The sequence below is a fragment of the Sebastes fasciatus genome, chromosome 17 (genome assembly GCF_043250625.1).
Source record: "Sebastes fasciatus isolate fSebFas1 chromosome 17, fSebFas1.pri, whole genome shotgun sequence".
Lineage (NCBI taxonomy): Eukaryota > Metazoa > Chordata > Actinopteri > Perciformes > Sebastidae > Sebastes > Sebastes fasciatus.
Window position 1 is genome coordinate 21,028,600 of NC_133811.1, and position 72,089 is coordinate 21,100,688.

The 72,089-nt window shown below is 39.0% G+C and overlaps 4 protein-coding genes and 1 long non-coding RNA gene across 6 annotated transcripts; 3 read left to right on the forward strand and 2 right to left on the reverse strand.

Annotated features, from left to right (window-relative positions):
- The first annotated feature begins 241 nt into the window (after nt 1-241).
- LOC141754798 (uncharacterized) lies at nt 242-2,599 on the forward strand. The gene is made up of 3 exons (XR_012590724.1): nt 242-459; nt 1,739-1,859; nt 2,050-2,599. It is a non-coding gene; the product is annotated as an uncharacterized LOC141754798 (long non-coding RNA).
- A 36-nt stretch (nt 2,600-2,635) lies between these two features.
- LOC141754797 (G-protein coupled receptor 20) lies at nt 2,636-9,847 on the reverse strand. Its single transcript, XM_074614087.1, has 5 exons — nt 9,024-9,847; nt 5,724-5,944; nt 5,143-5,399; nt 4,900-5,032; nt 2,636-4,663 (listed from the first exon to the last, which is right to left on the reverse strand). Exons 2-5 carry the CDS (start codon nt 5,907-5,909, stop codon nt 4,076-4,078), a joined length of 1,164 nt encoding a protein of 387 aa, XP_074470188.1. The 5' UTR covers nt 5,910-5,944; nt 9,024-9,847; the 3' UTR covers nt 2,636-4,075.
- A 3,097-nt stretch (nt 9,848-12,944) lies between these two features.
- On the forward strand, nt 12,945-16,579 carry cfap20 (cilia and flagella associated protein 20). The gene is made up of 6 exons (XM_074612740.1): nt 12,945-13,167; nt 14,493-14,572; nt 14,668-14,779; nt 14,881-15,069; nt 15,170-15,283; nt 16,412-16,579. Exons 1-6 carry the CDS (start codon nt 13,084-13,086, stop codon nt 16,415-16,417), a joined length of 585 nt encoding a protein of 194 aa, XP_074468841.1. The 5' UTR covers nt 12,945-13,083; the 3' UTR covers nt 16,418-16,579.
- A 220-nt stretch (nt 16,580-16,799) lies between these two features.
- Nucleotides 16,800-34,439, reverse strand: dgat1a (diacylglycerol O-acyltransferase 1a). The gene is made up of 17 exons (XM_074612739.1): nt 33,949-34,439; nt 31,228-31,315; nt 26,078-26,118; nt 25,141-25,226; nt 24,443-24,495; nt 23,817-23,922; nt 23,396-23,524; nt 22,841-22,915; nt 22,627-22,730; nt 22,449-22,487; nt 22,228-22,269; nt 22,034-22,078; nt 21,680-21,792; nt 21,353-21,418; nt 21,068-21,155; nt 19,941-20,003; nt 16,800-19,835 (listed from the first exon to the last, which is right to left on the reverse strand). The coding sequence occupies exons 1-17, from the start codon at nt 34,257-34,259 to the stop codon at nt 19,689-19,691; spliced, it is 1,596 nt and encodes a 531-aa protein (XP_074468840.1). The 5' UTR covers nt 34,260-34,439; the 3' UTR covers nt 16,800-19,688.
- Nucleotides 34,440-37,163: 2,724 nt separating this feature from the next.
- Nucleotides 37,164-52,871, forward strand: LOC141753950 (TBC1 domain family member 20). Of its 2 annotated transcripts, none has more exons than XM_074612650.1 (10): nt 37,164-37,396; nt 38,716-38,770; nt 40,019-40,149; nt 40,257-40,337; nt 41,402-41,588; nt 41,734-41,835; nt 43,587-43,728; nt 44,603-44,787; nt 46,193-46,302; nt 46,828-47,246. In XM_074612650.1, exons 1-10 carry the CDS (start codon nt 37,333-37,335, stop codon nt 46,845-46,847), a joined length of 1,077 nt encoding a protein of 358 aa, XP_074468751.1. In that variant the 5' UTR covers nt 37,164-37,332; the 3' UTR covers nt 46,848-47,246. The 2 variants fall into 2 exon arrangements, with proteins under 2 accessions (XP_074468751.1, XP_074468750.1); XM_074612649.1 differs by lacking the exon at nt 46,828-47,246 and adding an exon at nt 47,274-52,871 and having other exon boundaries at nt 37,165-37,396.
- The last annotated feature ends 19,218 nt before the right edge of the window (nt 52,872-72,089 follow it).

Consider the following 72,089-nt stretch of genomic DNA (forward strand, 5'->3'; position numbering starts at 1 on the left):
GTCTTAACTAATAAATAAATAAATTCAGCAGTCTGCTGTGAGGTGATCAGTACTGCCGGGTTACGTAATAAACATATCTATGGAGAGTTAGAGTGTTACATGTCATCATCCACGTGACTGCTGGTGAAATAACCTGCTGGTCTGCAGTTTCAGGACTACTTCAAAAAATTTTTTTTTTTTCGGAGCAAAAACATCTTAGCTCAGCATCTTTAAAGCTTCAAACAAAGCAGCCGACTGGTTTCCCATGATGCCTGGCGTGTGGTCAGACCGCGGCGCTGAGAGAAGACAGGAAGGTCAGAAAACTTTGTTCCTGCAGAATCAGATTTCTGTCTCACACTCGGGGGTCACAGCCCCTCTCTCTTTCCATACAGAGAAACCAGAGAGGGAACCTGAAACTGTCTGTGTGTGTGTGTGTGTGTGTTACCAAGACTCATCATGTGACCGCAGGACCAGCTGATTGTAAGTGTGTGTGTGTGTGTGTGTGTATGTGATGTACTTACGCAGAGGTATAAGTTACAAGGCCAGAACATCACGTAAGTGAACTGCAGTGACCTATTGCCCCTTTGGAGGCATTAAAGGGAAATACCACTCAATTTAATGACTCATATTCCTGCCATGACTGACACATTATTTAACATCTGTCTATTATGTAAGAAACATTTCTCAAACACATACTGTATTTACCACATCTTAGTTTAGTTGACTACAGTCCTTGTTGGGTAATAATTTGGAAGAAATTTGGTTGAAAATGTCACTTTTTGAGGTTTTAAGGAGTAGAAAACAAATATCTACGTCAAAGTTTTCTATTCTATTTTGGGATAAAATAGGTTTGCTATTTTGATTTCATCCTGAAAGATATAAAAACAGCATACATGGATTGCACTGGTCAACTTGCTTATATTTAAGTGAGCAGCGGCGACACATGCCAGAATAGTGAAATTATGAAATAATGATCATATATTTAATTTGTCACCACCGTCTGTTTTCATTTACTGTTACATAAAACCAGGTTGAGACACTGCTGTGGTGAGACACTGTCCTCTGGTGGAACAATCCAGAGGAGCTCTGTATCTGATTCAAGCTGATTTTTTTTTTTATCTTTCTGTGAAACAAAAGGATTTGCTGTAATTTTTGACTGTTTATCTACATAGTTTAACTCTCTTTAACTGAGAGTGACACTGAACGCAACAGCAGCAAAAGGGTGTGACTTAGCGAATTGCACAATTAAAAGTAACTGCTAATAAATAGAAGTGTGGGAAGTGAGGCGTTAAAGCTGCAGAAACACCTCTACATGAAATGGGTCTCATTTGTTTACACAGGTTTTAAAATGATAATGAACTTTACAATTCACTGAATTTTTCATTTCAGTGAATTCCCAAATTTACATAAAAGTCCAAATGTGGTAACGCTTTGGATTACAGCCCGCCATGTAATCTGTTTTAGGGCTGCAGCCCAAACCTCCACCTACAGCCTCATCCAGCAACCTTCACCACTGCCACCACCTGAAGATTCTGCCAGACATCTCTAGCTCCACCTACAGCCTCTTCCAGCAACCTGCAGTGCTTGCTCCTATCCTATTGCCATGTCAAAAACCACAGCAGGGACCAGAGACACACTCGTAAATATAACCTTTCAGATAACATGTAAAGACATATCTGTGTAATAATAGCATGCGCGTAGGCTGATAAATTAAAGCCAACTTTCTGTTTACATTCTGTTTACCTTCTTCTTCTCACAGGTATTTCCATACGTTGTGTGAAAGAAGAGCACACATCCATCAACGTAAACCTGACTGACTGGGATGCTGAACTTCATCTACCAGAAATATCTCTTCTTCCTCCCACTCGTCTGAACCCAAGGTAGGGTGGATGAGGCTGGTGTATAGCAGTATGAGATATTTGTTGGTGCCTCAGTGTCTAGCCATGCATGTTAGAAACGTTATCAAGCCTGTAGAAGTCATTGAGTGAAACAGGAATGTTATATATCTGTGTAATGGAACATCTTAGGATGATGTCTGAGGCGGAAACTCTTTGTGGTTGGACTTCACAGACTTCCAGATCCACCAGGAGCTGATCTACGGCCGGAAGGACAATTCCTTCTACAAGAGCTGTGTGCCAGAGATGCTCGTTCCTCCTCCCCATACAGAGACACTCCACCTGAGACTTTAACTTTCTAAAACACAAAATGTCTATATGCTGTATGATCCTGCAATCCTCGCCTGACAAACTCTCCCAGATGTTGTATGAGCCACACCAGTGATCACATCCTCTAAAATATCAGAAATGTAAAATGGAACATTTGTTGAAACTCAATTAGTGGTTTGTTTTTCATAATTCCCTTTAAAGTAAGCGTTTTAGAAATGTAAGTCTTCCATTTAGACACTTGTAAGTGATAAACAATGAGAACGTCACTGTGTACTTGAGAGACTAACTGTGTTTATACTTCTGAAGAGAGCTTTGCTTCTTATTTAATGTGTTGACTCGAGACTCTGCCCCATTGTCTTGTTCGCTAACGCTTTCATTCTGTCATTCTGCGTTTCATAATGTAGTTGACGTCATGTTTTTCTGAATGTTTTTAACCTTCACTTTGGCTTTACATGGCAACTCTGGTCAAACATAGTGACAGAAATGGTAAGACAGCACACAATGGAGTGTTTCCATTTTTTTAAAAAAAGGTCATCATTTGGCCACATTACTTGGTTGAAACTAAAAGCCGCTTTTGTATTTTGGTATGTTAGCCTTTATTGGACAGGTTACAGTGAATATACAGACAGGAAACGTATGGAGAGAGACAGGAGTAAAACATGCAACAAAGGTCCCTGTTGGAGTTTTATGGTTTTATGGTTATATGGTGCGGCTTTATTTACAGTGAATATGTCATACATTATTATTTTTTTTTAAACAAAAAGTTTTACTTCAAAACAACAACAAAAAAAGAACATCACATGAGGCAAAACCTGTAAGCTACTGACAGACATCATTTCTCACTACAACGCTGTAGGCCCACCTATACAATCTGATGCCATCAAGTACAACAGCACTGCAACATATTCTACTTCGACTACGACGCAGCTCCACTTCCTCCAACTGTACAAAAGTGAAGCCAAAATATCCTGGATACAGGGGCTGTAATCTTGAGATTTTGACGTCATATGGAGCCAGAGTCTGCGCAGTAATGATCGGGTGATTGAAGTCACCCGCCCGAACCAATCGCAAACCGAACAAGACCGCAGCTTGTATTTAAAAACAAACTTATTAGAAAAATTAACACTTGAACATACATCAGGGTAATAAGAACTACCTAAAATGTTAGAAACCATGTTTTGGTCCCATCTGCTAACATCGAGGAGGCGGGACTTATGAATTAAACTGCACGCGATCAAGATGCTTTGGCTTCACTTTGGGGGAGTTGTCATGTCGTCCATGTTTGTACACAGTCTATGGTCCAGTTCAACATCACTGCTAACTACAACCTCTACAAATGATAAACGTTTAGTGGAATTAATAATTCTCTGAGCTGTTGTATTGGATTGCATTAGATTTTACAGGTGTACCTAAAAAAGTGGCCACCCAGATCCACATCCTTTTCATGATGGCGTACTTCAGCTGTCAGTTCTGTTGACGAGGTCAGAGCCTAGACCCCAAAATATCAACTCTGTACATACTACTCCACTCCACAAGAGATGGCAGACGTAACTACTCAGTGAAATTCAAGGTATTTCAATATTTTTGAATTCTGTCTCAAGGACATTTTTTCTGTTTTCAACATCACAATTTAAGGAAGCATGTACAGCACGAGCTCATCGGTTTCACAGCAAAACCATCACTCTGTGGTCCAGTATTTGCAGTCTCAGGACAACATCCAAGCAAGGACAGGGGGACAAAAAAAAGACATGGAAAGATAAAGGGATGAGGACGTGGTTTGTTTTGTTCATCCTAAAGAGAAATTTGCAGCGTGTATTTTCATTTTGTTTATTGACATCTTTCCAGCCTCTGAATCTTTCTCTTTGTTTATCCAGCACTCTTGTTGAGTCTTTATCTCTCTGGACTATTCCACTCACAGTTGTCACCTGTCTTTAAGTGGAGTGTTCCATGTTGGCAGCAGAGAGAGGAGAGCTTGCGAAGGTGATTATAGCAACGCTATGAGCTATGGCCAGTGCCGTACCTGGACATTTATTCACTGAATTCCTCTCCCCTTCTCCCCCACTCGTGTGCCCCGCCTCGCCGTCGCCCTCCCTCGCTCCCCTCCTCCTCGTCCTCCACACTCTCTTGAAGCTGTCCGTCACAAAGCAGTAAACCACTGGATCCAGGCAGCTGTTCAGGCTGCTCAGGGTAACTGTGATGTGATAGGCGAGCACGTGCCCCGCCCCCTGCCCAAGCCCCTCCCCTCCCACTTTGACCCGGAAGTAAACCAGCACCTGTCGGACGTGGAACGGCGTGAAGCAGATGGTGAAGACCACCAGGACGGTGGCCAGCAGTCTGATAGCGCGTGCCCTCCTCGCCCTGCTCTGCTGGGGCATCGGGCCGTGGCTGGAGGAGAGAAAACAGGCGACGCGCAGAGTGAAGCCCACCACGGCCAGCAGTGGGAGCAGGAACTCCAGGATGGCGAGGTAGAAGAGGGCGGGGAGGAGCACACAGGAGGAGCTGAACCCCAACGCTGTGGTCTGTAGGGAGCCGGAGGAAGATCCCAACACATCAAGCACTCTTTCTCCTTTAAAGTTATAATACTCAACATTTTCACAACTGCCCAGTGGTTCCCAACCTTTTTGGCTTGTGTCCCCATACATTGTAAATCCTTCACCACAGGTTATAGCCTCGTGAGTTAAGACCTTTATTCTGTTTAATCCACAATTTGAATATCTATGTATTTATCTGTTTGTGTTTGTGCATGTTTCTTCACCTGGAAAGAGTAGGTGACCACAACTGCAACGAACCAAACCGCGGCGCTGACACACCTGGCTGTTCCCGGGGTCCTGCATCGATGGAGAGTACTGGACGCATGGACGACAGCGAGGTACCGATCTACACAGATACTGATGGAGGAGGGGTGGAAGAGGAGTCAAAGAGAAAAGAAGAGGTCAAAAGGTTTTTGCTGATAGTGAGTTTTCATTTTAAATGCTGACTGAAGGAGTGGCACACCCACCTGGTCAGAAACAGTATACTACAGTACATGTTGACAAAGTAGCTGAAGGTGTGAACGTAGGAGCAGGCCACGCAGCTCCCGCCACTGTAGTACAGAGCGATGCGAGCGGGCAACGACAGCGCCACGAGCATGTCAGCTACAGCAAGGTTTATGGTGTAAACCACAGAGGCTGAGGAGTGGGTGGAGGCCCCACAGAAGATGTAGAGAGCCAGACTGTTGAGGACTACACCGACCACCAGCATCAGACAGTTACACACCTGCAGCAGGGAGGAAGGGAGTGTCAATCGTCTAAATAGCAACTTTGGATGTCTCACTTTGGTTAAAGGGTCATACAGAGTCAGAGTAGGCAGGGTGGCTGTATTTCAAACCAATATAAAGTTATACAATACAGTTGTTTTTTTTAAATAATTGTCTATTTTTCTCTGACAAACATCTTGTTTACTGCCATAAATTGTTTATATGATAGGTTTGGTATTACATCTTATCCTTAATGGTGAAGATAATCATTAAACCAAGGCTTATTTGGGTGAAAAGGTATACTAATGTGATCCCTTCTCCTTCTAATTGGCATCTTGTCTTACCATGAGAGAGACCCATACAGCGTAGAAGTCTTTGTACAGCTGCACATCCAGGTGGGCCAACCTATGCAGGTATGGTGCCCCCCACCGCTCGTCCCAGGCGCTGCAGTTAGTTGGATCAGGGGTCAAGAGAGGCAGGAGGGGCTCAGTGGTGGAGGTGGAGCTGATGTTGGTGAGATGGCTCTCCATTGGTTGAAAAGGATGAATGAATGACAGGTTGGTGTCTGAGTGGCAGAAGAAGTGAAGAACTAACAAGACAAAAGATATTAGTCTTGTGCATAACAACATAATGCTTAACCTTTTTTTCTGTAATAATGTATAGGGAATACAATCAGGCGTACAGAAACATACAAATAGAGCACAAATGTAAATGATTGTCCCACCATATTTTGGTATTTTTCCCCCAAAGCCCCCCCCCAACCCAACCCTCACCCATGCAGTGCCAATGCAAAAAGGATAAAGAACAAAAAACAAAGTTAAATTAAATACAAAAAAGAAAAAGAAAAAAACAATGAATCATAAAAAAAAGAAAGTACACATTGACAGTAATAATAATTACAGGATAAATCCCAAGCTACAGATAAAATAGGCTGATAAGCTTTATCATGTACAAATGGACAATTTAACTGTTAGTGGTCATTTCTGTTTACATAAATCAAACTTTATGATGTCATACAATTTAGCTGATGGAGAGAAATACATCTCATATGCCATAAGTCCATTAGTCTGCCTACGTCTAAATAAAATTAAAACATAATTGTTTTTCCAGTTTAAGGAACCACATCATATCCTGAGATGAGGACGAAGGGGGTGCAGAGGACTACCAAAGGAGTAATAACCTTCATGTTTAACTTGCAAGCCAGCATGGATGAGAAGTCTTAAAAGTGCTTTGATTGAGCTCAAATGTTAGCAGAACTTGATTGTGCGGTGCAGTTGTAAGATCAGGAGAAAGGGGTTGAGATTGTTTTGTCAAAACATGCATGTACTGTTCATATAAGTGCAGAGAAACATGTGTGCATAACCCGTTCTAATTTAATCTGAGAGGAAGCTGCTATTGTTTCCTCTGAGAAACAGTGAGAGATGTTTATGTAAGAATAGTAATACATCATCTGCATACAGTGCAATTTTGCATTGTGTTTACTGAGTTGAATTCCTTTGATGTCATTATTAGCTTCTCTCGTTTGGCAGTTATACAAGTCATTATAGCAATGAAATGACTTTTGCATCATTTGTGTCTTTGTTATAGTGAAATTATAAACTTGATATTTCTCCCAGACTCATTTGTTTGTAGTTTAAAGGCTAAAAGCTTGTTAGGATTGTTTCCAAAGTTGTGCTGTTGCTGTCTGCTTTTAACAATCTCCCAGCAGGAATTTAAACTAATGAGGAGAACTCCCATAATGTTTGTAGGAGACAGATGCCTCAACCTTATACCCTGGAGTCAGCCGTAGATACTGTATTATAAATAGACTTAAACAGCTCAAGTCTAAAGTGATGCAATGTGCTTCAATTGGCTTAAAACAGCTCAACATGTTCCAGCTCAGTGAGCAGACAGCCACGTATTAAAAACTAAAAGAAAGAGTAATGACCTCTAGGCATGAAAAGTGGTCAACATCAGCAGGAGTTAATCCAGAGAGAGAGACTTTAGAAATCCTCATCTTATAAACAACGTCTTCTCGTGCTGTAGAAATGACTGAATCCGTCTTCATATGCGCTCTAGAAGGATGTGACACTTTCAACAAAGTTAAGTACGTGACCTTGTGTGTTACTTTAAACACAGTGTACGGTATCAATATGAACCATGACAGTGTGTGCTGCTATTTAACACACTGTCGACACATGTTGTGTTGAACATGAGATATACGTTTGTCTCGAACGAGTCACATAAATTTGATGAATGTGACACATCCTGTTTAATGGAGAGGAGGCTTTAAAATCCTCAACGTGCAGATGCTGTTCAATTTCAAGAGGTTTAAGGTGAATGTAACTATACAATAAGCTAAAAATAGACCAAGTATTTTAAAGGAACTCTGGTAGGCTTAGAGGATGTGAGGAGAGACCAAATGGTGGAAAATAAGACATGCAGCTGAAGTGGGAAGCTACTAATAAAGACAGTTATGTAGCAATGTGTTAGTTTCAAGATTAAATGCCCAAATAAGCAACAGCAATTTGACAAAGCCATTACAATTCAAAAACGTTTCTGGGCTTTCAGACTTATTACATGGTCTTCATCAGCAGTGGGAGTTTGCTTAGTTGTCATCTGTTGACATGTGACCTTAGAAATAGTGGTTTGATTGTTTTGTGAAACAAAAGGCCAAGGCCAAACTTTGATGCATATACAGTTTTGACGAAATAAATCTTGGCTTTCTATCCTTGTTATATCTGCAAAAGATTTCCAGCTGAAGTGTGTTCAGCTCTTACGTAAAGTATACGTAAGACAGCAATGGAGAGAGGGATAGAATTCACCAAACATGCAGTACACCGTACTTTTGAAAATTAGTTTCATAGTTTCTACTTCTTGTAAAACACAACTTTTCCTGTCTCAGTCAAGTTGTGTTGGCATGTTCAGGATATTTGATAAAAAGGTATCTCAAATTCTCAATAATGTAATAATGTAATAATAGTAATTTCTTTCTTCATCGAAAACAAGGTAGATTACCAAGTGGATTTCCCTGTTAAAAGTATTATTTGACAGACCCCCAATAAGTCTTTCCTTTCCTTATAAATACCAGAGATGGATGAGTTACTATCTGTTATCACGTCCTGCCGAGGAAGATCTTTCCACTCTTCATCATCATAAAGTAAAGACAGTCGAGTGAAACATGGCTGAGGGCCTGGATTAAAAGAAGGAAAAAATCCTGCACGTTGCTATCTGGTTTCTCATTTTGCCATTTCTTGTACATGTCATGCTCATGTACAATAAAATATTGGTGCAGATTACTGTTACCCAACTATATCAAATCTCCAAATCTTGCTTTAACGTAAACCTTAAATCAGTTTTAAACAGAACAGTTCAATTTATGTAATCTTTAATGAATCAAAAGCTCCTGTTTTCACATAATGTCCCATCAAAAAATGAAAGAGCTGCATGTAACCTATAGGTGAGAGAAGCACTGCTCTGATTAGAGGGTGTTGTTTCCTTCAAATATTATTACAGCGCGACCCTTGGGTTAAAGGCATCCAGACCCTTGTGGAAAATGAGTAAAAATGCAGTATTTTAATGATTTTTTTCTTGTCTGAAAAAAATAAGAGTCAATAAGTCAAACAATCACTAAACAGGTTAGATAATATGTTTCTGAAACATACCTTGTGAAGACAAAGAGAGTGAAAAGGCCCTCGTCCAGTAGATCCACCCACAACTTCTTAAAGTTTTGACGTTTATATTCTTATGATAAAGTTACAGAGTTGTTGAACTTCTTCTGTCTTCCCGTGCCCTCTATTCTTTCTAAACAGAAGAGAGTGAGTAGAGAGTTGGGATGTGAACCCCTCTGGGCGGGACGATTCCTCCAGCAGCGCTGAGTGTACTATCAGGCAGTTGGACCTCCTCCTCATCTCTTTCTCATGTCACCCCCCTCTCCCACTGAGGTGCAATGCAGGAATAAAGACAAATTAGAATAGAATACAGTAGAAAAGAGTCTTCCTCTCCTGTAGCTCCTTCTGTCCTCATCTTCATCCACCTTTCTGGCTCCAGAGAGAGAGAGCTTAGTGTCCAAAAAGGCAGACAAGGAACTGTCTATCTGTCTGGTGTGGAGAGGAGGTCGTCTTGCTCTGGCTCTATATCTGTTTGGCATAGAGAGGAGGTCATGTTGCTCTGGCTCTATATCTGTTTGGCGTGGAGAGGAGGTTGTGTTGCTCTGACTCTACCTGTTTGGCGTGTAGAGGAGGTCGTGTTGCTCTGGCTTTATATCTGTTTGGCGAGGAGAGGAGGTTGTGTTGCTTTGGCTCTACCTGTTTGGTGACGCCGGGAAGCTGCTTGACATCCTGGATCCACCCTCTCACACGTGTCACATTATATGTATTCATTTTTGTCATATGGATTGTCTATGTTGTATTTTCATCATGTTGTTACACAAAACATCTATTGCACGTCTGTCCATCCTTGAAGAGGGATCCCTCCTCTGTTGCTCTTCCTGAGGTTTCTTCCATTTTTTTTTCCCCTGTTAAAAGGGGGGAGGTTTTTTTTTGGGGGGGGGGTTCCTTATCAGATGAGAGTGTTGCACTGTAAAGGACAAAGGGTGTTGCTTCATGTGCAGATTGTAAAGCTCCCTGAGGCAAATTTGTGATTTGTGATTTTGGGCTATACAAATAAAATTTACTTGACTTGACTTGAAAAACAGGCAAAAAAGTCAAGGAGTATTTAAGGTATAGGCAGCACATTACATACACTGAAGTCAACTGGTTGGATTGGGAATAACAGGATCTGAAATGAACGGTTGAGTAAGTGACTAAAAAAGACGGAAAAAAATTTGCAAAACTGAAAACACAGAAACACAATCTTGTCTTTGTGAGACAAAAGGAATGAGAGACCGGAACGGACTAATTCACTCAAGTAGATTTTCAATAAAGTTTATTTAATGCTGCCTCCGGGGTGGTCCCACACCAAAAGGGTCTGAAGGAAAAAAAACATATATCCTTCTCCATCTCTGTTTGTCTCTGTGTAAATACCTGACTCAATTAGAGAAGACGGTTTCTGTAGATGTTTTTACAAAGCTGCCAGCCTTTGAACCAGTTTAATTAAATTTACGCACACACTTCTAGGAATAGAGAGAGAGAGAGAGAGAGAATGAACACATATAGAGAGAGAGAGAGAGATGGAGAGGAGGTCTTTTACATTAATTTCAACAGAGATATACTATTTGGAGTGAAGCAGCACCTCATAAACCACAGTGACATAAACAACTAGAGAGAAGGCCTCCACTCCAGGGTGTGTAGTGTGTTTTTGTGTTCGTCCGCAGGTGCATATGTGTGCAGCTGGTGTACAGTACATGTCAAATTGTCAAACAAACAGCCGTAGCACAGACCCAACGACTTCATCTTCGGTTCATATGAAACTAAAAGTGATGTCATTTTGCAAAGGCCCTGGCTAATGTTTGATCGAGTGTTTCTTGGCTTGTTCAAATATTTGAAACCATTGTCAGATCTATCCCGGCAAGGCTTGTTTAAAGTGCTGGGGACAGAGAGGAAGGATGTCCCACTTGACACTTTAGCAGGATTTAGTGGGTGAAAGGAGTGTTGAAATATAGTTGTGTGTAGGAAGTCTATATCTAGAGACTGTTGCTATGATTGTATTTTTTTAATTAAAGGGGCACTCCAACAATTAAGCATCTAAAAGTAAATTTACTAGTGCACAGCAAATACCTTCTGTGGGTCTGGAGGAGCTTTCTAGAGTCTGAGAAAGTAACATTGCTTGATTATCTTTGCTTGGACTTATAACAGAAAGCCTGTGTTGCAAATGGAGTTTGAAAGTCGGGGGTCTTTACCAGCCAGAGAGGGTCAAATGAAAAGAAGCTATCAAATTGCATTTTGCAAAGTATAGGATCCAGACTAGAGATTAAAAGTCAGGATATTTCTGCCTGTGCTTCATCAGTTTTGACAATTTGTGCCTCCACAACTTTAAGGAGGTGCAGTGCAGAATTATGACCATATTGACAATGAGCAGGGATGCATCTACAGAAATTCTCAAATGAAGCAGAGATTTGAACGGTGTGGTTTTTGTAATACATCTTCATCTAGGAAAAATAAAGCTAATTTATCTTCAACATTTTATTCAAGTCTATATAAAAAAAGAATATAACATTTATTTTCCTCGACTTGTGCTTTAGTGTATTAAATTGTTATGCAGCCCAATGCTGGGCAATGATTCCGTACAAGAGATAAAAAAGTAAAATTAAGTTACTGTGACATGCAATTCTGTTCTCTAAAAAGAAATGGTCACAAAATGACATCTGAAACAATTTCTTGTATATTCTACAAATGAGAAAACACCAACTTGATTATTTTATAACTTGACATTTTGAGTATTTCGCAATTTTGCGTAATAGCTTATAATTATAGCCTAATTTATAAAATAAATGTGAAAAAAGCGTGTTAAATTATAATTATTAGTAAATAGAAATTATTATTATTTATTATGATATTATTATTTAGTCCATACCACCAAGTTCTAGTTGAATATTTACATTATGGCCTCATATTAAATATGTGAGTTAAATATATATAAATAGAGTTATATTGAATATAGCTCAACAGTGACTGCCTACTTTTTGAACGGCTCCGGTTCTGATAGGGAATTTCCCATTCATTTACTCCATTGATGTTTCATATAATCCTTATGTAAAGAGTTTTAAGCAAGATTATATATTATATATATATATATTATTTCAAGACTGAAGGAAATATTCTTCCCATAAACCATAGCATATGGCGAATCAGCGCCTCTGGAAACTCCCAAAAAAAAGTTTAAAACTAACTGTTGTTGATCATAAATAAAGTTGTTTGGGTAGCCTAAAGAAAATCTAAAGTATGCACTTGGGTGTTATGTTATGATTTATTTATTGTTATTATTATTATTATTATTATTATTATTATTATTATTATTATTGTGATTATTATTATTATTGTGATTATTATTATTATTATTATTATTATCACTATCATTATTATTATTATTGTTATTATTTTTGTGATTATTATTATTGTTATTATTGTTACTATTATTACTATTATTATTTTTATTATTATTTTTATTATTATTGTGATTATTATTATTATTATTATAATTATTGTTGTTATTATTATTATCATTATTATTATTATTATTATTATTATTGTTATTATTATATTGTATTATAATTATAATTATAATAATAATAATAATAATAATTATTATTATTATTATTATTATTATTATTATTATTATTATTATTATTATTATTATTATTATTATAACATATGATTGTATATGTGTATTTTTTCTCAGTTCCAGAATACATTGGTCAGGCTTTTCGTTGCCACGGCGACCAAGTTGCGTCACCATTTAAGAGGCCGACGTGAACACCGCCAAGAGCTTCCGCTCTGGTGTTCCCAAGCAACATCAAAATAATGAAGAGGTGAACAGTAACTCTTCTTTATTTTTTACGCGCCCCAAGGAGAGACGTGTGGGAACATCACAATACACGACAAATCTGATTTTTTTATTTCGCCCGTAACGTATTTAATATTTCTGTAAACGGAACGGGTTATCTTTGTGCCACACGGAACCGGGTCGCGTTGGAGACGGACACCCAAATCTGTAAACAAACGTCACGCTCGTTAGCTAGCAACAGTTGTTAGTTGCAAAACAACTGTGGACTGAAGCGAAAAGAAGATGTTTAAAAACACGTTTCAAAGCGGATTCTTGTCTATTTTATACAGCATCGGCAGCAAACCGCTTCAGATTTGGGATAAAAAGGTGAGCAGCGATTCACACTGAATGCTACAGCTAACGAGCTAACGTGCTAAAGCTAATCCCTGTTGCAGTGTGTGTTTAGTCTTCAGTGTTCAGACAGCTGACTGAGCTTGTGTTAGTCAACGTTACATGTGAAGTTTACATTTGAAAAGTGGTTTTAATCTGCTCCAGCAAAGAATACAGATAACTAAATATAATCCCTGTCTAGTTATGAAGACAGCTGTCAAGAGCTTGTTGGTATTTTGAAACCAAACACAGTTTCAAAGCACTAGTATTGATTCAGTAAGTTATCACTAATGTTAAAGGTCTCATATCGTGCTCATTTTCAGGTTCATACTTGTATTTTGTGTTTCTACTAGAACATGTTTACATGCTGTAATGTTAAAAAAAAACTCTTTATTTTCCTCATACTGTCAGCCTGAATATGCCTGTATTTACCCTCTCTGTCTTAAACGCTCCGTTTTAGCACATTATGACGGAATTGCAACGGAATTGCGTTGCTGGGCAACAGCTTGGGTCCATGTGTACTTCTTGTCAGTTGATGACATTCACATACACTGCAACAATTGTGTTAAGGGTCTAAATATTGTATATTTGTGACATCATAAATGGACAGAAATCCTAACGGCTTGTTTCAAATGCAGAGTTTCTGAATACGGGCTGTGTGTATTTCCCTGTGGATTGAGTGTTTCAATACTTTCACAGTATTTATATAGGACTTAAGCCTGCTTTGTATTAAAAAAACATGAAAATCTCACTTTTTTATAATATGGGACCTTTAAATGTAACTACAACGTTAGCAGGATACAAGGTGGGCCTAAAGGCACTGTTGCCAAGCAACGGGTAAGAATAGTAACAGTGGAGGATATCATTTGTTTAAGATAGTTTGAGGTTAGCTAACTTGCAACACTTACAAGACAACAAGATGTAAAAGGTTTTGGCAATATTCACCGACTTCATCACTCTGACCGATACAGGATTTTTGTGGCCGATATTATTGTCATTTGTAACATAAACACATCACATAAATAATATTTTATAATAACATTTGATAAGGATCCCTACAATGTGTGCTTGAGAAACCAAAATACAGTATGTACTGAGCAGTCGAAAAATAAACTTGTCAGTTCTCTCAGGTGGAAAACTATGTAACAGTGACACTGTTTCTCAAACATATCTTTGGCACATCTGTACTGCTATTTCTTATCTATGATCTTATCTGTATCTAATATCTGTGAAGTTGAATGACTGTGATAGCGCTCCTTTACTAGTGAGATACAGCTTGATTTTTCCACCTTAAGAAAAACAATATTTCTGTGTGTTCACAGGTGAGGAATGGCCACATCAAGAGAATCACAGACAATGACATCCACTCACTGGTGTTGGAGGTTGAGGGGACAAACGTCAGGTGAGTTTGTTTAACTGATTCTTCAGCTCAAGTCAACTCATACAAGCACCCTCATTCATCTCCCTTGTCTTTTTTATTTCTTCTACTCCCTGCAGTACCACGTATATAACATGTCCTGCAGACCCCAAGAAAACATTGGGCATCAAGCTTCCTTTTCTCGTTATGATCATCAAAAATCTCAAGAAGTATTTCACCTTTGAAGTCCAGGTAAGCATTCCTGCAGATACAGACCCCGTCCATGTCTTGGTGGCAGAATAAACACATGTGTACTGATGTTATACTTTCTCCCCATCTTTTACAACTTTCAGGTGTTAGATGACAAAAACGTTCGCCGGCGGTTTCGGGCGAGCAACTATCAAAGCACGACACGAGTGAAGCCGTTTATCTGCACCATGCCGATGAGGCTGGATGACGGCTGGAACCAGATTCAGTTCAACCTGTCGGACTTCACCAGGAGGGCCTACGGAACCAATTACATCGAGACGCTGCGTGTACAGGTTAGTGCACGGAGACGGACAAGAAACTAGATACTACTTGCACTAGAGTGACTGTAGATCCTCCTTTCTGATGCTAATGTCTGACCTGTTTTCCTCTCAGATCCACGCCAACTGTCGAATAAGGAGAGTGTATTTCTCAGACAGACTGTACTCTGAGGACGAGCTCCCAGCAGAGTTTAAACTCTATCTGCCTGTCCAGAACCAGAAAGCGAAGGTGAGATGTCACACAAACAAACACACACTACATGTAGCCACATAAGTATTAGGCATGGGAATCTGTCAGTATGTCATGATTCGATTCAGAATCGATTCAAAACGATTCCTGATTCAAAATTGATTCACAATTCAGTACATAGGGGTGCTAATTTCAGGATCAACTCCAGTGCACTGTGCGCTAATAAAGGCGGTGTGCCAAATTATGGCATGAAAGCAGGGTAATGTGTGTATAAGATTATGGAGTTTTTAATATTTGAAAAATCAACTGATTGCATGTAAACACTCAAAGGCCAAAGGTAACATTTATTCATGCTAAACCTGTACAATTAAACACTTTCTACTTAAAAGTTTTTAGTATTTCTCTATTCTCAGTGATTTCAACAATAACAAGTTCAACTTACATAAAAATGCTACCTGTTACATGAATAACATTGGTAGGCTTCGGCTAGCTGCCTTTTTATTTCTCAGAAACTTGCAAATTTAAAAATAAATTGTACACAAAATAACACTGTAAAACTGCTATTTTTTGTGATACCTATGTAAAAGCCTCGAATCCGTTGCCGCTACTGTGGAAGTTTTACACTACTGATTTAAAATATTGAAAATAAATAAATTCGGTGGTCTCCTCCCGGGTCCCTGAATAAATAGTTATATAGATATCAATAACATTATCATTAAACTCCGCAATACTCAGCGAACAGCGATGTCTCCAGTGCAGAACGCTGGCTGAGGCATGAGTGCTGTACTCAACTGTTGGTTAGGTTGATTTCTAACTACAACAGCGAACAGTACTGACAACTATATAAACGTTTGTTGTAATATCAAAGTCCCTGGAGCCGTTTGTTCAGTTCTTCCTTACACAGTTTACAGTTCCCTTTGAACTGAGCATTTTTGCTTCCTATGGTTTGGAATCGTACTTAACATGGCTGAATACCCTCTGCAGTCCACTTCGTAGGGAACTACTAGGCGATCAGAATGCACCTCTAATAATTATGTCTGCTCTGCACGTTACAGTAATGTTACATATGGGAATATTTTATCTTTGTGAAGACAAGTGGACAAGTAAGTGGATAGATTTGTAGAAGTTTGCCTAACACTCGTCCGTTTGTGTGTTTGTGTCTTGCAGCAGTAGAGATTCTCACCCTACACTGTTCCCCCAGACCTGATGTGGAGTTTAGCTGTAAGATTTTCTGTGTGTAGAAATATGATGAACTTTAAAACTTTGTAATTTTGAATCTATGAGTTTTGAGTGCCGTCTTGTGTTGCTCTCTGCGCAATAAACGTTTTTTATGGACTCCTCTGTCCTCACAGTTTTCCATGTAGTGGTTTAAAGATGATAGTATCAGTTTTCTAGAAATTATAGTTTGTGCCACACATTCTACAGCAGCCATATGATGTGTGCTGGAAAAAATAATAACCAGGAAATTCAGGATACTCCACCGTTACCTGCTAATAAAATGAAAGCTCGGTACTCGTTTTTAAAAAGACGAAAGAAAAATAGACAAGTCCATTCATCAAATATAAATAATCTTTATCAAACACGAATAATTTCAAGTGAAAGGCTATGAAAATGATTTGCATTCCCAAAACATATAATCTTTGTTTCACTTTGGATTTCTGTGTACAGTATGAACAGATCAGTAATACATTCATTTTACTACGTGTTGCATCACAAAATCAACTAAAGAAAACAACTAAAGACAGTTCAACTTAAAGCTGCATCTTCAACTCATATTCCAAGAGCAGACATAGTGCAGTAATAATGTGAAACAGGAAGTGCTAAAATAACACAAAAAAATGAACCAGGAGAATAATTTTGATCGTCCCATCTCAAGCTGTGGTGACGACGCTTCTCGTGTTAAACACCCTGTCACTTTATATTTTCCTTTTCAAGAAATCCCACAAAAACATAACAAAGCAAGGCAGAATTAAAAGTAAACAACTCAATTGAGTAAATATATTTTTCACAGGAGATTCATACAAATGAGAAAAAGAATAATTTGTTGTAAATTTCTATTTGCACTTTTTGATTATTTGAGTTGTTTACTATTGAACTTCACCGGTATTTTCTGATACCGACTGAATTTAGTGAGTTTACTTAGTTTTTCCACCCAACTAAACAGAGAATGCAGTGAAACGTGTATTTTGTATTTCGTGAAGAAGCTGCCTAGACAGCAGCTCTTGGCATTGAGATAGTTGTCAATATAGTACTCAAAACATTGTTGCTACATGTGCTACTTGCGGAATAATCCTCAGATGTTCATTCTATTTAAAATATAAAGAACGAACAAATGTCACCGCTGCTCAGTTTTAAACTGGGTCACATTTTGTTGATAAAAGTGTGTCAGACTAACAGATATTAAAGCTGCTGTTTGCACGCTTAAATACCAATAACGTGATAAGGTTTATGCATGACTATTGAATAAGGCTCTCCAAAATAACATCTTGTTTTCATGAAAACATAAAAATTACTGCTTTAAAAATGAAAGGTGTCATACTGCTAAAGGGTTATGTTACGGGCAGTAAGTCTTCAGTTCCCAAATATTTCAAAACACCATGAATATAAATGCATTTTTGAATCGATTGGCAAAGTATAGGAAGTATTTGGCCTCTGTGTCTTTTTTTACACAAAACAACTGGTGATTTTTTTATATTTTGTTTAAACTTATTTTTACAGCAGGCACTTGTACATTTCAATAAGGAATGCCAACAGTGTTTTTGATAACTGTTGTTATAATTTAACAACAACGTTTTCCCTGAATGTGGTCAATAAGGGAAGAAAAGAGGACAAATCTTTAAAAAATAAATAAATAAATGAAAAGGCTCCAAGTCAACTGTCACTGTATATTTGGAAAGCCGATTAAAACAACAACAAAAAAGTAAAATAACAACTAACTTTTATATGGCAATATCCTTATTGGCAACTTTAAATTAGGTCAAACCAAGAAATAGAAATTCTGGAAAAAAAAACTGTGGTTTGAAACTCTCATTATTACCACTGCAGCTGCTGTGTTACTTTGAAACAAACTGAGCCATCCTTACACGACAACGAGCAAATTACAAAACATACAAATCATTTTCAACAAAACATATTTTTCCTTCCACGATTGATACAACTTAAAGAATACATTCGTAGAAATCTATTGCTTTAGTCAACAGCATGCATCTCTTTAAAGTGCAAAAACACATTCATTGGTTCAAATCAGTAAATCAACTACTGCATTAAATCACAGATTTTAAATAAAACAACATAAATTATAATTTGGCACAACATAACTGCAGACAGGCGTACCCACACATAATTTATAATAATACAAAGTATAAAATAAACTGATCTGATAAAGTCAAATGCAACACAAAAAGACACTAGAGTCAAGACACCTGTAGCATGTACTGTACTGTTACAATAAGAGCTTGCATTGTTTGGAGTTGAGAGATAGAAGAGGAGAGGCTGCCTGGAGGTCCACGACTGTACAAATACGGTCACAAAAACGTCCTTTTACAGTTTCTCCTTCACCTTTTAGTTTCTCTTCCTTCAGTTTCTTATCCTACAAATTTCGGTAATACTCAACAACTGCACTGCATCAAAAATGTATGTAAAAAACGGGTCAATTTGAAGACCTGGAGACATCCTACATTGCTTTTTTAAAGCCTTAGCTTGTAGACACAAACAGTTTATCTGACTTCATCATTTCTCTGTTGCCTTTGGATACAAGGATGGCAAGATCCTCGTCTGGCTTGTGCTCGCTCGGCAGTGGTTCACATTTGGTTTTCCAAAACTCGAGGAGTGCTTGGTTACAAGCAGCGTTTCCACTTTTGAATGCACTGAAGTGCTTCTAAAAGTTCAGGAAATTGCACCTAAACTTTTTTTGAGCTCATGAATCATCAACCACCAATATTACCTAGCAATATCTGCTTAAGATAAAAGCACACTTCTAACAAATCGGACAGTGAAGGATCAATTCCAATAACGGAGATCCAAGTGTTATTTCACTTTGGATCATTTGTCTGAAGTTGAAACATCCAATGCTAGATATAGATATTAAGAGCAGGTGGTGACTGCGGATCCTAATACATGAGGCTGATTACAAAGGTCAAAGGTATGTTTGTCCTACTAAAGTGGAATACTGCTTTAAAGCAAGCACTTCTCATGTTGTTAGAATCATTTCCTGACATACTATGGTCCATTTCTCTGTAGTGCAAAAATCAAAAACGATTTTCCTGCTGTTGCTGTTTTCACTGACAGGTTCATATTAGCAGGGCTTTCTATTAAAGTCACCTTAACTCGCTCTACATTCACTCACTGAGTTGTCCTGCAGGCTGGTGTGTGTGTGTGTGTGTTTATACAACATGACTTGTACATGTTTATGTGTGGGAACACGTGCGTGTGTGTTTGTCCGGTACTATGTAGTGGTTCCATAGTGAATGACATAGTAGTCATGGACGTACATCAACACAGCGACAGGCTGGCCGATGATGAGCGAGATCCACACAGCGGCGTTGCCATAGTTCCCATTCAGGAAACGACCCACAAACCAAGCCAGGGGAACCTGAAGGGATTAAAGTTCAGAGGTCAAAGTGTGTTTGTCTACAGCAGAGGAGAGAAAGGGATTAAGTGACAGAATGAAAGAGACGGACAGTTCAGCGTGTCTTACCTGAGCCATCATTCCCATAAAGGCCCACAGTCTGAACATCTTCAGAGGAACACTCACCAGGTACTGAAGAAGAACGAGAGTAAAATACACTAAATCAGACACAGACAGGTTTTTTTTTTTTAAACGTAATCAAAATGTGTAAATGTAAGGAGGAGAAAGCTGCACACTCATTAGTCAGATGCAATCTTTTTATTTTTATCTTCAGGAATCATTAAGCCTCATGCAGGAAGCGATATAAGAACACATTTCCTCTTATTTTTGTTCCTATCCACGATTTGTTCTTATTCTGTTATCTTATTTTTTGCTCTTTTCTTAGCTAAGATAACATTTTACTAGTAGTCGAGATCACTCTTACAAAGATAAGACAAAACCATCTTGTACTCACAGTCCACAAAATGTCCAATGAAAGGAAATTAAATTTGAGGAACATAAAAAACCCCATTAATAATCAAATTTATGAAATATGTTTTAGAGTAATTATAATGATTGGATTATCTTAATTGGGACCAATAGTATTTCTTTTGCCCATGAATTTAATTATAAAAACCCTTAGATGATATTGCATGCTCTTAGATGCTTTTTGATTTTCACACTATTGACGCTCTGGAAAATTTCCTTTATTTAACAGTACCTCAATTACTAATGTTCTAGAATTTCTCAATTTGGGATCAATAAGATCTATCTGTCTATCTATTTATAGATAGATACGGCCTTTTTTTGGTGGCATCTGTCCAATTCTTTGGCATGTGCCAGAGTATTTGCACAACACCTGCATTTATATAGTGTTTAGGGGGCGTTACCTATGCTAATAATAAACAATCAGTCACACTCCTCCAATTTATGATCAAGTGGGATTCATCATTCAGCACACCTGGGAGTTGACTTCTCTTATTTTTTCTCTTAAAAGAAAATTAAGAGAAAATATAAGAGAAATTGTAATTTAATTGTAAGGCTCTGATTTAGAGGTATACGTGGAAGCCAGCTCCTCACAGCTGTCTGATAACAACTGTTCACAACAGGCCATTTCATGTACAGACATCATTAAGCAAAAATGAGTTTTGAAGTTGAATTAGCAGATATGTAGACTTTAGTAGTGTTTCGTGTCACACTGAATGTTGTTGGTTTACCTCGTGGAAGAAGGCAGACACCAGGAAGACGGCGGTTTGAGCCAGAAACTTGTTGACCCCATTCCTCAACATTGGCTTATAGAAGTGTCTGTAACACACAAAGACACACGATTAAGGCACATACACTCGACAAATTACATCGATCTTCATCTCTTTAATCCAATGCCAGTCCACACCTTGATTCCTTTTATCATTGTAGTTTGGATTTTATTTCATACAGATGTGAAGCCAAAACATCAAACAGTGTCAGTGCTGAAAAAAAATCAAAAAAAGTTTGGTGCTCACCTCAGACACCATTTGTGAACTGGGATATTCCAGTTGGCCCAGAAATATACGACAGTCTCAGAGTTCCTGAAATTAACAAAAAATGCACAGATTGAGAATTTGACTTCAAGACTGATGGGTGTACTACATATTTTAATAAATACGCTTCTATTCCTGTGTGATGAGTCACACATAGTCCGCTTAAGTTTAGGGGGATCACAGCTAAAAATATGTGGAAAAAATCTACTAAATTATCCTCGAGATTAAACGGGACACGCTCAACAAGTGTATGATTTTACATGTGTGCACAAATGTAGTTGTGTTTGATTGAATGTTCCTTCTACTCACCACCAGTCTTTGTAGAACTCTCTGTCTCCAAACTGCAGCAGCTCTGCCACAAAGTTCATAGAGGAGTGGAAGAACCAATAGAAGAATATTAACCATATCAGATGGTTAGGGACCTGGAGGAGGAGGAGGAGGAGGAGGAGGAGGAGAGGGAGAGGAAGAGGAGACAGAGAGGAGAGGGTCAGAGGAGAAGTGTCTGGGTTGATAAGATCACACTATACTATCCTGATACACATGAGAGACAGTTATCACAACGAGAGAAAACCTCATAGTTCAATATGCAAGATTAAGTGGTAATAATCAATTTTCTGTCATTATAAGGTCATGATAGGTGTCCAGTGTAACTACATTACTTACAGCTAACTTAAGGAGGCGCTCCACCATCCTAGAAAAGTCCATTTCCTGTGAGAGACACAAACAATGACATTTTTTCATTAATGTTTTGCCCCCAAGACATCTATTATAGTCTATGATCCCTTGCTTCTTGCTCTCCTGAGAGACATTTATCTTCATATACAGTACAGTACAGTAGTGTATGTGTGTGTACGCACCTGGAATGGTTTCATCGAGTTCTGTATGGTGGGAACCATCCACTGGAAGACACAAATGAGAATTGCTTTGCATTGTTTGAGTGGTGAAAAACAGATTTAAAGATGCAGTGTGTAGGACTCTAGCGGTGAGGTTGCAGATTGCAATCAACTGAAACTTCTCCTGTGTGCTAAGCGTATACTCTGAACAATTGTCTGCGTGATGTAAGCCGTGTTCAACATACCTGCTGTATCAATCCCACCAACAGCTGCATGAAGAAGAGCTACAAGAAAGAGCGAGTCTAAATGAAAACTTGTTAACATGCATATATGTTGCCATTTGAATTTCATTTTCCACCATCTCACTTTACATCAGGAGCGTGCACAGTAAGTGTGTGTGTGTGTGTGTGTGTTCCCTCTCACCATTTCAACAAGTCTTCTCATCAGGAACCGTATGCGTATTCGAGGTGACCGCGGGAAGTTGAGCTGGTAGCAGAGAGTCGGGGCAAAGACAAAGTAGTACATGTCTAAAGACAAAAAAAAGAAATGAAATGTTAATTTATATTAGGATTATTTATCATGAAATTATTTCCGTTAAAAACTGTGCTGTTTATCGCCATGCAGTTGTCATGGTTACCTCTGTGGGTGAGGTTGCCTGGGTAGGAGACATGAGGATGAACTGCTGAACCATTGGGTTGTGCCACAGACGGACCTGGAAAACACACAGACACAAGCTCATTTATATAAATCACCATATCCATGTTTTTCAAATTACACTATAAATACAACAGACAATCAGCATGTTGGATTTCAAGGATTTCTCTGTGTGTGTTTTCGGTTTATCCAAGCTCCTACGGCGAGGAGATAAAGTCATCAAGTTGCATTTAGGATTAAAATAGCTTCAAAACGCACAAAGTGATAAAAGCTGAAGACACAACTTTGATCTGTCTGTGCAAAAAGCTGCAGTTTGTCTTCTCACCACTAGATGGTAGTAACACCACAGTACTAGATTAAAAAAAAACAAGCTAATAATCCTGTTAAGTATGCACTGACATTTATGTGTTTAGCCATGTTAGGCTTACTGTTAGTCAGATGTGTTGGCCACTGAGCAGCTCAAAAGCACCTCATACCTAATCATAATCTAGATAACATTTCTTCGACAGTGTGTGTGTGTGTGTGTTGATATACTTACATGAGTATGATCGTGTTAGTCTCTTGGCTTTCAATTGTCTGATTTGTCGACACCACCTGTTGGTGTCTTGGTAGGAGTACAGCTTGAGAAACAGCACTGTGTAGATTCCTAGGGAGAGCACACCACCCACTGACATACGAACACGAACACAAAGGGCCATTGATTAAGAGCAATAAATGACAGATGAAAGGAACACTCTGGTTTGTGTGTAGATAGATATGAACAAAACTAAAAGACAGTTTATTGACTCAATAGTTTTTACAACTCTTGAGTCAGTGACTCAGTCATCATTGATGATTGAAAGGCAATTTCTGATATTTTGTGCTAGAATCAAAATACTCACATGCATCTATTCTTATTCAAATGCTGTATTTATGTGTCATAAACATACCCTGTATGTCTGAATATATTTAGTATGTACCTGGGGTCATGGAGGTCACAGTGAGCACTGTGGCTGAAGGGAAGATCAACAAGGATGTCAGGTTAAAAAAGTGAAGAATCATTCCCGTCCTTTGGGAAATGGTACCCTAATGATGATGAAAGGGAAACAGATCACTGTAAAACATTTGATCTGTGACTGTACATATACTTTCATTATTTTTTTCCTTTAACCAGAGTAACACAGCTTTTACAATCATTTATAATTTATATATTTTTTAATTTAATTTGTCAGAAGTGGTTTGGATTATATGTAATCTAATCTGAACCAGGAGTGGTGTGTTTATCAGAGTTAAGAGCAGGTATAAAGAGGGGGAGGTGTTGGATGTGTAAAGCACCTGTACTGTATCAGACAAACATCCTTGATGGGAGATCCCTGAATGATAAATTCAAAACAAACCTACGCTCCCTTTGTAGTTCATCTTAACAAGTTACTTAGTTAAATAATGTCAATCTTAGGTCTTTGGGATCCAAAAGGTGGAGTTAAAGGTTTCAGCAATTTATTAACAAAGCATACAGAAGCAATCTCTGCAGCGTCCACCACAATAGTAAAAGAACATTTGTTGCAACTAGGAGAACGTATGCAAATCATTCAAATCACATACTCACCACAGCCAGACGCCTCTCTGTGTACAAGGCTGCTAAGATGAACACGTTCAACACTGAAACACAGAACAGACGAACAACAGACTCATCAGCAGCACATAGACGTGAACCATAGTAGGAGGCCGACGTCTTTATTTTATCACTCAGTGTAACACAATTTAACACACACGGAGAAATTGGTGATGAATACTGATTTTGCCGAGTTTCAGGTCCTACAGTACATTAGTCCAGTATTTCCCTAAATAGCAGCATTTCATTCAGATTGTTCAACTACGTTCATTCACCTTCGTATTGACTTGTTTTGCTGCATCGATAAAGCCGGTCGTTGCCGGAAAAGAGACGATGTCAGGTGTCACCCGTCTCTGGCTAAATAATCAATAACAGCTGTGCTAGAATATTCAAGACAGTAACTCACACTAACAATGCTTCTATATGTATATCGCTGAGCATCTGGCTCATTAAACCTGCTATAACGTGCTGTAGCAGATCAGCCAGTCGGGCCGTGGAGAGGCTGTAAAACAGTCAACATGACACTTTGTGTTACAGTAATAGAGACTAATGATAGGACTAAGGACAGGAAATACAGGAACCACCCTTGTTTGCTAAGTTCAACTTTCACATCAGTCCTGAGGTCACACAAGGACAAAAGGTTCTGTGAGTCATTTACACGACACTGAGGCAGTGAAATAAATGCTCCATACCAATGATGAGGCAAGCTGCTGGCCAGCTATACGGGTCCTTTAAGAATAGAGACACTACTTGGATAGGGTCCACCAGGATACCATACCTAGATAAGAGAAGAGAGGAGTGATCATTTAGAAGTGGTTTGAGGCTGAAAATGGTTATGTGTTGTTTAGTTTAAGATTGGTGCCGTTAGGTAAAGGTTTGGTGTGGTTAAAGCTTAAGTTGGTAACTTTGAGCAAATATATCCTGACTGTAGTGCAGGAGACAGATAATCTGTGAGAAAAGTATGTTCCTCTGTGTCCTCCCAGTGCTCTTAATGGCATTTGCAATATTTCACCGGCCGAAGGAAAACAACCAATCAGAGCAGAGAAGTTGCTACAGCAGCTGTCAATCACTGCTCGCGAAATTCGTGAACTCCAATCAAACGATCAAACTAGGCAGCGCCGATCAAATATGAATCAATAAAATGCCTGTTTCTCGCCTCAAATTAGCTCATTAGCTGTGTAGCTGTTTTCATATTTGATCAGCGCTGCCTATTTTGACAGTTTGATTGGAGTTCACGAGTTTTGCAAAGCAGTGATTGACAGCTGCTTTAGAGACTGCTCGGCTCTGATTGGTTGTTTTGGTTTGGCGTGGTGAAAACTTGTAAATGCCATTAGGAGCACTAGGAGGACACAGAGGAACATGATTTTTTTTCAGACTATCTGTCCCCTAGGATTGTCAGTTAACAAATAAACTGATTTCCATCTAATCTAATTTATACATTTCCAGACTACACCTGGCACTTACTTATGTCTCAATTCTGTAGAAACATACAATAAAACTTCTACGTACGTGTGCTGTAGCACTGAACACGCTTGAATTTGTTGGATGCACAGTTGTATAACCAAATGGGAGTGAGTTGTAACAGTACATTACGTAAATGTAAGTTTGTGTGTGTAGGTGCGGACTCACTTTATAATGTTCTCTAAGAAGAGGCGTGCATTACTCAGCACCTGAAGGAGAGGACAAAACACGATAATGAGCATAGTTCACAGTAATAATCATAGTTTTTAATCTGACCATTCACTGACTCTGGCCTTTGTTTACCCACAAATATGTCAAATCTGGCTTATGGTTTTCTTTGCCCCACAGCTGTGCTTATGATTAGTCTGTGAATTTCAATGTGTTTGTGCGTGTTGAGGGAGTTATTACTCCAAACCAAGAACACATATAGGATGCTTCCTTTTAAAAACAACTGCGGTGGTTAAAGAGTCGCTGCCCACAAAACACACAGACATGCAGGTATACACATCTGTCAGAGAAAGTTACAGAAAAGAGCAACAAGAGCAATTTAAAGTTACATATCTGCATGATCTGTTTATGTCTGCATAGATAAGATCGGTTTCAAACCAAAGTTTAGCAACATACTCCTGCTGCCATCACCACACCCTGCATCTTCTCACTCTGTCTGAGTCAAATAAGTTTATCATTACATTATGTATTAAAGTTCAAGGTCTGAGTCCAGCTTTAACTCTCAGCCGTCAGTTATCTGCAGCTTCCTGAGATAAACCTAACCACCCAATCCACACAGAGAGCCAACGCTGCATATGTATAGTAAGCATTTATGCATTTAGATCATTTATTTTATGGTGTGTACAGTGCATGGGTTAGAGAGAGACAGATAAGATAATGAGGACAGTGAGGGTACAACACATGCAGTGGTGATAATGTGTCATGTTACACCTCGACCCACTGGCCTGCCAAGATCTTGCAGCAATGTGGTTTTGATTCAACTTTGTCTTTTGTCCAAACCAGTAACCTTTGTCTTAGTAACCTTCAGCAGGGACCAGAGAGGACCATCATCATGTAGAACATGATTATTGGGACAGTGGCCTGTCTGGAACATTTCTAGAGAACATTGCAAAATCAGATTTTGCAATAATTCAACTGTACAAATGTGTCCTCCCTTGTCCCTGTTCAGAGAGAGGTCAGTGTGCAAAGTCAGATACAGAGCAACACCCCGGCACTTCAGCACGGGTTATGTTAACTGAACCCAGGCTGCCTGGTTAAAGTACCATTTCTATCCTAAACTCAGGAATGTTATCTTGTCAAAAATGAGTATCTTTTGTTTTGATTTGTTGAATCACATGTTTTAGCACCAAAAGATTACAATATCTATACTCTGAGTTGAACACATTTTCTTATCTACTTCTCTTTATATCATTTACAATTTCCTCAGCAATAAAACCCTAATGATAAGACGTTAAAATACTTTTCTTTTTCCAATTTGAACAAGAAAACATCTATATTTGTCCCCTTGGAGGAGAGACGTATCAGATTTGGGAGGTTTAAAAATAGAAAGAGTTATTGGGGTTGGCTGGACATTACCACCCTGAGCTAACCTGAGAGAACTGCTGCCAACAAACGTTAAATCATCAAACATTTTGCACTGGTCAAGGTTCTCTGGTCAGGTTTCTCTCTCCGACACACAGCAAAGACTACATGCACATAATGCTCTGCATCTACATAACCAGGCAGTAGTTTGTATTCATCTTCAAAAAACATTGTAGAATACTATATTATTATATCATATTATTATAATATTGTAGTTACTATCTATCTATCTATCTATCTATCTAGAAAGACCAACAAAATAAACTAGTCATTGACGCTTATCTGTCTGTTTTCACAGCCTTGGTGCTCGGAAACTAATGCGTGAGTGAGTGGGTGTGATAACAAATCAGCTGGCTGTTAAGTTTTGATCTGCTGTGCACTGTCCTTTAAGCTATTCACAAAGTCTGTTTGGCTGCACATCAGAGGGAACAATGATATGAACCAGCTGAAGCATCAAGTGTTTGTACGACATCCAGGGATGATTTCTGCTTGTGGAGGATTCAACATTGTGTCTTGTGCCAAATATTCACTGTCTGACTACATTTTTAAATCATCCAGGCCCACTGAACAACGTACAGCCTCTTAAAACACTGATGTTTTTGTTGGTTCACTAGCACAGATGTTTTAGCACCAATCTAAATCTGCTTAACATTGTGTGTGTGTGTGTGTCTTGTTAGTGAGCGCTTTAAACCTTGAAATGTATTCATCCTCCAAACAACTGGAAAAAGTCATGTTCAACAAGAGTAGTCAGATAGCACTCACAAACATGTACACTCAGCCTATTTCACAAGCACTTCAAGAGAATTAAAAGAAGGAGCGTAGCTGTTCTGAAGGCAACTAGTGGATTTTTTTTTTTTAAAATCATTTTGCCGTACACCTATATTTTAAGGTTGTGCATGAAAAGAATTAGTAATAATTTGAAACATTTGGCTTCAACATTCAGAACATTTCATCTCTCATCTGTAGAAACATGTGCTCCTGCAGTTGACATTTCAGGAATTAACCGACGGTCCTGCTTATTGAGGACAAATTATACAACTAAGCTTCTAAATACACACACACACACACGTCTCTGTGGTTCCACTTCACACTCTTACAGCCTAATCCTGAAGGCTTCCTAAAAACGGTCTGAACCGAGCAGCGTCGGCCGTCCCTGGTGACCAAAAAGTAGAGGACGCGGTCGTCACGGCAATATAAACTTTCAAAGATGGAATTAATCCTGTTACAGAACTGCAAAATTAGGCCTGATTTGGAAAAAAAACACACACACATGTACACAAATGCAGGGACAAATAACAACCCATGTGCATGCAACCATGCAAGCATATATCCACATATGCAAAGCATGCATGTGTGCACATAGGTAGAAATATGCACTTACACACTTGCACACATGTATAGAGCTCTATTTGTAGGCTTATTCAATTTCATTTGGATTATGGCTAACTGGATATTTGTCTCCCCCATGTCTATCAAAATACTAACAGTGACTGGATGTTCAGAGACTCTGCAGGGTGCCTTTAGAGACATTTTTCTGAAGAAGAGCCTGTTGTCCTGAAGTGATCTCAGCCCAGGGGGACATATTTAACTGTGACACATTGAACTGAACTTGAAGAGAGACTGTGAGATGCTGCATCTAACACAATATTTACTGTAAAAGAAGGTTGTCAGTCAGGTTAGGGAGGGCAATATGGTCAAAATCTCACATCATATTTCACCATCATCATTTTTTATGATAACAGCCAAAATGCCTCCGACAATAAATGCCATAGGCATATTTTCCACTGCATCTTTAACATTGTCCAGAACAGTATAGCTGCACATGTGTACAGTATATCCACATACTGTAGCATCGCTTGTTTTAACAGGAGCTCCTGCCAATTCATTTTTTTGTCCTATGAACTGGAGTGCTTCTCTCATGTGTTTTTGCAAACAGCTTCTGTTGCTGCTTTCAAGTTATTCTTCTCAGTTTGTACTTGCAAGCTTAAGATTTGTAAGCACAAAGTGTCATGCACACAGGGGCTTTCTTTCAGACCTATAAATAAAAATGTCCCTGCTAGAAGATTAATCTTTTGGGTTCATGTTTTATATTAGAATTCCAGTGTGAGAAACAACTTCATTGGCTTACTCCACTCTGAGCAGAAGGTACTGTGAGAAAACATCCATCAGGCATGCAGGGGATGTTATAATGTGACTGTTAAAACCAAGGATTTAAAATAAAACCATATAATACTAATGGATATGGGTCGAATCAGAGAAGACACTACAAATCCAACACTTCTTATATTTGTCTGTTTTCACAGATGCTTCATACTTAGCACCCTGTAATCATCTCACTCCCCTATCTTAGGGATGATAGAAAATCCCTCCACTGCTTTCATATTCATCATTTTCCTCGGTGTGTGCTCAACACATGAACTGTTACTTCAATCCGTAGGATGTCAACTGCAGGTGCACCAGAACACCCTCAATACGAGTACAGCTGAGCTGACAAACAGTCCACTTCTGATGAGAGGGAAAGTTCAACTTATAAAAGCAAACACATTGAGATTAAACTGTAAATAATCAACCCTCTTAATCAAAGTTGTAGGAATGAGAAAATACAGGAAATGGCAAAGCGGGCCATGAGGGAGTAACTGTGTGTGCATATGCGGTGAATCTTCTGAAGAGAGATAACACAAAAACTACTTATCAGACGTCTCACAGGCAACAGAAAGTCACTGTAACGGGTCCATCTCAAAATCCCAGGTGGGTGTGTACTGTACATGTGTAGGCTGGCACTTCTGCTTTTGTTGTCAAAGCAATGACCAAAAATCACTTGTGCAAAATGTGCTATATTAGTTAGCGGTTTTATATACTGTATATGTGATTGTGTGTGTGAGAGTGACAGTGAGAGACAATTAGAGTGATATGCAACTGGTTAAGAATAGTGACTCTAATTTCTGATAATGTGTAGAACAACCATAAATTGGACATAAGAAGTGGATGTAGTCCCCGCGTAGTCCCCCATTGATTTGTGGACCACCGATTTGAAGCCTGGAGTTTGGCGTTTTGGCTGTCACTATCTTAGTTTTTTTGCAACCAGAAGTGACACGACAGAGTGGAGCTAAGTACAACCAAACGTTGAATAAGACATTTTTAGGCTACCCAAAATGTTACAATTAACTTGTAAGACGAAAAAACACGGACAACTCCCAGACCGGACAATGCAGTGGTAGTGACCGGTCAATCACAAGGTAGCCACGTCCTAAGGCATTCCTTGCTTTATGGTTTATTTGACTCTAAATGGGACCATAATTTACTAAATGAACATCATGCCGTATTGAAGAAGACTTGAAACTAGTGATTGAGACCATAAACTCATGTTTACAATGTTTACTGAGGTAATAAATCAAGTGAGAAGTAGGCTCATTTTCTCATAGACTTCTATACAATCTGACTTATTTTTGCAACCAGAGGAGTCGCCCCCTGCTGGCTATTAGAAAGAATGCAAGTTTAAGGCACTTCAGCATGGACTTCATTTCTCCGAACCGGTGGTAGCCCACTGAGAACCAAAGATGTACAAAACAGTCACAGACTGTAATGTGAGGCAACGTCAAGACATGAAAGATCAAATTAAAAATTGCATGTTATGTGTTTTCATTCAGTATTTAGGAGTCATTGTTTGTGGAAGTCACAGTGCAGTACGCTTTCAGTTCTGAATGGACACATAGCCTTGTCTTACTCACCAGCATGACGACACACCAGTTGAGGATTCCTCTGTAGTTGCTGAAGCCACTGGCTGAGCTTAAGAGAGACTCCTGGAGGACGTGACAGCTGCATGGAAACACAAAGTCAACAGTTTTAATGACTGACTGATCGAGCTCTTTACATTCCTTCCTGCCCATTTATCTCCACGAGCTGAGGGATGAAATCACTGAGTACATCGCTCCATGTCACTCTCAGACCTCTGTTAAGGAAACATTCAACTGCATCTGCAAAGTAATTGTAAAGAGACCAACAGGATTGATATTGATGAAGGTATTATGTGTGTATTTTGTTTTAAGGAGGCGGCATGATTCAAACTGACAACTCATCGTGACTCATGGTTAGACCACAAATGATTTAGAAATTAAAATCTTTGGTTTGTTTGACGCATTTACTTTCCTAGCTGGTCATTTTGCAGTAACCTCCAAAACAAAGATGGCTCATGGTCATGGTATTTTTCACTGTCGAAGCACAGTGTTTATTTTGAAATTAAAGAAGCCCCTAGTTGGGATATAAATTATTTTCTAGTCCTACTGGCTTTTAAATAACTGAATCACACCCAGTTGTCTAATGTTTAGTCCTACAACTGTACCAGGCAATGAGAGAGTTGTGTGAAAATGTAGGTTAAAGTTATTGACCCGATTGTCCAAAGGGCACTGTGAAAACTGAGGCTGTTCGTCAGGCAAGAATTCTTAACCACACGTGACCGAGAGACAACAGAACGGACATGAAAGACAAGGGAGAGGAGAACAGGGAAAAGGAAGTAAAGAACAAAGTACAGTAAGAAGGAGGGAGACTTTGAAAAGAAGTAAAGTGGAAGGAGGAGAAGCAGAGGAGCAAGTACAGAGAGAAGAAAAACAGGATAGAAAAATAAGGTGTGAGATAATGCAGTATTAATGAGAGAAAGGTGGACAAGGAAGATGAAGTGAAGAGACAGGGGTGGTTTGAGGGGAAGGAAGGACTTGAATGAGCATTTAAAGAGAGGAAAGAGTAGAGAGGGGTCCCTTCAGGACACGGCAAGACCAGACCAGCACAGGGACGACGTGCAGACACACAGGTATAGTCAACAAGCACAGGATTGCAAAAGCACATGCTGCTACTGTTGTTTCCCAGTTGCTGTAATACAGGAAAGTGACACTATAGTACACACATACCCTGGACATGACTCTAGTAAAAGTATTACGGTCACTTTATTTCATGTATTCTGGTGTTGCAGTGTCACCAAAGGTTTGTGTAAAACACTAGCCAGACTCTTGGCAGCTTACAAGGCATTAGCAATATAGGGCGTGATATGTTCAGGGTAAAGGTCAGGCTATTTTGTCTTCTCTCACAATGTCTGTTCTCACTCCAAGTTTACTTACTACCTATTATATTGACATGTATCCAAACTTACTCTCGATCACAAAGCAAGGCTGCTGAAATGATTCCTTCGTTTACATGTAAACAAATGCACATGCTACATTTGAATACTTGATTTGATCATAGCATGTTTTAAATACTTCTACTTGTTCTTATTATATCCAAGAATAGGTTGTACGCCACATTATTTATCTATCATGTATAGGCTTGATTTTCTATATGAGCTTACATTATAGATTCTTACTGAAAACCTCAAATTGATAACAACAGTTGTGGCCTCAAGACAAAGTTATATTCTATAAAAGTGTGCAATCATATAGGTGACAGTATCTTGGTTTTTCTGTCACTATTAGCTAAAGAAAATCCAAAATAAACAATGATGTTTATACAAATGAGTAACATCTGCCTACGTGACACATACAGCAGTTAAATCTCTCTAATGTTATGAAATGCTATTTCCTGTCATCTCAGAATCAGAGTCGTGTTTATTGCCAGGTGTAAGAGGTATACACTATAGGAATTTGCTTTGGTAGCAGTATAATAACAAAGAATGAAATAAGAATTAAAAAAAAATGAAATTCTACCAATATTCAATATACAAAATATGCTATAAAAAAAAATAATGATATAAACAGATATTGCAGGTGTGCAAACAGTGACGTAGGATCTTTTTTTTTTTTTTTTTATTAAACGACGGTTACCTGAGTCTGTCTTTTGAATCCTCCACCACACTCCTCTGTCTCTCACTAAACCAGCTACAGGACACTGAAGTGGCCCCTTTGAGCCCCATAAGCTCAAACAAACAGGCTAACTCGCAGTGAAAGTACAGAGTAGAGAGTAGAAATATGGATCTTGTAACCTTAATCAATTCAATTTGCTTTATTGGCATGACCGTCAGGTGAACAATATTGCCAAAGCGTCAATTCAATAATAAATAAAAATAAAAAAAGAACAAAATAAAAACATATATAAACATATATACAATTCATTAAGCAAATTACAATATATAGATATTTAAAAAGAACATGCATGTAAAGAAGAACAATGTAAGAAAACAATAAAGAAGTAATTCATGTTTGTTGTGTCAATAAAACAAACAAACAAATAAAAAACAATTAATAACAAATTTAGGAATTGCTTTTGAAAAAATTATATTTTAATATAAGGAAACATTTACTCTGTATTTGGCAGGTGCTAATTTCATTCCCTGCAGATGAGTAACATCTGCCTACGTGACACAAACAGCAGAGCTCTTTAATGTTAAGGAATGCTACTTCATGTCATTTCAGTAACTGTTACTTTGTGACGTAGGATTTCATTCTTTTAAATGAAATGACGGTTACCTGAGTCTGTCGTTGAAATCCTCCATCACGCTCTTCTGTCTGTGTTTCTTCGGACTGTTTGCGAGCTGCTGTCCTGATGTCTCCATCTCTCTGTCCACCTTCCAGTTGTTACTCGCATGTCTGCCGGACACCTCGTCTGTTTTGTTGCCTCTATTAGCGGAATACTGTGGAGGTTTGTCTCCGCCGGCTTCATGATGCCACTTGCTGCCGTTGGCTTGTTTACCCGCCGCGGCTCCTCCAGCTCCAGACCCGGAGATGGTCGTCCTCCTCCGGCGGGCTGCGGGCCCTCTCATCTCGGCTCTATCGCTCATTTTCAGCGGATTAAATCAGATTGTATTACCTGCCTGACATCGCTGCTGCTCAACCTGCTGTTAGTAGCCGTTTCCATCCGTATAGTGTTGTTACATCAACAGATAATAAGAGATGAAGTCGTGTTAGTGCTGCTGGCGGGTACAAGACGTTTGATTCATCACCTCTATACTGCTCAAGTTGTCAATAAGGTTGCCAGATCTGGGTTTCATATAAGGTTGCCAGATCTGTGTTTTTTCAACTGACATCCCCCTATCGAGCGGATTTCCCAATCCACTTCCGGACTGGCTACTTATAAAAAAAAAAAAAAAATGTAACTGGGTGATATATGGGCATGTATCATTGTAAAATCTGAAGTATTTGCCTTAAAAAATATGAAAAATTAGAGATATTAGTGTATTAATGTAATGGATAATTACATTGTATTAAAATGTACAATTAAGATAACATAAGATAAAATTAACCTTTATTAATCCCCGGAGGGAAATTAAGGTGTCAAAGCAGCAACATCAGCAAACAGAGTGAAACACAGGAGAGGTAAAGGTATACAAAAATTATAAAAAACAATAATAGAGATATAAAAGATACAGAGTTAATGGGTGAACATAGTGTATGCAGTCCGTCAATAAATAAATGTAATATGTGCATATGTGCAGTCTATAAAGTGGCCACTTACCTATACCGGTATATAGGATGTATAGTGTAAAGTAAGTGTAAAGTGCGCCAGTGGTTAGAGTCCAAGATGGTTGCAGTATATATATACATTATGTGTATATATACCTATTGTTTATTCATCTTTTATAATCTTTGCTTTATTTTATTCATTTAAACTATTTATTCATTAATAAACCTATTAATCACCTGGACGCTTTTGCACCTGGAGAACAATTTTTGTCCTTATATAAATGTTAAAGATCTCATATTATGCTCATTTCTGGGTTCATAGATTTCATTTAATGTTGTACTAGACCATGTTTACATGCTGTAATGTTCAAAAAACCCTTTATTCTTCTCATACTGTCTGCCTCGGTCTGCCTGCATAGAGCCTCTTTCATCCTCTGTCTGAAAAACTCTGATTCAGAGCCTGTCTCCTCCCAGTCTGATGGTCTTTTATGATACTATGGTGACCTGTAGACACACTGGGGACAGATATTGATGTTTAAAAGACATGGAAAAGTGCATTTTACATAATAGATGACCTTTAATTGGTTTGTTAGGGTGAAAGCCATGCAGGGTTTGGATCAGTTTTGGATTTGCCACTGTGAAAAGTATGCAACCTGAGAGGCAAAACTCAGGGCTGAATTGATCCTCCTCACCTCTTCCTTGCATGTGTCCCAAAATGACCCAACATTCAGGAAACTAGTTTGCAGAAGCAAATCAGTGGCATTCAGAGCATTGACTTCACCCATTTCACCTACATCAACATCAATAATTAGATGCAAATCTGTAAATTTACATGTGAATTGGGGAAAGATGTCAACAATTTTATACTTGTTAACATTTACTCAGATTTTGCACTGTACTATAGAAATATTATATTTGGTTGCTATGATTACAGTGACAAAGACAGTAATGCATTCTTTCTTATTAATCTAATTTTAATTTTAATTTAATAAAGTTCCACATTCACAAGTATAAATTTACCCAAAAAAAAGCCTAACTTCTTTGTATTTATGAAAGAAATTAATCTATATCGGTCAACAATTTCTTCCTCACAAAACAAAAAAAGGTAATGAAAACAATGAATGTATGCAATATCTTTAAAGTTTTTAAGTGAAATTATTATTATTTTTTTTAATTTTATGTTGGTTTTGTTTAATTTCTGTTGTCCTTTTATGTTTGTCATAGCTCTTTGTTTATGTTTTCGCTATGCTTCTTCTGTTTTGTAAATTATTTTAATGTTTTCTGCTGTTACTATTTATACTGTCCTTTTTAAATAAAAAAAACAAACAAAAAAAAAACAATTAGATGCAAATGGAGATGTATTACTTTACAATGATTTTTTTTGTCGTAAATATGATTTTGATTGCAACTTAAAAGAATTTAAATCTCTTATCAATGCCATACCCAATATGCTTTATCAAAACAAATATTATTGTACTCTCAGTCCCCATCTCATCTCCCCACATCACCTTTAATACATGGAATTCAATTTCTTGATAAAAGGTGTCCCAGCAAATTCACAAGGTCTATTCTAACAAACGATTTATACCCTGCTCAGTATTGTGGAGATAATATTTTGAGTATTTTTGACCAACCAACAATATCTAAATGAATTTTGAAATGGCTTTAAGAGATCTAATGATTATTATTTATTTTTCTACTAATTTTTATTAGGCAACATTTTTAAAAACCCCACCCATCATCATGTGTTGTTCTAAGGAAACTCAACTCTATCCCTGAAATTAATTAAATCAAAATATGCCAAAGATCTCTTTATATCAATTGAAAATTATCTGACCCTATAACTAACGATCGCTTAATCCCTTTTTTATCCAGCTTTTTTTTATCCCCCTTTAATCCCCTCTTTGTTTTATTTATGTCATGCTTTATTTATTTATTATTTTATTGTCTGTGTAAATGTTTTATGTTTATTGTGATATCTGCGCAGTTTTGATATATATATATATATATATATATTTATATATATACTGTATCCATATATATATTTATATATATATATACTGTATCCATATATATATCTCTATATATATATACATACACACACATACACCAAACTTTAATCAGCCACAAAGTTATCTGAGTCTAAGGAATCAACACAGCCAGTTCTTGCTCAAATATCAGAACTACAAAACTACAGTCAAGTCAGCTTCTGGTGTGAGCCGAAGTGGAGCCAATAGCATTGCTGCGTCGTATCACGTGTCACTTTTGTCCAATCAGAGCGCAGCGTGGTGACCTCAGGTTCGGTTGATTCTTCTACAGCTGTTGAGAGAAACGTCCACGTTTAGCCTTATATCATCAGTCTATTTACCTGTTTAGAGGCATATTTATAATCTGCTAACTCTCCCATGGAACAACATAAACTTCGTTACTCAGTAGTAAACTTTTAAAGGGATGAAAAGGCTCAAGAGGAAGAAACAAAGCGAAGGAGTTGGGGTGAATGGATCTGTCACAAGAGGTGAGTCAACAAACAGTTAGCTAGGTAGTGTTTAATAAACCTACACTAGACATGAATACAGGCTATAGCCACATAAAGACAGTTCTAACATTAAAAACAGCCTGTATGTGTACTTATATGGAGCTACTGTACGTGTAGCCTACAGACAGAAACCTAACCTGTCCAGTCTGTGGTGAAATGCCATTCATCTTGATACTGTTACTGCAGCCAGCTGACACACATTATTATTAAGACACTAATCACCAGCTAGCTGCTAACCTGTTTCTAACTGCTGGTTTTTCTAAAAAGAAATAGCCACTTATCATTCAGACAGTGGTGCCTGCGTGGCGCCTGCGTGGCAGCCTGTCAGCCAACTTGGGACAATTTGGAAAGTTGCAGCTGTTTGCCAGACAGAGGAAGATGGACATACTATGTCATTATTCACTGTAACAAAAACAAAATAAACATTAAATTCAATTTGCTTTATTGGCATGACTGTCAGTCATTTCAGCTGTCAATTAAATAATAAATACAAATAAAAAAACAAAATAAAAACAAAAACATATATATACATATATACAATTCATTAAGCAAATTTCAATATATACATATTTAAAAAGAACATGCATGTAAATGGAAGAAAACAATAAAGAAGTAATTGATGTTTGTTGTGTCAATAAAACAAACAAACAAATAAAAAACAATTAATAACAATATATTGCAATATCAAAGGATAAATGTAAAAAAACAAAAAAAAACACATGAAGTAGAGGAGTAAATAAAAGGCAGAATGTGAGTTACATCTATTATATGTTGTTGTTGTGATTGTCTCTTAGGCTGTGACATGCACTGACATACTGTCATCAGTCATGCATACACATACACATACATACACATACATATATCGGGGAGATGGATGAACTCAGGACATATTTATTTTTTCAAAGAAAACATCTCTCACATCCTTATATTTCTCACAGCACAGTAAGAAGTGAGATCCTGTCTCCACCTCTTTTGTATCTCTCTTGTATCTGTATATGTGTGTTTCATGCATAGGATTGCAAGCCTCTGTTTATAACTCCAATGTGATCTCCCTGCTCCCTCCATGTCTTTCTTCTCCTTTTATATTTCTCTCCCTCATCCTTTCCTCTTTCCCTTTCTTTTCCTCCCTATGTGTCTCCTTCCTTCTTTTCCCCTGTTTGCCCTTTAATTCATCCCTGTGCTTTCTTTCATTCCTCAAATATTTATTTCTCCCTCTGTCACACCTCCTCCCCATCCCTTCTCCTCTCACCCTGTGTTTCCTTTCCCTCTTCCTCCTCATCTCTGTCTCTATTTTACAGAACCAGATTGTGGGAGGAAACAGAAGTTGACTGAGATCCATCAGGCTTTGATCAGGTTAAAATAATAATGATCTCTTTGTTCTGTCCCTGAATGGCATTCAGGAGGACAAATTAATTCATTTTCTCTCCCGGGAGTTTGTCACGTTCAGTCAAAACATCCCCTTGATTCCTGTTATGTTTATTTAAAGCATTCCTCATCTGAAACAAGCTACAAATTAGCTATCTTACTACTAATGAGACCCTTTGATTATTAATGAAGAATGGCTGAGAAAGTACAAATACATAAAACATAACAATTGTGTTCTAGTGATGAAACACACAACCGCACAGTAGTACTCATTTAAGATCTGCCTTGATATGCAGGTATTTCTAGAAATCTAAAATGTTTTGAGAGTTCACATTGTACAAAATGCCTCCATTAGCACCAGAGCAATGGGCCACAGGATGCGTTTCCCCAAGTGGGAATGCTCCTCCCTCTGCTGCTTGCTGTTCCACAATTAGATGGTATGCATTTATCCGTACAGTGACCTTCATCACTCCCTGCTAAGCTAATTTCACACATGAAGATTACTCATATGTGCCCAGAGGAATGGAGTGATGAGGATCATGAAGACATTAGTGTCAGGAGGAGGCATTTGGGACTTGATGGGGAAATGGCACAGGAAAGCTCATGCAGAATTGAGCAGGCTGAATTTGTGAATTCACGTTTAACTGCAAAAGAACGAAACAACAGTTTTCTTTGTCCATTCAACTCAGATATGTGGACACACATCGTGCTGTCACAGTGTCAGGCAGACGTGGAGTGAATAAAACAATTGACAAATGAATAGAATTATCAGTCTTGAGTGAAAGATTGTTCAGAAAATCCTGTCAAATTGTATCGCGAAGTGATGAAAGTTTGTGCAGAAGGGCATTCAAAGAATGATTAAACATCTTGCATGTAGATAATCCACATTCATATTATGTCTTGTTAGAAGAATTTAACACCAACTACATTTTAAGATATCTCTCTGCTGCATAAACATCAATTTCAACAAGAAGTTTAGTGTCATATCCTACTTTTAAGAATTTATTTCTTATACATATATGTTACATTACTGCACTTAAATCAAGAAAACACTTAATTCATGAGGTAAGTTTGTTCATAATGGACAAAGTTAATATTATTTAGAGCCATTAACTGATTTTAACTTGTTTTGAGAAAATAATTAGTTGTTAGCATGGAGATTTGTTGCTGTGTGAGCAGACTTTAGAGTGAATCATCACACTGACCAGTGTCCAATTCTGACTTTTGAATGCGCAGTGATCCGGTGGACATTGAGACCCTGAGGAGAGCAGCAGCCAGTAAGGGAGGACTGCTCACTGATGAACTGAGGAGGAAAGTCTGGCCCAAACTACTGAACATCAATGTGTACGATCTACCACATAAACCTGGTTAGTGGTTGATTGATACTAATATTTACTGGGTAGATGTATGCTACATAATACTGTTACTATTACTAATACTGACAACAATAATAATAACATTTCTTCTGGTGTAGGTCGAGATGTGAGGGAGAACCACAAGGACTACAACCAAGTAGTCCTGGATGTCAGGAGGTCCATGAAGCGGTTCCCTAAAGGTCTGTCTGTGTGTGTGTTTGTTATCTCTAAAGATAGCAGCATAGCTCACAGTGCCATTTATCAAACTGTACCCCCCGTACTTACAGCAACACGCAGTTATCTGGCAAAGCTTAATAATTAATGAACTGAGTAAAAGCTGCAACAGGGTCAGACTCTCATGTCACAAGACGCCCGTGTTGACAGCCAAAATCACAAAGTTGGGAAAGCAACAGAGAAAAGTGTCTTATCAAACTGCGAGGCTGTTAGTTCAATCAACTAACAACAATTAAATCAACTTTTCTGCCAGGAGGAAGCAACACATTTTCAGAAAAACAAACTGAAAAAGCAGCAGGGAATAAGGGAAAATTGGAACACGCACAACATTAGATCCTTAGTTGTGTTGATCTCTGTCTGTATTCTTCAGTAAGCTGCTCAACTAATGCAGAATTTGATTCATTTTGCAGGTAAAAGGTGCAAGAAAAGTAAGAATGATGTACTTTGGGGAAGAGTAAACTCAATGTTTTATGCACAAGGAAATCATGTTTATTAGTTATATGCAGTCTATTAGCAGAAGTGGAGTATAATATTCCTAACTCTGTTTTCTTTAGTGTATAATCACCAGAAACTAAGAATTGTTGTCTTTTTGTTAGCTTAGAATGAGCTCTTCATATCTACATAGGGAGCGGGTCCTCTTCACGGAGTCCACCATGTTGCTCCGTCATGTTTCTACAGTAGCCGAGAACATAAGAGCGTTTCGCGTTTTTATGTTACCTGAAGGCCACCGTAGTTTTCCGACGTAACGTGAGCCGCAGAGTGCAAAACCGTGGTACCGCCAGCCAGCCGTCTGACTTCCGTTGCTCCTAAAGTAGTGTTATTATGGTAAGGATGGCCTCTGAGCGAGGCGAACGGCGTTCCCACGGGTTTGCACTCGGTGGTTCACGTTACCGCAGTCTTGAAAAGAGAGGAGTGAGCGGAGGGGTACTCAGCTGATTGCAATCTGCAACCACACCACTAGAAGCCACCAAATCCTACATACTGTACCTTTTAAGATTTTATTTATTCATGATCATTGGCTCTCTTTAAGGTATGCCCGCCACAGAGAGAGCCGTGCTCCAGGAGCAGCTGACTGACATCATACTGGAGGTTTTGAAATGCACCCCTCAGCTCCATTACTACCAAGGCTACCATGATGTGGCCGTCACTCTGCTGCTGGTAGTTGGGGAGCGGATGGCCCTCGCCATGCTGGATACTCTGTCCAATCACCATCTCAGGTTGTGTATTATTTTCTAATGAATCCATTTATCCAGGCATTTTAATCAGCTTAAACTCACAACTAACCAATGAACCACGTATGTTACAAATTATATAGCACTAATATTTATATAACTTCTGTCTGTTTTCTTTGCCTGTCTGTAGGGATTTCATGGATCCTACCATGGACAGCACTAAACACATTTTAAACTACCTGATGCCGATATTGGAACAGGTTGATACTGAACTACATGACTTCATGATCAGGTACACACACACACACACACACACACACACACACACACACACACACACACTGTTGCTGTCCAATGGATGTTAGTACTTATGTCTCATTTCTTAAAACAAAAAGCATTAAGCACTTGTACTGTTGTATTGAATATACTTCTAGCTGTTTTTTTGTAGAGGGATACACACTTGAATTTGAATGTACTCATTGTAAGTCTCTTTGGGCATAATGCAATGTAATTAAAAACCACTAGAGGGCATCAAAGTGTTGATTTTCACCTGTGACAAATAGGGGAGTGTTTAGTCTTTGACTCAATTGAAAATGCATCAATAGTGGTCTCATTTGGGAGTTCTCCTGTCAGATGGTCCAACAGCTGTTTCAGAGGCTTTTCTGTTCCACCAAGGTGTGCACCACATTCACCTTTATTTGTGAGATGTAATTAGCCAAAAAATGATTCATGATCTTTTTGCAGTTTATTGAAACAACAACAAAAAAAAGCATTTTAGGATACAGCCAGTTACTGTAAGTTAATGTTGGGGTGTGTAGTGAGGACTGGGATTTTGGATGTTTGTGAGTCAATGAATCATCCTCAAAGGTATTTCAATATGTGTGCTCGCTTGTGTGTGTGTGTGTGTGTGTGTGTGTGTGTCTACAGTACCTTCGCTGTCTTGTTGCCTGTTCATAATTGATGCTGCGCTGACAACCTCCATATTTGCAAATTACCCGTCTACTCACATACACGCTCACACAAACAGAAAATGCACAAAAAAACAAGACATTGCACTCGCAGAAAAGCAGCAGGATAAACAACACCCGACTTCAAAGTTTTGGAACGCTCTTTTTTTAGTGAACACTTCCACGTCCCCTTACCTGCCTTCTTATCTCTGCCTCTTTTCTTCTTTCCCTTTTCTCTCTCCCTCCCTTCTTCATTTTATCTCTTTTATGTCCCTCTCTCATCACACATGCTCCCTGCCCTTTGCTCTCTCTCTTTACACCCTCCCCCCTGTCCATCACTCCCACCCACTTCTTTTCGCTTGTCACTCCCTTCCCCTTGTACTCATCCTTCTTCCTCCCTCAATGTTCCTATCTAATATTTATCAACAACCTCTAAGAGTATCCAATTTACTTGAGACTCTGTCAAAAATAACTCCCCATTTATGTCTGCACACAACAAAGAAAGGCAGGGGAAGAGCATAGGAGGGTTAGAAACAGTATGTGAAGGTAAAGAAAATGTGTTTTTATTTAAAATTCAAGATGCCAATTCTTTAGAAATCGCTGTGGTCATGAGAAAATCTTGCAAAAAAACAATGTTTAGTGACCCTCGGATTAAGCCAGACTAATAAAGATCAGTTTACGAATCAAGGAAAGTACTGCTCATGTTGTACCATGTCCTCTGTGGCTCTGGACAGGTGCTCTGTGAAGTCTGAGAAAATAACCCCAGTGATGTCATTAGGGTTGTCTCAGGTTCAGCTTGGAGGCTACACATTTTTAAGGGAAAACCTCATTAAAGACATGTTTGAATGTTAAAATATGTAGGTGTTTCTCAGGTTTAACCAAAACACACTATCGAGATGCATTTTGGGAATTGTTGGATCCAGCATATGTGGAGCTTTAACCATACTAGGGATTAAAAGTCAGGGTATCTCAGCCGCGTTGCTTAGACCATTATTCACGTCTGTCTCATTCCCGTGATATCTTGGGGATGCCTTGATGGACCTCAAACATCCACTTGGACTGAAAGATCTGTTTATGTATTCGCCTTTTCTTTTAGAGCGGAGGTGGGAACCATCTTCGCGCTGTCCTGGCTCATCACATGGTACGGCCACGTGCTGTCAGACTTCAAACACACCATGAGACTCTACGACTTCTTCCTGGCCTCGCACCCTCTGATGCCCATCTACCTCGCCGCTACGGTAAGAAGGCGTGAACAAGAGGCAGCGACTTTGTTTCGTCAGTAATCCAGAACGCTCACTCGTGAATACATGCTGCCACACACACAAACACACACACAGTGAGGCAGAGTACTGTGAAGTCACTGGACTAGTTAATTAGATACCTCCTAATGAACAGATGAAAGAGAGAGAGAGAGAGTGACGCAGGGGGTACAGAGGGAGAGATAAAAGGGGAAAGAAAGGAAAAAGGACGAGGACTGCATCAGGAAACAGAACGACAAGGAGAGCTGACTGATGTTTGACTGCGGAGTAGAAACAGATTACAAAGGAAAACATTTTTATATTTGTGACTTTTTTTTTCCCACTTGTTCCTCTGAAACTTGTTCCTCTGGGTGCTCACACCAGATGTTTTGGCAGAAGTGTTTGCTGCTGGAACATGTATGTGTTTGTGGAAATAATTTATTTTGTGTGGTTTTTAGGTGTTTTATTTGAGCGTGAAAACGCCTTTTTTAACAGAAGGCTTTTATGCACGTTGATTAGTGTGTACAAGTGTGCACATTTTGCTCGTTTGCAAGTGAGGATGTTTTAGTGTGTGTGTGTGTGTGTAGGGGCTGGGCAGAGGGAGAGTTCTGTTTGAAGTGTGTGAAACAACAAAGCAGAATGTAGTTCATGTTTCCTCCAAGGCTGAGAACAGCGCACAGCATGGGGGGTTAACTCTTCATCTGCCTATTATTTCACTGCGTAGCGCTCGTTCTGCCTCACTAGTATCACCGGAGCTACCCTGTATGTACAGCATGTAGGATCTAATTCACTTTTTGCTCCAAGGTTAACCAGAATGCACAGCTTCACGGTTTAAAACATTTAACCCCTCCCCTCCCCATCTCCTCCTCCTCAGATTGTGCTGTACAGAGAGAAGGAGGTGAAGAAGACGGAGTGTGACATGGCCATGGTCCACCACCTCCTCTCCCGCATCCCCCAGGACCTCCCATACGAGCTTCTGATTGGCCAGGCCCAGGACCTGTTCGACCAGTACCCTCCGTCTCTACTGGCCAAACGGGCAGCGCTGCAGTCTCGCAAGAGGTGAGGGGACGGGAATTGAAAACAAAAAATTGTTAATAATAATAGGGATGTCACTACTATGCATCCATATAGCTGAATGATGCATCATGCAGGGTCAAACTTTAATCATAATTATGAGCACTTTAATCTATATGTTGGAGTTTTTCCTTCAGGATATCTTAAGGATAGAAGATGTAAAGCCCACTATGCTATATAGATAAAATGTACTTGTTGCATTCTATCCAAGTAAGTGGGCAAAATATAAAAACACAGGCATTTTTGCCTTGATATTTACTCAAACTATTTTGCATCTAGGGAGTAAATAATGATTATTTTCATTATAACTTTATCAGTAAATTAATATTTTTTGAAGATTATATTTTTGGCATTTTTTTGTTGCCTTTATTGGACAGATTAAAGTGTAGAGGCAGACTGCAAACGGGGAGAGAGACGGGCGTATGGCGTGCAACAAAGGTCCCGTGGCTGTAACCATTTGGCTACCGAGGCGCTCCAGTAAATTATTTTTTTTACTAATGAATCAACCGATTAGTCTACAAAATGTCACAAAATTGTAAAAAAAAATACCCATCACAGCTTCTTGTACAATATACTATCTTCAAACGAATTGATCAGAGAAAATCAACAAATGTTCACATTGAAGACAGTAGAAAAACTGAATATTTGGCAATAAATGATGTAAACGATCAGTCATTTGTCAGAATTGTTGTCTGTAAATGTTCTGTCAATCAACTAATCAATTCCTTGACTAATTGCTGCTGCACCTGCACTTTTTGTGCTCAATAATTTCATCAGAACACGTGACACTAATACACAAGTTTACCACATAAAAATATTCTGAGATGGTGTATTTGAGTGTGATGTAATTCTCTCAGTAACCAAGAGGGGGTGCTCTAAAAACACAACCAGACTCCATCCAGACAGTCCTGCATGCACAGGCCGTTTAATGTATGTGTGTGTGTGTGTGTTTGTGTGTTTGTGTGTTGGTGTGTTGTGTGTAGCCACATGTGACCATTTTTTCTACATTTTTTATTATTGAGGAGGAAATATTAGACACACACTTTCTCTGTGTATCCATAGTCTCTCCATCAGTCTCCCTCTCTTTGTCCTTCAGTGTTACTTACAGTCATCGTTCAGGAGAGGGAGTGACATCGCTGACACAAGGCCTTGACTGAAAGATGTCCCGTAATGCATTACTCCCATAGCTTCCTATATGCAAGAGCTACTGAGTTAGCAGATCCCTCTAATTTCCCTCACCTATCGTTATCCATCAGTTGATTCCTTCAATCCATCTGTTCCTGTCATTCCAGCTGTCCATGCTCCACCTTAGACCTGACTCTGTTCTCCATCACCGACTAACTCTCCTCCCCTCTTTCCATCCTTCTCCTCCTCTGTTTTCTTCCTCCAGTCTGTCCATCAATACCTTCCAGGCGTTTCAGTCCTCCACCCTCCACCAGAGGCCCGACTCCGTTCTCCAACGCCTCACCAAGTCCCAGGGCTCCACCAACTCCAGACACGGTAAATATAGTAACTGTAATCTTATTACTGACTCTGAAGAAGGACTGCACACATACAGACAGCACAGACACATGTGCAGATGAGTGAAGTAAAAGTACATTTTAGTTAGAAAAAGGCCTGGGTTGGAAAAAGAAAATTATATTGGATGTGAGATTGTAAGAACGAACATTTAAATTTGAACATCAAAAATCGTTCCTCACGGTTTTCGGCGCCTTACACGAGAACACAACTCTTCAGAACAAGGCAATAAATATGTCATCCCACACAAACGCTGCCCCCCTTTGGGCCAATCAATAACAAGTAAACAAATGATGTACTGTAGTACCCCCATCAGACCAATCAAGTGCAAATTTAAACATGCCAGAACCGAACACAGAGATGCTTTATTACCGTCGGTTCTGTGAGAATCAGATCAGTGGCATCTGACATATTGTCTGTGATGTACAGGCAATCAAAAATATGATTTAACATTCCCCTCAGGCAAAACAATGTAATATTAAAATTGATGCACATCATTCCCTGCAGTTTCATCAAAATTCAATTAGCAGCATCTAAGATGAAGTGCATAACGGACAGAGAGAGCACCTCCTGATTTCACTGTGGCAGACAATGAATGGTTAGTCAGTAAAGAGGCAACCCGCTGTCTAAATGTTATACAAGAGATGAATGTTGGCTGATGAGCGAAATGAAACTTTAAGTGGAGTTTATAACTATTTGGGCCTCTAGTTGATTAAAGAGAGAGTGCTGCTGAGCAAAGATGATGGAGCAGGATTGGTTGTTTAATACTTTCGCCCCCTCCTTGTCTCTGCTCCTTGTGTTTTGACATCCCTTGACCTCCCCAATTTGATTTCAATCCCACTAACAACATGCAGCTTGATCCTCCTTTTGCTTCGGCTTCCAGCATTATGAGTCCTCTTGACCCCTCCACTCCTCACAGTCTGACCCCTCCTCCTTGTTCTGTGCTCGTATAGCCTCTCACCACTCAGGTCTGGAAGCAGCTTTGCCCCGAGACCGAGGCCAGCTGTGGGGGAAGGGCAACAGGATGGTGAAGATGGCTGTGTGGGGGCTGTCCGCTACGCTCGGGGCGGCCGTGTTCGCTGTTGCTCAGACAGCTATGGACTGGGGACCCGAGGTGTTACTACAACTGTTCTGACGTGGCGGTGGGGATATAGTCTGGTGAACACACACACATTAACACATGGTGACAGCAAAAACACATCTGCTCCTCAGATGGATTAACAATAACCAAACAAAAATACACAAACAAAGACGTTGAAGACTTGAAGCTCGTCTCTCCTGCTGCGAGGAAACGTCAGAGAAAAGCAGGAATAGGTCAGTTACCTTGGTGCCAAACAGGTTGTTGTTGCCGCTCAACCACAATGAACATATGTTAGTCACTAGCCAACCTCGGGATGTGTGTGCATGTGTGTGAGCGGGTGTATGTGTGTTGTATGTGTCTGAGCGGGTATCCTAGACCCCAGACCTCATACCACATAGCATGGATGGATAACTGAACAAGCCTACCAGGCTCTCTGACCTCAAGGGCCCCTGGGCCATAGCCTGCCTGTGAAGTGGCTGTAAACTTTATTTTTAAAAAGTCAATCAAATGACCACAAAGAGATGTAAAACATCCACAAGTGAGACACAAAACAACCGCAAAGAGATGCAAAATGACCACGAAACAACGACAAAAAGACAAAAAACGACTTCAAAGCGACGTAAAACAACCCCAAAGAGAAGTAAAACGACCCCAAAGAGAAGTAAAACAACCACAAAGGGATGTAAAACGACCTCAAGGAGACGTAAAACGACCTTAGAGAGATGTAAAATGACCACAGAGACATAAAACAACCTCAAAGAGACGTAAAAAGTCCCCAGATGTAAAACAACCCCAAAGAGACACAGAACAACCACCAAGAGAGGTAAAACGACCACAAAGAGATGCAAAACCACAGAGATGCAAAATGAACAAGGAGAGACACAAATGACGAAAAAAAGACACAAAACGACCACAAAGATACGTAAAATTACCACAAAGAGATGCAAAATGACCACAGAGAGATGTAAAACAACCACAAATAAATGCAAAACAACAACAAAGAGACACAAAACAACCACAAAGAGACCTAAAACAACTACAAACAGACCTAAAACAACTACAAACAGACCTAAAACAACTACAAACAGACCTAAAACAACTACAAAGAGACACAAAACAACTACATAGAGACCTAAAACATCCACAAAGAGACCTAAAACATCCACAAAGAGACCTAAAACAACTACAAAGAGACCTAAAACAACCACAAGGAGACCTAAAACAACTACAAAGAGAAGCAAAACAACTACAAAGAGACCTAAAACAACTACAAAGAGACCTAAAAAAAACACAAAGAGACCTAAAACAACTACAAAGAGACCTAAAACAACCACAAGGAGACCTAAAACAACTACAAAGAGAAGCAAAACAACTACAAACAGACCTAAAACAACTACAAAGAGACCTAAAACAACTACAAAGAGACCTAAAACAACCACAGGGAGACCTAAAACAACTACAAAGAGAAGCAAAACAACTACAAACAGACCTAAAACAACTACAAACAGACCTAAAACAACTACAAAGAGACCTAAAACAACTACAAAGAGACCTAAAACAACCACAAGGAGACCTAAAACAACTACAAAGAGAAGCAAAACAACTACAAAGACGTGCAAAATGACCACAGAGAGACGTGAGCGCGTTGTTTGCAGTCGTTTTGTGTGTCTCTTAGTCTGGAGGTCTTGCGCCTACTGTATGTAGGAGTCTTAGGATGCTTCTAAAATGTATGTGCCCAGGGGCCCGTTGTCTCATTATCCATCCATGCATGTGAGACACTAACACAGTTTTGCTTTTTCAGGCTGTTGCTCACAAGGCACCATCGGTGTAACATTTTACACGTGTCTCTGTGTGTTTGCTGATTATTTTGCTGATAAGCCGTTTTGAGACTGTCTTGCTTGTTTCGTTGCCGTTCTGTCGACGGCGTTTGAGTGCGCCTGTTGGATCTGCAGCCATATCTGAGAGCTAAAAGCGCCCGTAGCCAGCACGATGACACATGAATACAAATTATTAAAGAGCGGTGTTTCCCTCTGAAAGCTTCCAGTTATGAGCGGAGACGGAGAGCGGTAGAGAGAAATGGGGAAAGACGGAGGGAGAGCTTTTGCCTGTGAGCCACCTGTATTAATGCTTTACTCCAGGTGTCGGCGTTACATTTACAGTAGAGTCTGACACACAAAGCAAGTTGTTGCTGCCCCCCAAAATGTGAACATGACACACAGTTGGCACGCTTCACTCAATGCAAGCAGTGGGCCTTTTGCAGATGCATTTTGCAGGAGGTATTGAAATCCATATATATTTAATATATTATTTTTATATTTTCTGTTGCAGTTTTCAGGCTGTTGTGGCCCACCACTGCCGAATGAATACGATATCAGGAAGACACCAGTACTTTTACATTCTTAAAATATTTAGCAGGTTTGCGCCAACATCCACCCTGAACAGCCGTCAACAGAACTACAGTACACGGACTCAGACCTTCCTCTAAATCATATTTCTATTCAGCATTTTACAGCTACAGTGATTATTTTAACATTTAGAAATTATGTTTTTATTTCACACGCCCTGTTGGACTAAATGTAATCACTGAGTTTCAGCGCCAGAAAAGTGAATATTAATAATACAGGCTGTTTCCAACTGAGGTGCATACATATGTACAGGGCACGGGGGGTTCTCCAAACAGCAACGCATGCTCTGTGTGTCGACTTCTATTCTGAAATATTCATCAGCTTTTTACTAGCATGTTGCCGAGTTGCATCTGTTAACACAACTTTATCCGTCCTCTTCGCTCCGCCATCAGATATAAATGTGTGGCATCTTTGCACAGTCAGATAAGATTGTGAGGTTTACCCTGTTGATTTCAGTTGCTTTTTTAGTTTATGAATTCAACTGGTATGGGCTTTGTTGTGTATGACATTACAGTAGTAAGAGAGAAAGTCACCATTTCTAACCTCAGGGCGATCTGAGAAGGATTGCAGAGTAGTTAACAAACCGGTCAATCGATCTATCACTCCATTAAGGAGTTAGTTTCAGGCATTTCCTCAGAAAATGCCAATTGAGGTGATTTTGATTGCTGTTAATCAGTCAGTCATTTTATTAGAGAGTCAATAAATCAATCAATGGTTTGTACCTCAGGTAGTCGGCTGGCCTGCACGTAGTGTTTGAATAGCCTCTGCATGTTCCACTTTTCAGTCTAACAAGCTGTACATCATGTAAACACTGCATGTGAGCGTGTCTGATGTGATTAAATTAAAATGTGTGTGTGAGAGAGAGAGCGAGAGAGAAAGAAAGAGAGATAGAAAATGGTAGCTTTAGTCACACAGGTCAGTTTCTTTCTTTTTCTCTGGGTTTTATTATTTTTTTTGTTTCGGTGCTCAAGGTACTTCAATATAAACTGTCCGTCTAATTATTTATTTTAAGAGCAACAATCTGATTGGCTATTCATGTAATGGTTCGATTTGATTGGATTTTTTGAACGTTTATTTAAAATGAATATGTAAAAAAAAGATTATGGTTTTTAATCACCAGGCTGAGGGTTTATATTTTTAAAGGTGATCCAGTTATGTAACATATAAAATACTGTATCTGGTCAGTCATTATGAGTCAGAAGAGAAGCTAAAGGAAGAATTTGACATTTTGGGAAACACGCTTAATTGCTGTCTCGCCGAGGGTTGGATAAGAAGATTGATGCCACGTCTACAGCCGGCACATAATCTGGGCGCAAAGTAAGGCGCAAGGGGCAAAGGGGTTGTATTTAGTCTTTAAATTATAGGTGTTTTAGGTGTAACAGGAATTAAACCAATCAATGTCATCTCCCATTCCCTTTAAAAATTATTTTAAATAAGCATATTTCCCAAAATGTCGGACTATTCCTTTAAATGTTTGGCTTCTTAGATTAAAATAATAAACACATATCATTGCAAAGGGAACATTTACTGTCTTATGGTGCATGGTCGGCATCGATGTGCATCCTCTTATCCTCTTATTACACAAACGGCTTGTTCTGCAGTGAAGTTAATTGTGTTACCACTGGCTGTAATTTTAAAGTGATTGTATGTAATTCTGCATCTATGATGCTTGGAAACAGGTGATTGATATAAAACTGTTTTATTGATTTTTAAAAAAGCAGTTTTTGCATGTTATCTTTGCTTACACTTAACTTGCTGCCTAAATATGCAGGGAAAGCTCCTTTTGTCCAGTCCGTGGTCTTCATGAGACAAGATGCTACTGTGCAGCTGTGTTATTAGTACCATGCAGACCTACATACTGATACGGGGAGAGAGTGGTGGTGGTGGTGCCAGATCATAATGAGGATTTAATTCCTGCCCCTGGCTCTTGGCGTGCTTAAGACACTTTCTCATCGTCTTTTTTCTCACATTCACACTCAAACACCTACACCAACACCTGCACCTGCACCGGTCTTAGTCTGGCAGAGGCCTTAGATGAAAAATGAGTGAAGCGTGTTTCTTGTTTTGAATGAAACCAACCAAGATGTAAAAGAAAGAAGATGGATGCTGTCGATCCCACGTCTAATGTTGACTAAGAAGAAGTTTATTTTCAGGTTTAGGGCCATAAAGTCATGAAAAACACTGTGAACTCTTCTAGAAGAAGTAAACATCGTAGAAATAGATCATTTTATTTGACTGTAGTAAAGTGATTTACTTTTATTAGCTATATTGATAATAGTTTTAAATATTTCACGTTGAGTCGATGCTTTTTAAATTGCATTTTATTATCTTTTTGTCTCACTTCAGCCCACATCTGCTAAGATTTTGAGGCTATTTTGCACTCCACCTACTATCCATTCTGTTAAATCTACATGTATTTGCCAAATAAAACAAACAAACAAAATCCCATAGATGATTCATTCCAGAAAGTTTTAAGAATTTGAAGAGATCTGCTCAGTTTCGATGTTGATTATGAAACGAGTGATTCGTCTTTTGTAACACAGACATTTGGAAACAAATACTCCTTTTTTGTTGCTGTTGAATGAAAATCATCAAATGAATTTAAACCAAAAGAACATAAAATAAGAAATGGATGTAATTTGACAGCTACTCGTTGGGTTCGATTTAAACCAAAAACACGCTTTCTGTAAATCAAAATAACTTGCATTTAATGCCAAATTATGAATTCCCTGTGGTGTGATGAAGAGCCCGAAGGTGAACTCCCAGCGAGCGCATGTCGAGCCTCTCGTGACTGCTCTGTCCTCCCCTCAGGTCCGCAAACCTCCCAAAAGACTTGATCGCACCAAATGCTTTTACAGATGATAATGCAAGCCCTTAATTTGTGTGTGTATGTATAGTTTCTGAGGGCATTTTAATGCATGTTTTATCATATCATGGATACCAAATATGTGGTACAAACATATCAGGTTCTTTGCACCTTGTACTGAGACATTTCTTTGAGATGAAGCTGTTTTTGTCTATGAGGTAAAACAGTGAATAAATTATAAAGAAAACACTTCTGGTTACGGTGTGAAAGTTCATTCTAGACCTTGTAAACTGCCAAAAGTCCAATTACTAGCTTTCACAGGAGCTCAAACAGCCCGGTGTTTTCAGTTCAGAGGGTTTCCCAACTCTTGCTTTGCTCATGAGGACGCTCAGGTTTTGGATGATAGTACACCACCACACATTTACACATAGTTATGCATTTTATAGCTAAAACAAAAAAAGAAAATGAATTAACTGGTATTTTGATAATAATAATTTTGATTTAAAGGCGCAGTGTGTAGGATTTGGCGGCGTCTAGTGTTGTGGTTGCAGATTGCAACCAACTGAGTACCCCTCCGATCACTCCTCCCTTTCCAAGACTGCGGTAACGTGAGCCGCCAAGTGCAAAACCGTGGTAACGCTGTTCGCCTCGCTCAGAGGTCATCCTTACCATAATAGCAATACTTTAGGAGCAACTGAAGTCAGACGACGGTTTTGCACTCTGTGGTTCACGTTACCGCAGTTTCACAAACGTGTCGGAGAACTACGGTGGCCTTCAGGTAACGTAAAAACATAAAGGCTCTCTCTAGAGTCAGTGTTTGGTTTGTCTGTTCTGGGCTACTGTAGAAACACGGTGGACTCCATGAAGAGGACCCGCTCCCTATGTAGATATGAAGGGTTCATTCTAAGCTAACGAAAACACAATGATTCTTAGTTTCAGGTGATTTTACACTAATGAAAACATAGTTATGAATATTATATTCCGTTTCTGCTATTACATCTCCCGAAATGTTACACACTGTTCCTTTCAGTATAAATGTCTTTCATTCCCTGGTTGCAGCCTCTCAAATGTGCTGATTTTTCTTCTATGATCGTAAACTAAATACCTTTGGATTTTAGACTGTTGGTCAGACAAAACAAGAAATTTATACAAATCAGCATGAACTGCATTTTGTTTTTCTGTTTTCTGTCATTTTACGGAATAAAAGATTGAATGACAATGAAAATGTTAGTTGCAGCCTTAATGCACGTAGAGTAATTTGAATAAGTCAAATGCTGTTTTTGTCACTAAGCAGTTTTAAAGAAAAAAACAAGGACATCCCCGGCGTCTTCCTTTGTGTCTATTTGTACTGTACAGCTGTTGTCTTTTCATAGGCTCTGTTAAACTGGCCTCCTTGGAGAAATTAGGTCAAAAATGTGTTTTTGTGTGTGTTTAGTGTATGTGTGTGTGTGTGTGTGTGGGGAGGACAAGGCTGCGCATCTGTCCATCTGACCTCTAGGGAGACGACTAGAGATAGAGAGCAAATCAGAGAGATGAGGTGAGGCAGAAAGGCGAGGGTTAAAGAGGAGCAAGGGATGAGATGAAGCAAAGATTTATACTGTAGAAAAAGACATCTGGTGGACGTGTTCGAGGCAACCGAGAGGTAGCCGAGTCCTCGCGTTTAAGCGCAGTCCCTTGAGGGTTTCTAATGAGCTGTAGTGGAGGCAAGTGTGGGTCGGATCAGAGTTGAGAGCAGATGTGGAAGAGGGGTGGTTTGAATTTATGCACGGAGCTGTCTGGAGGTGTTAGGGCCCTAATTTCAACACTAAATGATGACCGTGATCCCTCAACACACACACACACACACACACACACACTTATCTCTGAACCTCCATGTCGGCGCTCGCCCTCAACAGCGCTGAAGAATTTTACATCTGTTGGTTAATGAATCCTTTGATTCTGGCTTTCTGTGAGGTTGCATAAGCCAAGCAACAATCTCTGTGTGAGTGTGTTTGTTTGTACTTAGCTTAGAGCACACAGTTGAAAAACAAAAAAGAACAGAGTGGAGTTTGGTAAAGAAAGTAGTGTATGTATGTGTGTGTGTGAGAGAGAGAAACATTGGGCACACTGGGGACAACAGCTGCTCCAGGGGTCTGTCTGATGTTTTTTTTCCCCCCCTGATGACACACACAAACACACACACACACATGCGTGCACTCACACAACCACCAAGTGCCACCAAAACAGCAGCAGCAGCACCTCGACTTTCACCGCTGACTTTTATTTTAATTCATTCATTGGACTCCGTTGTACAAACAACATAAGCTCCATGTTGCCTGTTTTCTGTGTGTTTTTACAATTGATTGAGTTCATCTTGTCCCTGTGGGTTGTAGACCTGGAACTGTGCCAAACCTTTTAATTAATAGGCAACATGGTAATGTTTCAAAACTGCATGAAAATCAATGGTAATTATCTTGAGAAAAGTGACATTTGGGGATGATCACAGTCTGCATTAAAGCCAGACACTGATTAACTGAAATGTATCACATTAATATCACACAGGAAATGGAGCTTCTTGGGAACTCATATCTGTGAGGAAATATACTATGTTTAGAGTTATCGTATTAGTTTCCAACTTGTAAATAACGTTCACATTAGCACACAAGTTGTAATTGACTTTTCGCTAATGCCCGCCCCTCGAATGCAGCCTGGCCAATCATAGCGTAGCATCGGCCAGCACCGACCAGGGTCTGACAACTTCTAGTATATGGCTGTGCTCCATCAAATCATTTCAGATTTTCTTCTTTTTCATCGCTGGTTTTGTGGATTTTTAGCTGGTTACAGTTAAACATTGTGCCTGGCACGTGTAATAGTGATACTTGTTATCCAGAGAGGTTACAGGGCTACAGAACTTCAGAGAGCCGGGGATGAGAGAGAGTGAGCTGGCGAGCGGGCGGGGTGTGTCAGCTCCGTGCAAAGCACCGCATCAACAACACCGACACATCTCCGACAGTATGATAATAATGCACTTTGCGTGCCTAGTCTGATAGATTATGTCGCCTATAGATAACATATATTTTAATAAAATACAGTTGTACTGATAGAGTACAGTAAAGCAGAGAGGCCGTTTCCATGCTGCGAGGCAGACAAGCGCTCGCATCTGCCTGTCTATTTACCTGAAGAGCGCAGAGACCCCGCAGATCCCAGTGGGACGTCAGTTGAGTAGGCGGTCCTTCAGTATGACCCAGGACACATTCGCGTACACACTGCTAAAAGAATGTGGCCATATGTGGCCGAGACCACCTCTGAATGTGGTCTGAAAGATTGGATCTCAAAGCGTCTACAGTGTGTTCACATCTGTACTTAAAGCTGTCCGCTTGTGATCCGATCACTCAGGACGCATGTTAATACCAGGTCTGAACAGGGCCTTAGTGACAGTGTGGGCTCCATGCTAGCTCCGACAGCTTGACGGCGTTGCTTTCCACCAACTCCTGAGAAAAGTATCAGGTTCTTTAGTTGCTAATGTTCCACTATGTTCACCAGCTAGTTGCTAACTTTGTCTGTCTGCTGCTTGGTACAGTCATTTTTAGAGCTTTTTGCTGTAAACGGCTGCCTGAAACAACACTGATGAGTGCAGTGAAAGTGAAACAAAACAGTAAAATGTCAGGCTGTAATACCGAAATGATGAGACGAAACCCTGCAGTCGCTTGATCCATCGTTAATATACAAATATTGATATAAAAGCTTTAAGTATTTTAACAAATGCTGCTTTTTATTTCTAATAAATTCTCCACTTTGACCCTGAGAGTGTCGTGCCTTCATCCCTCAGATCAACAAATCAAAGTACACTTGAACATTTCGACCACATCACATTTAATTTACAGTGAAGCTGCATCAATCACAATAGCTTATGGGACTGGATTTGCCCATGTGGAGAGACAGTCAGACACACACATGCATACCACACAAACTCTCTTTGTCTGCAGCCCTTTTTTCCTGCTCTATCCCTCCCTCCCTCCCGCTCAGCCCTTCACTCTGTCATGGATCAGAGAACATGTCCCAAAGTGCTTTACAGGCAACACACGTGCAGCATGTCCCTGCATGCTGATGTGACTTTACAGCTTTACTCCAGCCTTGTACAGTAGATTGTGTGCGTGAACATCCAGCGGTGACTACACAGACTGTGTGAAGGTCCACCGTTAGATGTGTGGCCCTACATGCTCTGACACTTGTGTGTGAATATTTCAAGTGGAGCGACCTCCCATGTTACCTTGAACACTGGTGGGAATGGATGTATGACCCGATGCTTCTAGATTTAGACGCTGACTGGTGGGTAAAAAGAAGGATGCTGAGTGAAAGGAGACATAAATCTTTTTCTACGTAAGATGAAGTACTGGCTGAGCAGTCGTAGACGACAGGAAAGAAAGTGTTGGCATCATATTCTCTAAAAGTAATTTATTACAACCTGTGTCTTATTTTTGTAGTTTTGGCCTTCATGATAACATTGTACTCACCAGCGTATTTGCTGAGATCTGCAGGGATGTCACTGATTCAGCTTTTCCTCTCTTGATACTGATTCTGATAACTCAACAAGTATCTGTCGATACCAAGTACCGATTCAGTACCAGTGCTCTCTTTTTCGCGTGGAACTAATTGAAATATTTTTTGATAACATGGAGCCTTCTGTTTCTGTGGCGCTATAAACAGAGTTGGTGGACTGCCATGAATGTAATGTAATATAATGATAGTAATGGCATTGACAAAGAAAACTCTATTTATGTGTCACGTCTTTCTGATACCAGATCTGTACAACAAACTGAAATGGTGCAAGACACACAAACTTTCAGATGATCAGACAGGTTGTAAACAAACACTTTAGTTAGATTCAAGAGATTCAAGAAAGCTTTATTGTTGTTTTCATCGTCCTTGCATTTGCATCTACAAACAAGAGATATAACAAAGACTAAAGGCATTTACAAACCGGGGGCATGCCGAATAAACAACACAAAAATGTGAAATACTTGTCTGCGAATATTATATATCTAGGGCTTTTATTGTGAAAGGTAAGAACGGAAGGAGTGGATGTGGTCTGCGCTGCCTTTGTCAAGGTTGAAAGGAGCAATAAAGTTTCCGTCCTGGTTCGGACTATGGTGCCTCCGTGTTGTTGTTTCATAAATATACGCACAACTCAACCCATTCTGTACAACGTGATTGGTTGATGCCTCAATTCGCAGAGTAAAAGCTCAGAAATTCGTCCTCGTTCTGAAAACAAGTACGTTGCTTTTTCACGTATAATATTAGTTTTATGTGTGAAACTATTTATGAAAGAAAAAAAAACTGTTTGAAAAAATATATATTGATGTGCAAATTAATCGCACGAAAAAAACGCCACCGGTGTGTAACGACCTTGAGACTCTACAATCACGCTAGCGGCTTTGTGAGGCTGTACTTTGACATTCTGAGCCACAAATGTCAACATGGTGGCGCAATGAGTCACAGATCACCAAAGTCAAGAGGATGCTAAAAATAGCATTATTAAAGTACAAAATATATAGAAAATCTAATTTAACAAGAAAGAAAGTATCAGTATATAAATACGAAAAATATAAATGTCAAAATACTGTAGTAGATAAAAATAGTGAGTTGTGAAGCCAAAATTACAAAAGATCAAAGTCGTACTAAACCAGAATTATCCGGCGGGTGTGATCGTGCAAAGTGAAGCTTTTAAAGTTGAATGTGTCATATTTCTTTCTGCCTGTAACAAAGCACAGAAAGTGTCATATTACTGTGAATCTGTGATAACCCCGGGGCCTCATTAGCCTAAACCAGGCCTGGTCCATACAGCTCTATTAATACCTAATACTCATTACTCTTTATGTGCGTTTGTTAGGTGTCTGTGTGGACACTTGGGACTGACCTCCTGTGCCTTTCACACATGACCTCTCGTGCTCTCGGTCCCATGGCTCCCATTGGACCCAACCTCTGCTGACCTCACCTCTGTTCCCATGGACACCAGAGGAATTAGAAAGAGCCCCGTCGAGTCTCGTCTCTCTCTGAACAGGTTGAGTTAGTTTCATTTTCAGTGGTGAAAAGCTCCTTTCAGGAAGTCTGATAATGGGGCTCTATGTCACCCAAATTTTATTTCATGCCCACCAACAAGAGCTGCCCAAGTGCACATATTTTTTTCCACATTCTTCACTTTTGTTTCTGTAGCCTGTTAATAAAGTTTGATTCCAGATTTCCAGATAAAATAAATTAATGATAACATTACAAATAATAAAGGATTTAGTGTTTCTCCACCAAAGTTTTATTTCTGGCAGTGTGGAGGAGGATTTGAAACAACATTCAATCTTCATGTTAGGAAAAAAATATTATTAATCAGTTAAAGAGGAGTTTTCTTGTAACTTCTTGTTAAGTTTACATATTTTAGTTTTGCACACCATAAATTTGCTACGATGAAATTCACTAAACTGGGCTTGGCAGCAGCAGTAGTGCCAAGGTTTGGGGCTTCTATGGTCTTATTCACATTAATGGAAAAAGGCTGGTGTTACTCTTTACTATTTTGGTATCATTAACAAATACCATAAAACAACAACGCGTGAGTCCATCTCTCAATACAACTTTAACGGTACAGTGTGTAGGATTTGGTGGCATCTAGTGTTGTGGTTGCAGATTGCAACCAACTGAGTACGCCTCTGCTCACTCCTCCCTTTCCAAGACTGCAGTAACGTGAAGAGGACCCAGTCCCTATGTAGATATGAAGGGCTCATTCTAAGCTAACCACAACACGATTCCTGGTTTCAGGTGATTATACACTAATGAAAACATAGTTATGAATATAATATTCCATTTCTGCTAATAGATGCCCCGAAATGTTACGCACTGATGCTTTAAAAACAAGCCACAAATATATTGTTTTAGTTTTTTAGCATTTGTTGGGGGACTTTTTTTCAGCTGCGGATTTTGAACTCTAGTGAGTATTTACAGCAGATTTGGGATTGAGTCAAAATAAACCACAGTGTGCGTGTTCATGTTAATAAAGGAACATGTGAGCCAGTGCAACAATGTGGCTCACTGATGTGTTTTAATAGTTTTTGGACAACAATGGAGCTCTACGGCACAGAGGAAGAAGAGATATCAGGTTTGGGATATACAGACGGATCAATTCATTGTTGCTTTTAGTTCTTTTTATGGGATTTGTTGAGAGTATTGTCTGCCTTATTGTTCGCAGCCTCTCTGGGTGTAGTCCATCTGTGCTGCTTTAGACATCCTACAAAGATTTACTACAGATTCCCCTGTGAAATACTCACACCATCCTCGATAATGTGTTGAAGAAACACTATGTCCACGTCACTCTTTAGGGTAGCAACTTGATGGTTTGTTGTATGAAAAAGCTATTTTCTGACTGGTTTACAGCTGATCTTTGCTGACTGATATGGCATTTGGTTAAAAGTTTCTCCTCCTTTCTCCGCTGACTAATTTAAGATGTGTCATAACTAAGTCGTGATGTCTTGTTAATCTTTCAAACTAGCTCTCAGTGGTTCGGGCCCCGCTCAGCCTTCATCCATTCTATCGACCTCACATAATCTAATTTACACACACACACACACTGCAGAGAAGAAGGCTAACAAGAGACGTCGAGTAAATTTTACGCTCGAATTGGATCTGTCTGTGTCAAGTGTGTGCACGCCGCTGTGAAGCACATCTTCGGAGGCTGTGATCCAAGTTTTATGGCGGGAACGGATCAATCTGTCTTAAGTCACAGGGATCTATCTCATGTCCTTCATTTGAAAATGCCTGGCAGAAAAATGTGTGGAGCTGGCAAATGTCAACAAGCGTTCAGTGTGTGTCTGCGTGGGGGTTTGTGGGTGTACTTCTACCACAGTGAGGACCAACAGGGTGACTGAGTGTGCGCCTTCTCTCTGTGTGTGTGTGTGTTTGCCTGTGTGTGCATACAAGTGTGGGTGTGTTGTGAGAAATATGAATTTGTTGGTAAATGTCAAGAAGTTGGCAGTCTAATGGCTGAGCTGACAGATGATCCATAAAGCTATAAAGTGATTGGTTTGGAGATTCTCATTCATTCTAATGCAACTGTCATAGTGGAGGAGTGTGTGTGTGTGTGTGTGTGTGTGTGAGTGTGACACAGAGTGTATAGAGTGAAGCAGTGCAGTAGTTGCATTTTAATTACATCCAGAAAGGACTTGCTTGTTGCATGTTTGTTAACGTCTGTTCAGAACTCCGATCAAACGGTCAAACTAGGCAGCGTTGATGAAATATGAATCAATATTCTGTTACTGTAATGCCTATTTCTTGCCTCAAATGTTTTCAGAAACATCTTGTAGTGTACTGTTTAGCTGTAAAATGAGAAAGTTTGTGACCTGGCAGCCAAATTGAGATAAACACCAAGCACCGCCCACCAGCCGGAGCAAACTTTCTCATTTTACACCTACACTACAAGTTGTTTCTGAAAACATTTGAGGGTCACAGTGATCTAATTTAATCAGTTCATCCTCAAGTGGACATTTGTGCCAAATTTGAAGAAATTCGCCCAAGGCGTTCCTAAGAGATCACGAGAATGGGACTGATGAGGTGAGGTCACAGTGATCTTTGACCTTTGACCACCAAAATTTAATCAAACCATCCTTTAATCCAAGTGGCTGTTTGTGCCAAAGCCTCGTATTTCAGCGACTCTCTCAGTGATTTAGCATCAGCACTGCTTAGTTAACATAGAAATAGCCCTAAAAGAGGTGAACAAATCACACCTTTACCGCCAACGTGGAGACGAGAGCTGTGATCTACTTCCTAAACTTTTAAAACGAGGTCCACGCTCCATTAGACATCTAATGGCTGACCACAGTGGAGCACTTTAGGAACGTAGGACTCATAATCGCTAACTATTCATCTATCAGAAGAGGCGTAGAGAGGACACATGTCGAGGCTGGGAGGTGAACGTTATTAACTGCTCATTCTGAACAAGCAAAGGGTTTTATAGTCTTTTATACGCTGCACAGAAAAGCCTTCGGGTGCTTCAGCGCTTATAGTTTCAAGACTTTAACTCCTTTATAAACCACATTCAGCCACTAAACAAATAACGTGTTTTGTGAGAGAGTAGCTCCAAATCTAATGTCCTGGTTCAGTAGTTATGCTACATTGGCCATGTAGCTGCATTACACCGTGTTGCTTCGAGCCTCGTCCTTTATTCTTCTCCAGGGCAGAACTGAAATACTGCTGCAAGTCCCCAATTTAAAGCTCCAGATGTTGGTGTCAGCTCTGTCCACCAAACCGACAAGAGACGGCAGAGGATAAAAGACATTAAACCACCTCGATACAGGCCTGGATAAGATCTATCAAACATGGTCTGTTTACTAGCAGCAGGCTGGACACCAAGAGGGAAAAAAAAAAAAATGCAAATCATTCCTTCTTCTTCCCAAGCAAAGAAGTCACTGTTATCATTGTACTAACAGGATTGTGTGTGTGTGTCTGTGTGTGTGTTAGATCCAAAGCCATAAGCCCGTATCCATGACCACAGATTATGTTATAAATAAGTGTGTCTGAGCGCGTGCAAGTCGATGTTTGATTACGCTGTCACAACTTTGGACGTGACATTACATTTCAATCTCATTCCACCGCAGATCCGCTCGGAGCTGGAATTGACTATCGGCTTAAGTTGCCTTCCACCATATATTTAAATGTGTCTGTTTACGGTGGTTTTGTAAATGAAAACTGTGTTGGAGGACAGAAAACTCAAGAACACACACACAGAGTAATTCCCTCTCTCCGTCCTCCCACTATAGAGAGGGATGGGTCGACTGTACCTGGCTATTTATATTGATTTCTCTTCTCCTCCTACATGTCTTCTGTTTTTCATCTATACACTGTCAAAATAAGCAGATATACACAAAACACATTAATCTCCATCAAAATATATTACAGGAATAGTTTTCTTCCTCATTTTCTTTGTTTCCGGGTGTTAGATGAGAAGATTGATATCAAGCCGATGTTTGCGTGTTAGCGGTTGTGCAGGCCAGTGGTCGAAGTGGGCCAGTACTCACCGATATGCAGTACCGGCACTTCTTCATTTGACTCCTCGGCATACCGTGACTTTTTCTTGCGCACCAGCACTTCTCACAAGCTGCCAAGTTTGAAGGCTTATTAGACGGCAAAACACTGCAGAGGTTTATGACACAGGATTTTATCACAGTGGCAATTATTGCATCTTTTGTCACGATGATTATTGTGGCAAAAGTTGAGCCAGGTTCAACGTTTTTTTTTTTTGCTGGATTCTTCCAGTCTTTATTCTAAACTAAGATAACCACCCCCTGACTCCAGCTACTTAACACAGAGACATGATGATTGATATTAATCTCCTCATCTAACTGTTTGGCTTATTAGGCGTATTACTAGGCTTATTTGCCGAAATGTTCCTTTAAAACAGTATTCCTTCTATTTGACTGTATACATGGTAGAGAGTGAAGAGTGTCAACAATTGTTTTATCACCAAAAGTGAATATAAAAAAGGCAGGCATTTGTTATAAAAGTAGGTTTTTAAATAATAAACCACCATCTCCGCTCTACAAGAAAAGGCGAATACATAAAGAGATGTAAACATGTTTTCTATTTTCTTTAAAGGAACAGTGTGTTGGATCTGGCGGTATCTAGCGGTGAGGTTGAGATTACAACTTCTACCGTGTGCCAAGCGTGTAGGATTGCTATGGTGACTGACATTAGAACACAAATGGCCCTCTCTAGAGCCAGTTGTTGAAAGAGTAGAGCGCGTAGAGTGTGTGTGTACATGGGAAGTGAGTGGTGAAGCAAGAGAGAGAGAGCGGTGGCGACGGGAGCGAGTTATCGACTCCGTCCCAAGCAAGAAAAGTTAACCATGTTTGGTTTGTCCGTTCTGGGCTACTGTAGAAACATGGCGGTGCAACATGGCTTACTCCGTGAAGAGGACCCGCTCTCTATTTAGATATAGACGGCTCATTATAAGCTAACGAAAACACAACGATTCTTATTTTCCAGGTGATTATACACTAAAGAAAACATTGTTATATTCCATTTTTGCCAATAGATCCCTCTAATTGTTACACACTGTTCCTTTAAGTCAGTACAAACAAAGGAAACCGAGTCACATTCAAGCGAGGTTTCTGTGCTTTAGCAAGAATCTACTTTATATTTTCACTTTTGAAAATATCACGATCATTTTTCAAATGCCATGGTAGGATTCTTTTGATGTCTTTTTCTCAATTATACATATTCACTCTCCCACTCACTCACACCTCCTCTCCACCATTCCCTTTCATCTGTATCTCAGCTTTTCCTTCTCTGACCCACCACTCATCCCTCTATCACCACCACACAACGCTGAGTAAATCAGCAGCCATTTAGTGCCGCCTGTTAGCTGATTCCAACATGCTGGTTTACCAGGTAAACACATAGAGATCATAGTAAACTGGTGCGGCGTCCTGAAAGGAAGCAGATCCTATTACATGTGACCTCCGCTCCTCTCCAACTTCCCATGCCGGCCGCCTCACATTCGACATTCATTCACCTGATACCATCGACCCTTACAGAGGGCCCGGGATTCGTTTGGTGTTAGTTTAGTCCGGGGAATCAGCAAACAGCACTGAGAGATCAATTCACTCTGAGTGTAATGACTATTGATTCTGTAGGAGCGGAGAGACAGAGAGGGAGTTGAATGTATTTAGATAAAATAATGCTTTGCTCTCTCACGCTACGCTGAGCTTCTCTGCTGCTGTCGGGTGAACCGGCAGAGGGCTGGATGTGCATCTCAAGTACACACACACACACACACACACACACACACACACACACAAGTTACTTGTACATGCATGCAAATAAGTATACAAGGGACAAAAAAACTTAATTGAGGTATAAAAAAAGTTATACAAGAGATGCAAAAATATTTGTTTCTGCACCTTTCTGTTAAAGCTGACACATCAGACACAGGTACACATCCATCCAGCTGTTGTTAGTCACATTTACCCTTAAAATATTTGAGTGCAAACTCAAGATATTTGAATAAAAAGGCAAAGTATTGCAAAAAAACTTTTACGTGTACCTGAAGTGGGAAAGTTGACAAATTAAAAAAATAAGAAGACAAAATAAAGGCTGGCAGATTTCTTTAATACAATGCTTCTTCTACTGTAGGCAAAGCATTCATGTCATGCGTCCACTCCACCCGAACCTATAGCTCAAGTAGAAGTAAAATTTGCCAAAATTCTCTGCTGATGCAAATTTTTCTTGGGCGCTACCCACATAATCAGCTGTGCTGCTCATCCCACAAATGCATGATCCTTACAAGTTGGATATCATTGTGGAGGTAAATAAACAGGCTTTCCAACGATGTAAAATACAACGACCATTAGCATTGTAACAACAGAGAAATAATCTACCAAACATAACTTTCCAAACTTTTTTTTCTGAGTTTATATGACCTCATCTGCAGCCCTTAAAGAAAAATAAAACAATAAGTAGATAAACATTGCACAAAAGCCGACTGTGGGGTTGTTGTTAGGAGTTGTCACAACCTTCACCTTTGTCATCTATTTAATGTGAAATGGTCAAAGACTTTCTAGAACATCAGATACGGTAAATATCAGAGTGCTTGGAAGAAAAAGAAATCGCTATATGTGATTCTGCCTGTTGGTTGTTAAAGGTCCTTTGGTACATGCCAGCCTTGACCTTGACTGATTCTGTTGATCGTATTGAATTAACCTGGGATTTCCCAAATTTGCCCAGTTGAAAGCACACCGCTGAGTCGTGATTTGAAAGGCGAGTCAGTCTTTTTCTGCTGCTGTGCTTCCGTCCCTCCTCTTCTTCTCGGTGTATTTCCTCTGATGTGTCATCACAGCCAAGAAATCCCTCACGTATTAAACGGTTGAAAGACCTTTCAGCTTCATGAGCTGTCTTCTTTCCCTCTGTGTCTCTTCTCTTTACCATTTTCTTTTTACCCAGGTCTCCTCTTTTTTTTTCTGTCTCCCTCTTTTTCTTACGAGTCTCTTACATTTTCTTAAAAACCTCTCTCTCCATTTGTCTCTCCCCGAGAGCAAAATCTGCCGACTCACCTGGTCTCAAAATTGAGTGTGTGTGTGTGTGTATGTGTTTGTGTGTATGTGTGTGGCCCTGACTAGCTTTGTTGGGTCATGAATCTTTTACCCTTACCAGTCAGCACAAATCCCCCCCTCTGACAGACACACACACACACACACACCTGGCAAGATAAACAGCTCCTGGCGGTGTGTTTCGCTTTGGTGATCCGCTATATGTTAACTTTGTTAGAGAGGCTCGTAAAAAGACAAATAGGAATGAGGGAGCTGGAAAGGTAAAATATAAGAAAAGAGATGCAAAGACAGGGAGTGAAACATTAAACACAAAAAAACTGAGGAGAGAGAGAGAGAGAGAAATGGTGCGCTGAAGGAAAGAGGAGGAGGAGGAGGAGAAGAGCAGGAGAGCTGGACAGGAGAGAAAGGTGTGAGCTTATCTCACTGGCCAGGCTTCAGCGAGGTCACTCTGCAGACTGACTGAGGAAGGAGGATGTACAGAGGAAGGAGGTGTAGTCACTCTACAGAATGACTCAGAGGAGAGAGTGAGTGAGAGTTTAAAAAAAAAAGCCACAAATTCAAATGCTTGTATCTACAGGCGGGTGGACACAATTTGGTAAACATCTCATGAAAAAGGACTAAAGTACAAACTGTGCTACAAAGGTTGAATGCTAATTTGTGTCCTTTTAAATCTTTTGGTAGCTGAGTTTTCAAATTAACACAAGACAACAAATTCTTGGCCAAAGTTCCTGATGCTTCGTACAGAAAAACTGCAAAATATGTCACACATGGTCTTTTAGAAGTTACATTTATATACTACTAATTAGCAACAGCAAATATATCCCCAATTATGTTTTCTATCAAAATGACAGGGATTTTTTTTTTAATGAACATTTTTGCCAAGTCGCAAAGTCTATCTGATAAATGTTTAGGTTTACTGACAATGTATATTATTTGTTTTCTATGACGCAGTATTAGGGCCACATTTAGGGGAAAAAAATCGGAGATTTCAAGAATAAAGTCATAATATTATGAGAAAAAAGTCATAATATTACGGGAATAAAGTCATAACTTTACGAGAAATAAGTCATAATATTACGGGAATAAAGTCATAACTTAACGAGAAAAAAAGTAATTTCCTCCTCCACAAAAGAGGCAATTTCCCCTGTGGTCCGTGTGGTTCTTTCTTCGGAATAAACGCAGTTTCTTGCAAAATCTTTTCAAGATCCTGATACTTATAATAATGTGGTGCTAATTTGCCAAAGATGAAGTATTTTCGTTATTTGTGAAACCTATACTAAAGTATAACTTCACAAGATGCTCCACGTTTCTCATTTTCACACAGCTGCTCTATTTCCCCTCTAAGATAACACATAAAATTACTACTCTATAATATTATGACTTTATTCTCATAATATTACGACTTTTTTTCTCGTAAACTTATGACTTTATTCTCATAATAAGACTTAAATTTATGACTTTATTCTAATAATGTTAAAAAAAATCTCGTAAACCTATGACTTTATTCTCGAAATCTCAGATTATTTTTTTTCCTCAATGTGGCCCTAATACTCTGTCGTAGTTTTTCTACAGTGACCGTTCCAAATAACTAAAGAATAATTAATGTTTTTAATGTTATGTTTAGGAACACACAGCACTTGGGTTAAGGTGAGGAAATATCATGGTCTTGGTTTAATAGTGAAAAAATCCAGTGATATGAAGCAGGAGACAATTTATAGGAGACGGGGTTTCAAAAGAAGAATCATGACAACATACTGTTGTCACAGTATACAGTATACCCTTTGGTGGTTGAGGAATACTGGCATTCAAACTAAAATAATTCACTTTTGTAGAAGTGTTTGTAATGATGATATAATGTATTAACGTCAAAGTGTTTTCATTAAATGTTTACATTATGTCTACTGAAAGTGCAAAACTCATGAATAATAAGTTTTCCATAAAAACCCTACAGGGAAAATAAAGTTAATTTAATTGAATACCTCCACTTCAAGTTGAGCCAAAAAATCCATGTGAAATAAACCTGCCTCGTCCACTTGTGCAGTCAGTGATTTCCTGTGTTTCCCCAAAGACTTTGAGCAAAAGCCACATAGTTCTGTGTGTTAGTGGAGGGAATAATGAACAAGTAAGAGTGATGAAATAGTGATACCATGTGCCAACCCCCATTGCCCAAATTACCATACAAAACTACTGTCACATAAAGGGCTTTCAATTGATTAACATATTTAATCACAAATAAATCGTAAATTTTTTTATCTGTTCAAAATGTACCTTAAAGGGAGATGTGTCAAGTATTTAATACTCTTATCAAAATGGGAGTGAACAAATTGGCTACACTTGCTTTATGCAAATGTATGTATATATTTATTGTTGAAAATCAATTAACAACACAAAACAATGACAAATATTGTCCAGGAACCCTCACAGGTACTGCAATTAGCATTAAAATACGCTCAAATCATAACATGGCAAACTGAAGCCCAACAGGCAACAACAGCTGTCAGTGTGTCAGTGTGCTGACTTGACTATGACTTGCCCCAAACCATATATAACGATATATTCCCAGTCTATATATACTATTTATTATAAATAAAGAATATATGTATATTATATATATTTATTATTATTTATTATATATACACTGTATTTTCTTTTGCAGACATACTATACTATGACTTTTTTTCAATATGCTAAATTGTGACTTTTTCTACATTTTTCTACATACTGTACTATGGCTTCTTAATTTTTTCGACATATTATACTATGACTTTTTTTGGTGAAATTTGTCGACATAATTTACTATGAGTTTTTGTGTGAAATTTTTTGACATGCTATATACTATGACTTTTTTTGGTGAAATCTTTTGACATGCTTTACTAACACTTATTTTCATTAAATTTTTCGACATATATACTATAAACTTTTTTGATGAAATTTGTCGACATAATTTCTATGACTTTTTTGGTGACATTTTTTTAGATAATTCAGATCTCCTGCTGCATAACAAAGTTCGGTGGCTATCCAGGGGAGAGGTGCTGAAACGTATTGAAAACCTCCGCAAACCCGACAAACTTGTGTTTGAAACATGGAATGCCATTCCCGACACTTATAAGAACATGAAGAGGTATGCATTTGGAGTCCTGTCCATCTTTGGATCAACATACTTATGCAAGCAGGTTTTCTCAAGCATGAACTACATAAAATCCAAATATCGCTCCAGCCTCACAGATGACAGCCTGCAGTCCTGCGTGAAGATCAAAGTGACATCTTACAGCCCTGATATAGAGAAGCTCTGCAGTGATGTTCAGAAACAAAAATCACATTAAACAGACTTTTTTTTCATTACATTTTTCGACATATGACTTTTTTGGTGAAATTTGTCAACATAATTTATTATGACTTTTTGGTGACATTTTTTGACATGCTATACTATGACTTTTTTTTCATTACAATTTTTGACATACTGTACTATGGCTTTTATGGTGAAATTTGTCGACAAACCACACCATGATTTCTTTGGTGAAATTTTTCGACAAACTTTACCATGACTTTTTTTGGTGAAATTTGTCGACATAATTTATTATGACTTTTTTCCTGAAATTTTTTGACAGAGAATACTATGACCTTTTTTTCATGAAATTTTTTGACAGAGAATACTATGACCTTTTTTCATGAAATTTTTCGAAAAACTATACTATGACTTTTTTTTCACGAAATTTTTCGACAAACTTTACCATGACACTTTTGGTAAAAATTTGTCGACATAATTTATTATGACTTTTTTCATTACATTTTTTGACAAACTATACAATGACCTTTTTTTCATGAAATTTTTGACATGCTATACTATGACTTTTTTGGTGAAATTTGTTGACATAATTTCTATGACTTTTTTGGTGACATTTTTTGACATGCTATACTATGATTTTTTTTCATGAAATTTTTCGACAAACTTTACCATGACTTTTTTTGGTGAAATTTGTCGACATAATTTATTATGACTTTTTTCATGAAATTTTTTGACAGAGAATACTATGACCTTTTTTTCATGAAATTTTTTGACAGAGAATACTATAACCTTTTTTCATGAAATTTTTCGAAAAACTACACTATGACTTTTTTTCATGAAATTTGTCGACAAACTTTACCATGACTTTTTTTGGTGAAATTTGACGACATAATTTCTATGACTTTTTTGGTGACATTTTTTGACATGCTATACTATGATTTTTTTTCATGACATTTTTCGACAAACTTTACCATGACTTTTTTTGGTGAAATTTGTCGACATAATTTATTATGACTTTTTTTCATTACATTTTTTGACAGACTATACAATGACCTTTTTTTCATGACATTTTTCGAAAAACTATACTATGACTTTTTTCATGAAATTTGTCGACATAATTTCTATGACTTTTTTGGTGACAAAAAATTTAATGAAAAAAGTGATAAATAATGTCGACAAATTTCACCGCAAAAAGTCATGGTAAAGTTTGTCGAAAAATTTCATGAAAAAAAGTCATAGTATTTATTGTCATTGTGTAGGACAACGAAATTAGATTGTGACAATCCCATAGGTGCTAATGAAAAGATAATACAATAAAAAATATAAAAATACAATAGGTATATTGATGAGATGACAGTTTTTCCAGATTACAGTTTTGCCAGATTATTGCACAAAGTGTCCGTCAGATAATTATATAATTATTGCACAGAGTGATCAGTTCAGGAGGTTTATGGCAGTTGGGGAAAAGGACAACGAACTGGGACACTTAAGTGTACCGCACGTTCATCTCCCTTTCACTATGTTTTTTCAGTTCAGGAAAGTTAGAGGAGCTATAGCTTATGTAGGACTGACAGCTAACATTTAAAATGGGTAACAGCAGTCCAAATTCAAAATATTGGAGCCGTGGACCGTCCGCCCCTCCGGTGTGATTGATCGCAGTTAGCTCAAATTGTTGAGGGTTACCTTCTAGACACGACCTTATTAGCCTCTGGCCAGCAGTAGTCGGAATCACTTCACTGGCTGTGTGTCTCATATACTCGCTGCCTTGATAACCCAGCTGCACACGGACCACAGAGAGATCTGCCGAGGCTTTTAGGTCGGTAGAATCTAACGTTAAAGGTCCCATATTGTGCTCATTTTCAGGTTCATACTTGTATTTTGTGTTTCTACTAGAACATATTTACATGCTGTAATGTTAAAAAGAAATGTTATTTTCCTCATACTGTCTGCTTGAATATACCTGTGTTTACCCTCTGTCTGAAACGCTCCGTTTTAGTGCATTGCAACGGAATTGCAACAGAATTGCGTTGCCCGGGCAACAGTTTGAGTCCATGTTTACTTCCTGTCAGCTGATGTCATTAACATACACTGCAACAAGATATAAACTGTTTAAAACCGTGTAATGGTCTAAATACTGTATATTTGTGACATCACAAATGGACAGAAATCCTGACAGCTTGTTTCAAAAGCACAATTTCTGAATATGGTCTGTGTGTATTTCTCTGTATATTGAGCGCTTCGATACTTTCACAGTATTTATACAGCACTTAAACCTGCTTTATAATATAAAAGATATGAAAATCTTACTTTTTACAATATGGGACCTTTAATGTTATCTCTGTTGATCCAGTTCGTTTGCTTGCTTCCATGGCTGCAGAAGGCTGTGTTTGCGTGCCAACTTGGCAATTGGGTGTCGAAATGGGCAGTGGACTGGATCAAACCGGCCAAAACAAAGACAGATGTTCTGAACCGGAATGGAAATTTCAAAGCAGAATATATTTATTTAGCATGTTTCCTTAATCTCTGATGACATATCATGCTCATTTTATGATTTATTGCAGTAAATATATTACATATTGGTCCTTTAATTGTCACATTTTGGTCGCCTAAAAATGTCTTATTCAGCATTTCCGTTGTACATAGCTCCACCCTCTCTTGTCACTTCTGGTTGCCCAAAAACCAAGATTGCGACGGCCAAAATGCCGAACTCGATTCAAAATGGCAGTCCACAAACTAATGGGTGACGTCACGGTGACTATATCTACTCCTAATATACAGTCTATGGTTGTGGCGGCATACCCAATCAGGAGAGAACTGGTAGACCTTAAAGCTGCACTACTCAATACTTACAATAATCACAATTGGATCAAATGACTGTGTGTATGTGAAAGGTGCTGCTTGTAATGATGAACCCACAGATAATTATTTTCCAACTCTGCAGTTCCCTTCAACTCTATGGAGCCTTTTAGCGTCTTTCAGCTCATTGTTTTGCTTTTACGGTTCACTCTCATATAGCGTCTTTTTCGGCTGCAAGCAGTTATTTTCAGCACAAAAACTGTGAAAATCCCACTTTACACAACCTGCCCAATATCAAACAGCAGACGGACAGGAATTAGCAAACTAGCTGGTG

Coding starts and splice junctions, on each gene's coding strand:
- LOC141753950 (XM_074612649.1), top strand. CDS start 37,333: ATGAAAAGGCTCAAGAGGAAGAAACAAAGCGAAGGAGTTGGGGTGAAT. Junction 40,338..41,401: donor CATGAAGCGGTTCCCTAAAG/GTCTGTCTGTGT, acceptor GCTCTCTTTAAG/GTATGCCCGCCACAGAGAGA. Junction 41,589..41,733: donor CTGTCCAATCACCATCTCAG/GTTGTGTATTAT, acceptor GCCTGTCTGTAG/GGATTTCATGGATCCTACCA.
- dgat1a (XM_074612739.1), bottom strand. CDS start 34,259: ATGAGCGATAGAGCCGAGATGAGAGGGCCCGCAGCCCGCCGGAGGAGG. Junction 21,793..22,033: donor AGCGCCTCCTTAAGTTAGCT/GTAAGTAATGTA, acceptor CTCCTCCTCCAG/GTCCCTAACCATCTGATATG. Junction 19,836..19,940: donor TTATGGGAATGATGGCTCAG/GTAAGACACGCT, acceptor TAATCCCTTCAG/GTTCCCCTGGCTTGGTTTGT.
- cfap20 (XM_074612740.1), top strand. CDS start 13,084: ATGTTTAAAAACACGTTTCAAAGCGGATTCTTGTCTATTTTATACAGC. Junction 13,168..14,492: donor TTCAGATTTGGGATAAAAAG/GTGAGCAGCGAT, acceptor GTGTGTTCACAG/GTGAGGAATGGCCACATCAA. Junction 14,573..14,667: donor GTTGAGGGGACAAACGTCAG/GTGAGTTTGTTT, acceptor TACTCCCTGCAG/TACCACGTATATAACATGTC.
- LOC141754797 (XM_074614087.1), bottom strand. CDS start 5,909: ATGGAGAGCCATCTCACCAACATCAGCTCCACCTCCACCACTGAGCCC. Junction 5,033..5,142: donor AGTATACTGTTTCTGACCAG/GTGGGTGTGCCA, acceptor CTCCTCCATCAG/TATCTGTGTAGATCGGTACC. Junction 4,664..4,899: donor TGGTCACCTACTCTTTCCAG/GTGAAGAAACAT, acceptor GGCTCCCTACAG/ACCACAGCGTTGGGGTTCAG.